Here is a 72,089-nt window from a genome sequence, read left to right on the forward strand (position 1 = left end):
TGCTTGCCTTGAAGAAAATATACGCCCCGTATCCGTAGTGCACCAGGTTCAACGTAGTTTCTCCCAAGATAAGACGGTTACAATTTTTTCGATTTTAGAACTATACCGAAAAACACATCGATCAAACACTCAAAAGCTTATCGAAATAAGAGACTCAAATATCAAAATTTGAAAGAAATATGAATGCCAAGTGAAAGAGGATGCCCAAGTGAGTGATTAGGGAGAAAGTGAGAATTGTTGTGTGCTCAAGTGAAAGAATTGCAGGCTTTATATGAGAGTCAATCCTTCCCAATTAATGCAGAAATTGAAACCGGCCATTATGGCCTTCAATTCCAATTTGAGAGTTACAGCACTAACATCCACTAACGGCTGAGGGAATGAAGAATTGCAATCAATCCAAAATTAAACTTAAAACAGTAACAATGAAAAACTGATTTTGATTAGAAAAACAATTTGAATTTTGAAATGAATGTCCAATCCAAATGTTGCTGCAGTAAATGAAAACTTCTTTCTCTCCCTCATTCTAATCTTTGAATTTCAAGTAAATTCTTTAATAAAATTACAGCAATCCTCCACAAATTCATAGATTTGAACTCAAGTTTCCATGATTTGCTTTCAACAATGGTACCTTCCGGTTTGAACCACTGTATAAGTTATCTGACTTCAGTTAGCACCAGGTTAAATTGAACTAAACCTTGAATTTAAGCCTGTGAGTGTGACAACGTCTGTCAATAACAACAAGCCACCAGCTTTGTGTTGATCTTTAAAGTTGACATTTAGGCCATATGTCCTGATCCTGTTCATGAATGCTTTTAGGAAAAACTCAATTCCTTAGTTGCGGCTAAACAACGACATTCACTTAGTTGGGCGTCTCCAGGGATGCACTACTAGCATCTTGTCTTATAAGACTTGATCCCATTCAGAGTTAAACTCCTACTATACTTGCAGTAGCAGCACCTATCAAAATTTTAGGGGACAAACTCCAGATACAAAGATCAATCTATTTGGTGCTCTGACATACTCTTACGACTTGTTGACACCATATTGAACCTTCTTTGTGGGATCTCCACTCAAAAGGTTGGGTTGCCGTCGTAGATAAATCACTCATGGGTTTTTAGTTTCATCCCCAATCTGAACTTATGAACTTGTGACAGATTCAATCCTTTCGTCAAACGATCAGCCACATTGTCCTTTGTTCTCACAAAGTCAATGCCTATTACTCTGTTTGACATTAATACCATTATAGACTTCAGTCTAACTTGAATGTGTTGTTTGGTCTTTTGATTGTATTTACGACTTCTCACCTTTGCTATTGTGGTTTGGCTATCACAATGTAAAGCAATCGGTGGAAGAGGCTTACTTATAATCAAATTGAAGGATTGGTGTTATCAAGCATCCATCCAGAAAAATATGAAAAAACTGAGAGGTCAAATCAAATGAACTCCTATATATTGTGATAATAATGATTTTTCAACTATTATAGGAGAATCAAGTGAGCCAAGAAAAATGAGGAAGCAAAATAGTGACTCATACCCCAGGAGTTCCAGGAGAACCTTTTCCCGACGAAGATCATGGTGGTCTAAGTCAAAAACCAGATCGTACAAATTTAGGTAGAAAACAAGACTAACAAAGGATTCATCATAACGATCTAGACGAACAGATGCAAGATCCACCAGAAGAATCCCTACAAGAAGAACTTTCAGACAGACCCATACCCAAGCCAATGAAAGTTTCAAAGATTACAACTGCTGGACTTGCGGAGCAAGAGGACATATATCTCCCGACTGCAAACAGAAACGTGGTGAATTGAGAAAATTTGAAGCCATAGATGATATTCTAGATGCAGACTACTATGGCGATTTGGTATCCATCTACCAATTCGAAGATCTTTCGTCAAATGAAAGTATCTATGAGGAGGAAATAAAGACTAATTCAGATGGATCTTCAACTAAGTCAAAATAATTACAACTAATGAGATAGGCTTCAAACCTTTGAAAGCCTGTCAGGATTCTTTTCAAGAATGACTGTGTCAAATAAAACTATGAAAAGAATCATGTGACAAGATTCCAACCTCAACTGATACGATGGATTTAGGATTGGTGGAATTGGAAAAGTCCTGAACCAAATAGGACTGAACCAAAGGAAGCATCACATAGTCTACAGAGTAAGTTTGCTATACTTATGGAACTTACTGGTGATGTGATGGAAATGCAACTAATTCCTAAAGAAGTGATTCTTGAAGAATTAAGTAAATTTAAAGAAGAAGTTGCTGTTACTATGAAATGGATCCACATAGGAACTATTGAAGTAGTAATAAAAAAAAATTTTAAAGAACAAATTGATTCACAAATACATTTATCTATAATGCATAGAAAAATCAATAACCTAAGAGATGGTTGTCTTCGAACAATGATAGGTACTCTATATGTAGGAAAATTGATATTTCACATTCATCCTAGGATTGCATACAACCTAGCAGACCAAAATTTTAGTAAAGTCTTAACCCTTCATCAAGATTTTAAAAGAAAAGATCTAACGAAAAAAGGAAATAGACCATATTCTATAACTTATAGAATTGCATATGCCCTTTCCAATACGCATCATTCAAATTTATTTCTTAGGAAAGAGTATATTGAGATTGCTAAAATATTCAAGGAATTTTCCAAGGTAATGACACCAGATCCAATAAGGATACCTAGAATAGATGGTGTCAATATCGTCATAAAAGATCATCTAGTTTTGGGTAGAACACTTAGCTCTAGAACTGAGTTTAGTAGCAGGATGTCCGTTTCAGAAGATAGGATTATGGGCTACAAAGGAAATGAGAAAAAGTTATTAAGAACTTTAACTCCTCAAGAGATTAGGGTAGACAATGTAAAACTTAGATGTCTTGAAAGATGGAAGAAAATACAAGTTATATTTGACATCACTAAGAAAGAAAATCTTTTTCCTTATGATGACTTATATCATTTGCAGCAACCTGTTGTTGGTAGATATGAAGGCATGTTAGAAATAACAGACCATGAAATTCTAGTTGCAAGTGTTGCAGGATGAGAAATAGGAGTATGAGTTTGGGGTTAAATTTTCTCGAAAATCATAAACCATGGGGAAGAAAAGGTAAAGGAATGGAATTCAATCTTGACGGTGTTACCATAAATATTGATGACAAGTCCCTTTTCTATATACAAATATGTAGGTATGTTGTATGATCAATATAAGACAGAATATTTTACTATTTATATTGATTTAGTATCAGGGATTTGAACGGCAAAGCCTGGAGTTTTCCCTAAAGAAGCAAGGGTAACCTTACCCGTTATTGTAAGAAGGAACTTTTCACAAAAAATCCTAATACTCAATAAGGAAATACGTAGTGTAGGGTAAAAACACCTCCTATTTACTTTAGTGATACAGGTGCTGATATCTTGCTAGGTAACAGTTTCATTCAAACATTTGCAAAATAAATGCAGGGTAATCAAAGAAATATGTTAATCTTCACTACTAACTATGAGAGTGAGATACAGATATTGGGAAGGAAATATAGGATAATGTCTATAAATTTTCGCAGCAAATGTGGTGATTATGATGCCAGATTAACTCATCCAAAAATACAGGATAAGAGGAAATTTGGTAAGGTTCTTTTGTCTTTCAGGCAACAGGGACTCATCGACAGCGATAGCTTCTAAGGAATCCGAGGAAGAAATTAGGAACCTTAAGGAAGCACTGCACGAAATGAAATCGCTAAAGATTAGTGTTGAAAGTAAGTTTTCTTGAAAATATCAATAGACTTATCCAGAGGAACTTTAGTGAAAACCCTATAACCTGGTGGGATAGGAACAAAATCGAGGCTGCTTTGAAAGTCAAAGAAGAATGCAAGTACGGGTACGTTCAATACAAACCTATCCAAATGAACATGGATGATAACAAAGATATGCAGATGATTATCAAAGAGCATATCAGTCTTGGACTCATCGAACCTGGAGTTTCTATATACAGTTGCCCTGGATTTCTAGTAAGAAACCATGGTAAGATAAAGAGAGGTAAGCCCAGTTGATAATTAACTATCAAGGTATTAATAAAATATTAGAGTTTGATGGTTATTACATTCCTAGAAGAGAACACTTAATTGACTGCATTAAAGGAGCAAAAGTATTTTCTAAATTCGATTGGAAATCTTATTTTTATCAAATTAGGATGGGGAGTGAATCAAAGAATTTACCGCATTCTCCACACCACAAGGACAGTATATCTAGAATGTGCTTCCAATGGGTTTAGCAAATGCATCCCAGATATTTCAAAGAAAAATAGATAATCTTTTTAAAAATTATTTTGAATTCATATTTATCTACATTGACAACATACTAATTGCATCTAAAAATATGAAAGATCATATTAAACATCTTGAAATATTTTCTGATGCATGCCATGAAAAAGGTTTAGTACTTTATAAGAAGAAAGCTACTATTGCTGTCAATAAAATTGAATTTCTAGGAGTTTTTATCGACGAAACAGGAATTAAATTACATAATCATACTGTGTAGAAAATTCGCAATTTTTCAAACGTACTCAAGGACAAAAAATATTTGTAGAGCTTATTGGAAGTTGTTAATTTTGCAAGTATTCATTAAAGATCTTATAAAATACAAAAAGAATTTCCGACCACTTCTTGTCTGTTTATCCAATTTCAACTATTTCCAACTATAATTGTCAAACGCCAATTGCTTCTTTAATAAAATTCATTTATAATCAGCTCAAAAACAGCACCTTACAAATAAACATTTTTATGTTAGGGAAGAATTAATAATAAAGAAGTAAAACAGTCATTTTCTAATTTGATTTTTCGTCTTATATCCCCGCTTTTAGGTCCGAGTCTTAACTCATCCTCAGTTAACAATCGTTAGAAGCGAAGCCTTCACATGAAATCCCTCCGGTAGCAATTGGTTCGATCATTTGCTGACCGATCAATTGGAAATCCCGAGCGGAGAAGCAGGTTTATTTTTTATCTTAGTGGATTTGAAGGCTCATTTTAGATCTCGTCGGCAGCGATGCCCGTGGCAGCTTCCGCTATTTACTTCCTCAACCTTCGCGGCGATGTCCTCATCAATCGCCTCTACCGTGACGACGTCGGGTCGGTCTTCATGTCTTCTCTTTGTCCATGTGTTTTTATGTGTGAAGTTAGTTTTGATGCAGTTAATTTTATTTCGTGGTTGAATGATTGGTAGTTGGGATACCGAGGTGAAGTTTGTGAACTGATTTGGTTGAACTTTTTGGTTTCCTTATGTTGCGCATGTTTCGGAGATGACAGAGTGCAGAGATAGGATATGTTTAGAAGCAAACAAGCAAGAAGTTTGTTTTTTTTCTATTACTAAAATTTTGGGGGAAAAAACAACTGAATTTTGGCAATATGTAATTTCTTGAAAGCAAAATCGCTTGGTAGAAAGTATATGGGGTTTTATGTGCCTTCCTTCAGCTGTCGAGGTTCTAAGAAAGAAAAATGTGATGGTTTTGGTTTTGTAAGATGAGCAAGCCATTTCGATGGAAAAGTGGGTTAAGTGATAGTTTTGTCGTCTGAGCCTTAGTGCGTAGAATATTTGCTTTGTGGGTCTTTGAGAAATAAATAAGTTTACATACCTCCTCTTGATCGAACTGAAATCACTTTTGGGTACTTCATACATTTGACCTTTTAATTGAACTCAAATTCTATCCTTTCTCGAGGTTGATTCTGACTAAATCCAGAGGAAAATTGTGAAAGATATATGTTGGATTTGCATATGTGCTGCCAGGAGCAGATCTTTGTTGTCTCATAAGTAATTCCATTATAAGACACAAGTAGTAATACAGTTTGGTGGTTCTTTCTGGAAACTATTTTCATTTGCCTTCTACCAATCATATTTTACATAATGCTTACAGAAATAACCAGCCATCTTCTGAAAACACCATAGAGACCTGCAAGTCTGCCACCAACCCTTGAACCGGATGCCGGGGAACATAAACCAAACAACTTTTTGTTATTTGACATTTTTGTTACCAGATAAAGTCTATGAAGTGACTTATTTCAGAAAAAAAATATAAATTACAGGCTCCTTGAAGTACATACGCCACAAATATGTGATGTTTTTACATATAGGTTTGAGTATGTCGATAGCAACTCAAACTGTAACATAAGTAGTCCTCAAGATCGATAGTGAGAGTGCAAGGCCATGTTACTATATTACACAGGACATGTCTTTAGGAATCTAGAACTTAGGGCCCTACTCATTGGTGGTGATCAAGGAAGGTGTGCATATAATATTGTTAAAGAAAAAAGGTCTCAACCTTATTTTCATATCCACCATCTCATTGGTGGTAACTGTTGGGTTGTTGATTTAGTTTCCACCTTAAGTTATGCCAACTATAGGATATGGCCACGATAGTTTGCAACCTCACTGAAACAAAAACAGCTTATTCCTAGTTTTCAAAAGACTGAATACCTGAGTTCTAAAGTTACATCTTAGTGTTAGGCATGGTGAAGGTGGAAACTTAAGCTGGACTCAAACATAAATATATTTGCCACTGAAGTAAATCCTTTTCATCACTTGCAACTCATCCAGAAAAAGAACAATTTACTGGCTTAGAGGGTATTTGGCTAAAGTTTATCTAAAATATCTTATAAGCTCCTATGTTTTAGAAGTTGTTTAAGAGTTTAAAGATGTCCAATCTTATTTTAAAAATAAGTTTTAGAAGTGTTTGGATAATTAAGATGTTATAGCTTATAAACGTTAGGATGTTTGGCATAAAAAGCTCCTTATATTGTAATAGTCACCAAAAGGCCATCAAACTATTAGAATTATGTAAGTAGATACTCTTTGACACATCAAATCTATTTAAAATTATTTTGAAATATTCTTATAAATATATACACATACTAATATAGCTCCAAAAAGAAAAACATTACCTTACAATTTTTTTACAAAAGTTAAAAAAGTAAAAAATGTCAAAAAGTTATTATCCAAACTTTGAATTAAAGTTTACATTTGTACATTGCACTCTAGTTGATTATTGTTATAAAGATACCTTCATTTGATATATAAATTTTATTTGTATTAATTGCAATGTTCATTTTAATAGTATGCGATAATGTCTTTGAATCTACAATTCTTCTGTTTCTCTTGTTTGACCGTCATAAATTATTATCAAATGGATGGAATATTTTATCTTATTCCATTGCATGAAAAAGTAATAAGAATTCTTTAAAATAATCAATAGTACACATTCCACATGTTTTGTGTAGAATAAAATCATCACAAGTATTTCACTAAGCAAAAAAGAAGTGGTTTATTTCCTTACCAATAAAATCAAGGACTGGTCTGCAATCAGAGTATTGCCATGTCAGGCTAAGAACCACCATTGGCAACTGGCTGATAATTGCTAGTTCTGGAATTCGAGTCCTTGCAGTTGAATATAGCTGGAAAATCCAACGGTTTTCAAGCATATGGTTGCTGGAGAGCAAAGCTCAACATGACAACATTTCAGGGAGAAGTACAAATTATGTGGTCGGCAATGGCTAAAGTCTTCAGCTCACATGTTTGCCTTATCATGTCTAATTTTCCCTGTCGGGAATTTCCGTAAAAGCTGCTTTCCATTCCATTGAAGACTTTAGGCATCGAAACTTGGCAGATATTGGCAGTGAGAAAGTGAAAGAGACTTGTTTTGACTGATAGGGTTAGAGAGTGTGGAGAGAATTCTTCTGCTGTGCAAAACAATATGTCAATTATGTGAAGGGTAAAAGTGAAATACTAATAAAATATTGAGGGAATTTATGTTGAAATCAAAAAGCTTAGAAGATCTTGCTAAAATGTTGGGTTGAGCTTATTTCCTTTTAAGAGTTTATAAGCTCTTAAACATCTTATTTGAGGATATTATAAGCTCTTTTAAAAAAACATTGCCAAACAGCTTTGTATAGCTTATAAACTCTCAGTCTAAAACATGTTATAAGATGCTTTTTACACCCTCTTAGTTGACCACCCAATGGAGAATCATGATTTTCACTCACAAGTTTACCACATTTCGCTTCATGATTAATGGTGGCCTTCAGGTTTTGGAGCCTTATCTACAATGTACAAACTCAAATCTTCACTTCATTTTACCATAAGGGCCTTCTTGATCTCTCCGCATGATATCCAGAAATTGTATCAAACTGAACATGAGTAGTCCCTATTATTCTATGTTCTCCTGAATGTAATAAAGTGTAGCCCCTTAACAAGATCAATTACAAGAAAATGGAACATACTCTCCTGTTTACGAGTATTACCCACTTTGTGATGATTATGCACCATCACCCACTTTGAACCATGTACGTGTAACTAATGTCCTTACAAACAGAAAGGCTTTTGTTTAGTTGCTCTTGTTTTCTCCATCCTTAAACCTCCAGCAAACTGTTCCCTTTCTTTTTCGTTCTAATTTCAGTAAGGATGTTTTCTTTTAGACATCCATGTGTCATAAGTCTTTTTGGTCCTTTATAAGTTGTACTCTCTTTAACTATCTCAGTATCTTCGTAAATCTGATTCTCTATGCCAGGATTACTTTCAGTATAGTCCTCCACTAGTTTAAACTGATCAACAAAGAAGGTTTTTCTTTCTGTTTTGCCACTTCATCCGTCTCAGGGATTGATTTGATATTCTTGTGCTTGAACTCCTGTACCGAGACCCTAAATCATAATCCAAGGTACTTGACTCCACTTTCCCACATCCAGCTTGTGAGACTTTAAGTGATCTGTGATTGGCAGCTGATTTGAAAGGGAAAGCTACTTGGAGCATTGTTCTGACTAGAGGAGAAGATAAAACGAAGTGCCTTCAAAGGTAGAAAATACGAGTCTCATATTGATTAATTCTATCAAATAAAATGATCAGAAATAGTTATAGAGCTGAACCCCTTATAGAAAAATGTTTGAGACTCAGATGTTGAAAATGCTTAAGAGTGTAAGCCTAACTCAAGAGGTTGGACCATTTAAAGATCTGTGACAAAAGTCGTGACACTCCAGCGACTAGATCAAGTGCATGAACCATGGAATGTCTTAATTGCCTATGTTTCATGATATTAAATTTTGATGTGGTTCTTCCTCCGCTTTGGTTATCGTTTTTAAGTTCATTTACACCTCAGTTAATTGAAATTGCTGTGTAAAAATCATTGTATCATCAAATTTTACAATCTTATTCATTTTTATGTTGAAACTAATCAGAGGCAACATGGTGGATGCTTTCCGGACACATATAATGCAAACAAAGGAACTTGGCACGTGTCCTGTGCGACAAATTGGGGGCTGCTCTTTCTTTTATATGAGGATTAGTAATGTGTACATTGTGATTGTGGTTAGCAGCAATGCCAATGTTGCTTGTGCATTCAAGTTTGTTGTGGAGGTAAGCTTAATGTTTAAGCTGATTCTGAATTTCACGATTTCCTTTATTAACTAGACTAGGTTTCGGGTCTTTATGGGAACTCCTCTTTTGTGAAACTTGTTTTTGGTTGGAGATTAAGTGAATACATGCTGAGTAGGTAACATAAGGAACATCTGGTAGTTTAACTAGCTTTATCTCTCATGTTTCTAGTTTCTATTTCTTCAAGATTTGGTTTAATTAATTTCTTCCTCCTCTCCCATTCTGGAATAAAATTTGTTAGATGTTGTTTTGCTCACATTTTATGCAAAGGCTATCTGTGCCTTCTCTTTCTTCATATACAAGTCAAATTCATTTTTAGATGTTTCCTTTGGGTCCTTTAATGCTTTTTATCTGATTTATTGCAGGCAGTTGCATTATTTAAATCTTACTTTGGAGGGGCTTTTGATGAAGATGCTATCCGAAATAACTTTGTTTTGATATATGAACTGTTGGATGGTATGCCAACTAGAGAATATTTAGTAGATATTTTCTTGTCAATAGAATTTCTTCTTTGTTTGACTTCTATATTCATAAAATATACTCTATTTAATATTTAATCAGTAAATGCTGTCAAAATTTCACTTCCACTGAAGAAGCTGGCGTACATGCCCCCATCAAGAGTATAAAAGATATGCCTGTCTGCACCTGCTCCTCTTTTGGAAAGAAACCAAAAATAGAATACCTATCTTTTAATGCTGTACATCTAGCCATAGAATATGTTGAGATGTTTAGTGTAAGGAGTATACTCAATTTTCGTGTTTCTGGGAAGCTCTTCAACCTAGCTTACCTTTGTTCTCCAAGCTAATAATCTACAAGATGAAGCCCTTGACTATGCATCTTAATGGGAGTTATATCAATCATCCCATGTGTATTATGTTATTTGGCAGAAAATTGTTTACAAAGATTCGTTCAAAGTGGGTGCACAACCTGATCGAATGTCCCATGTTTGCGTATAGATAAGTGCTACTGTATCTATGAGTAAGACTATTTGCTTCTAGTAGTTGCGGGACAAGTGTTTGCAAGCACTTGCGCCTTTGTTTTTGAACAACATAGAGGAAAAGAATAGTAAAGTATCTGCATGCAGCCAAATTGACTGAAAAGCTGGAAGAAAGTTTGATTTTCTGCATTTCTCATTGCAGAAATTATGGATTTTGGTTACCCTCAAAACCTGTCTCCTGAAATCTTAAAGCTCTACATAACTCAGGAAGGTGTGCGATCCCCATTTTCATCTAAGGTTAGATTTTGCTCAAACTTGCTTATAGCTGAGCGATAAATAGGAAAACTGTAGTAACTAAGAGGTATATGTCATAATTAACAACAATATGGGTGGATTATTAACCTGACCTCTTCCGTGTATGAATAACCAAACAGCCTGCAGACAAACCTGTTCCAAATGCAACTTTACAAGTTACTGGTGCTGTTGGCTGGCGCAGAGAGGGGCTTGTTTATAAGAAAAATGAGGTGTTCTCTCTAAGTAACTGCACTATTATCTGATGTTTTTCTTGTGATTGTGCTGCATCAGCTTACATTTCTTTTACAGGTGTTCCTTGATATTGTGGAAAGTGTTAATCTTCTGATGTCTTCAAAAGGTACACCAACTCATTCATGGTGAAACTCTGCGGTTGATTCATTTTTATTTGTTACTTCTTTACCATTTGAAGTCAGCAGCTTATTGTTTATGATCATATGAAGCATGCTGCTGTTTATCCATTTAGCATATGGCTTTTGTAGGTAGCGTTCTGCGCTGCGATGTCACAGGGAAGATTCTTATGAAGTGCTTCCTTTCTGGAATGCCTGATCTGAAGTTGGGCTTAAATGATAAAATTGGCCTTGAAAAAGAGTCACAACTTAAGTCCCGTCCTACTAAGAGGTATCTGTGCATTCTTTTGCTATCTATCAACACAAGCTGAAAAGCTGGCTGAATAGAATTGACTTCAAGAAATAATATTTTAGTAACAGCATGGAGGTGTAAATTTTTTACTTCCCATTTAAAGAAGAATCAACTAGTATAGTTTTTGTAGCTTTTCCTTGTTCCAATTATGCTCTTGGAGGACAGTTAAGTGCCATCATTCATGAATACTGCCAGTTTCTGACTCATAGGCAATAAACTGTAAGTTTCTTTGGTTTATCAAGGCAGTAATGAATATGAAATAAATACCACATTAAAGCAATTTCCCATTGAGTCCACTGTTATATGCACTATCAGTATTTAGATGGTTTTGCCTTACAGACATTGCACATTATCAAGTCTAGTTCTTTCATTCGAGTTTTTTCTTTTTAAATCTGTCTTGCTAAAATTTTGTAAATCATTCATGCAAGTGCAACACATGCAATAACAATTTAAGTGTTTTCTTGGAGTACCTTTTTGCATCTAGGTACTTTTTCCCCTCTCTGGTTTGACATATAATTTATATATTAAGGTTGCATGCGTGGCTGCCCTGGTAACCCTTTTATGACTATTTTTTCCTGTTGTCAATGTGAATCCAGGACTTGTGAACATGTTATATATCATGACATTTATATTTGTATCAATTGTTTAGCTTCATGACTTTGATCCATATTAGTGGGATGGCGACGGAACATATTCTTCTGTACTTATTGCTTTTTCACCAATCTGGACATTTGTTGCCTTGCTTGTTACTTAGTATTAACTTTAATACTTTTGCTTTCGCAGCAGTTAAATGAAGACTTTATACTTTTGTAATATACTTCAGTTTGTTGTGACTCTTCACTTTATATTCATAATGTTTAACTTTTTTCACTCTTGTCCTCATAACTAGTAGTTGAGCATATGCTGTCACATTAACATATTGAGTGGAAGTTTTGGAAAAAATATGTTCATTTAAGAGCCAGGGTCTTATTTTAGGACGTCCAGAAAAGCATATAGCAGCAATGGAGTCAGGAGGGAGTAGTAGTGTTTGGCTACAATATTATGTCTGCTTCCTTCTAGTTTAGCAATTTTCTAGCTGCAGTGTACATCTCTTATTCTGTAATTTTCATATTTGCTTTTTGCTTGATTGTTCTTCTTATTATGAATCATTTCATTATTGTTTCCCTATTCTTGTCGATAACATTGTTTAGTTTTGTTGCCTTGCAGTGGAAAAACCATTGAGCTTGATGATGTTACTTTCCATCAATGTGTAAACCTGACAAGGTTCAATTCAGAAAAGACTGTTAGTTTTGTTCCTCCAGATGGTGAATTTGAATTAATGAAGTAAGCAAATGTTCCTACAGAGCTAGTTTCCTTATTTTTCTTTTGACAACATTTCGTGGATGATAATTTACACGTGAACATCTTTCTAAATGGATTTATGAAGTACGGTTTACAGAAGAACATGTGCAATAGAAAATTGATTACATAAACTGGAGTACATCCGGTTTAAATCTACTTCTACAGTTCAAAATTATACCTAATTAGGAAACATTTATAATAAATTCGGAGATTTTTCAAGTTTCTTACATTCCTAAGGGTATTTTAGATGAGCCTTACCTTCCTTCCATGCAAGTGTTAACACATTTCTTAATACACTTATTGCTTGTGTCTACTCAAGGCTTTACTGACCACTGAATTTGTCATGGTTTCCTTAGTTATTTTCCACTATTTTTTCATAATGATAAATTCAAATTGGTGATGGTGGGAATCCCCTTTGATTTTCTTATCAATCTTGAAGGATTTCCATTTTCAATTTATTCTGTAATTTGTCCTAGCTTGGAGCAAAGAGGTTTCCCCCAATAGACTGGCCACCTTTTCTTATTATTAAAGTTGGTGCTTTTGGGGAAGCAGTACTGAGTAACACCACGAAGTGAGCATATGATATATATGAATTGTCATAGAAGAATACTGGACTAGCTTGCCGCCTCAAGTAATCTTGTGTAGCAAATTGGTCCATTTGGTAATTGGATGTTGATAATGACATAATTTCTCAACCACTGACCTCGTCTAGCTGGAAATATATTATCATATGTAATGGTGTGGCCTGTTGAACTCTTTTCTGGATCTTTGCTTACCAATGTTATCCTTATTGGCTATAAATTGCTGCTAAACTGTTTCTATTTCCCCATGAATCTATCACTTTTGGCTAAATCTCAATGTCATTAATTTTCTATTTTTGTGTCTGCATACCATAAGAATTATTTCAGTATCATTTTTGTGATAAGTTTCATTAATAAACCACCTGTGCCTAGCTGGCCCTTAAGCATAGACTCTTCCCAGTTTAATAACCTGAACATCAGTAAAAGGGATGGGGATGTGGTCCTGAACCACATAAATAGAAACCGAAAAACTAGTGAAAGAAGGTAATTCTATTTCGTACAGCTTCAATATTTCTGCAATTTGACTTGGGACCTCCAAGCACTATAGAACTTTTAGTCATAGGCTGCAGTTATGCGATTGAAACAGCTGAAACTTTTTATGCATCATCCTTAGAAGCTGTAATGGATCTGAGGTTGCTCCTAATTGATCTTATAATCTCTTGTTATGCCTCTTAAATTTATAGGTTCTGCTTCAAGTGTTAAATAGTAGTAACACTATGATGACATTGTAGCTTTCATGGTGGTCCAATTATTTTGTTCCATGTGTAGCCATCTATTAGAAGTGCCTGAGCTTCCATTTAAGTGCTTCTGTTATGATTACAAATGCCTTTGCCATAGGTATCGTATCACGGAGGGGGTCAATCTTCCTTTTCGGGTTTTACCTACTATCAAGGAATTGGGTCGGACACGTATGGAAGTGAATGTAAAGGTTAGTCATCTTATTTCATTTTGCTTATTTTTGTTGGTAACTAGTCACATCCTTGCGCGCTTGTTAATTTTAGGTGAAGAGTGTTTTTGGGGCAAAAATGTTTGCACTTGGAGTGGTTGTTAAGATTCCAGTACCAAAACAAACAGCAAAAACGAATTTTCAGGTGACATCCGGCCGAGCTAAGTACAATCCTTCTATTGACTCTTTGGTCTGGAAGTAAGTTGTTCTTTTCATGACATTGTCTTATCCTAGTACTTGGGTGGAGCACCTTTTCTTCTCTCACCCAATTTGTTTAGTTTGTACCTTGGTGCTATCAAACCAATATATTTTTTCATTTGATGAAAATGATTGTTTTAGTTTTTATAGTTAGTGTTGTCGAATCACATACATTTTTTATTTAAATAAGATTAATGATTGTTATGTTTTATTGATTGAGAATGTGATTTTTTATTTAAATAAAATTAATTGTTTTATGTTTTATTGATTAGAATTGTTACTGATGTGATGTGACATTATAAAAAAAATTATATTATTAGTTTATAAAATTAATGATTGAAATTCTTTTATATGTTTGTTAATATATAAAAAAAGTAATGATTGAGAGGATGAAGATAGCAATACGGATAAAAAAAATGTTTTCACTTTCATTACCATTTCAAAAATTGAAACTGACCAAAAGGGGCATTAGGTTCAGAGAGGAAGTTTATGATTAGGTGCAGAGAAGAGAAGATGACAAACAAATAGATCCTTTGAAAGCAGGTGATCCAAATGAATAGATAGAGAAATTGATGGTTCCTTTCCTAAGACACTTGGCAGAAGTCTTCTTACCATTAAGTAAGGTTTCCTTGGGGGTAGAGGCAAGATGATTTCTTAGTAATCAAGACAAGATGTACATTATGCTTGTTATGAAAAAAAAAGGAAGGAAAACATTATCTGGAACAGCTGTTACGTTTCAGGTAATTTTGTGAATGAAACTGGACAACTTCTTAACAGAATCAAATCACATAGTGCTTTACAACTATGGCGCAAGGACAGTTATCAACACAAGTTGTAGTCATGTTTCACACTTGGACTTATAACAATGTGCTCATGAACATTCATATTCATATTTGTCATCCCACAATATGTTAAAGAAGTTCCTTTCCACACGCAGAGAGTGCGCTCTATGTTGTATCACTTAAGAAATTATTTCTAAGTTCCTGATTTCATTAGCTGAAAGAGTGCTGCACCCGACCATATCAATTTCTTGCTGTGGCTTCTACCTATGTTGTTACGTTATTCTGTGTTTTTATCAAGTTAAATAAGATTTCAACTTACATCTAATGTTAGAAATATTACATTCTTACTCTCAAACAGTTATGTTCAAATTCAACATTCCCAAAAATATGTTCAAAACGTTAAGTAGAACAATAAAGTGTCTTAACATTCGCAAGAATAAGTTAAATAGAAAGTAAAACGAGTGAACACTCACATGTTGAGGACATTTATAAAGTAAATTACATAACATGGAGTAACATACTGAAAATGCTAGAAATAATTGGTTATGTTACATTGGAAATACTACTTGCTTCCTCTTACTTTAGGATTTAACTTGAGCTATTGGCGTGCTGTGTCCTTTGCAGGATAAGAAAATTTCCTGGACAAACTGAGTCAACATTGAGCGCAGAGGTAGAATTAATCTCCACAATGACTGAAAAGAAGTCTTGGACTCGGCCTCCAATTCAGATGGAATTTCAGGTGCCTCACTTCCATAATATGTTTGTAGATGTCTTCTTCAGTTGTCAATTCTTTTAAATTTGAGATCTTGGCAAGGACCAGCTGAGCTTCTTTTTACTGAATGTGGTATGAAAGTATAGAACTTGGACAAATCTGGAGGTGAAAATTTTGGGGTTAGGAGGTAGATTGTTATCTGTGAGCAGCTGGGAATGGGGACTGTCTGTGGACATTCTCTCATGGATTTTCCAAAAACCATCAGCAAATAGATCATTGATTAGTTTTATTGCCTTCAGAAAAACTATTGCTTTAGAACACAATAAGAATGCAGAAACTTATAGTACGATTTTAACTAAAAAAATGCCTGGCATCGTATTAAAGTAAAATAAGAAAAGAGAAAGAAAAACTATGAACAGAAAAAGACAGAATTTATCTGGACGTCAAGGCTATTTTAGTACTGATTCATTCAGGACTGTAATCCTGGCAAGGAGTAACTTCATTACATGACATTTGCTGGAACGGAAACAGTCAATCCATTAACAAGATTAATTTTGTGTGGGAAGTTTCTCTTACAAGGTTTAGCCTGTCATTACCAACAGATGGGAAATACAGGTGATCCATGTCATATACATAGCATTAGATCACACAGTGCCACATTATTTGGTTTTCACATTTTAGTAGTATCCTTTTTGCTCTGTAATGCAATGTTTTGTTTCCTCCTCCTCTGCCAGCTGACCGGCTTTCTTTGTCCCACTTTACTTTCATATCCTTATATTTATCCTCTACTTGTACCAAATTCCTTATGAGCTTGTATTAATTAAGGGTAAAATTTTCAGATTCGAAGTGGCATTAACCTAATAATTTAAGACACTACATGTTGCTTTTATGACCCTAATAAGCACTGAATAATGCATTAACAAATAATATTTATCCAAATTATATAAGTAGAGAGGAAAAAGGCTAAACTTCCTATGAACATAAACGGAAGCCCTGTTTTACATTGCAGGATTTTGGAGGATTCAGTATGATCTAAAAGCTTAATTTGGGTGGAGGATTTAACTAAAAGATTTCAAATGACTTTATATTGAAAGAATTTGATCCTGGTATTCCACAAAAGCTTAGTTCAAATGAGAGTTGAAAGTTTGAAATTCTTTATAATATGATATTTATCCAAAAAATTCGAAAGATCTATTATTAGGAATTTGAAATCCCTACCTTTATATCCATAATACAAACGCAATGTAAAACATTTTGTTATTGTAGTTGCTTTCCACTTGAATTTTCGCCGTCTCAGAAAAAAGTTTATTTGTGTGGCAGGTTCCTATGTTTACAGCATCTGGATTGCGTGTTCGTTTCCTCAAGGTACTCTAAGTTGTCCATATAGTAATCCTTATATTTGAGAAATGGATTTCTTTACCTGCAACCCGACTTTCTGCAGGTGTGGGAAAAGAGTGGGTACAACACAGTTGAATGGGTTCGTTATATTACAAAAGCTGGTTCTTATGAAATTAGGTGCTGAGATGGCTTACGGGTGTCATTAGAGGTCTGTGCAAAGAGAACAAATTGCCAACACAAGTAATCATGATCTAACCACATGACCTCATCTTGCTCTGGGTTGAGGCATCTTCTCTTTCTGCGTCTTGTATTCTTCAAGGAAAAGGTTATTTGTCGAATGACAAAATACAAATAGAAATTTCAGGTTAATGTTATTTGTGAAGGCCTCTGCGTGCCGCTCTTCAAAGTGTGAAATTAGTTTTTCAGATTCTGTTGTAAAGTGTCGGAATTCTTAAGTAGGTCTGAGAGAGAGCTAGCATTAGATGAGAGCCAGATTTCTGTTAATTTCTGACACAATTTATTCCTCTTATTAGTTTGATAGTGAGTGTGAAAATCAATGAATTTTGTTGGAAAGAAATGTTTTCGTGGATGATTATGAGCTGTGGGACAACCGCTCTAAACTGTAATATTCTGGGGATACAATATTTTGTTTCCATCAAGTTCTTTTTCTTTGCTGCAGCTGATGCAAGAATTGGTATTGTTGAGTTGGTAGATTATAGCTTGTGTATTGTTCCAGAGTCACATAAATCGAGGCCAGGAGAGAGACAGAGAGCGCAGGTGCGGCAAATAATAAACAGGGATAATAATAACACTCTTTTTTCTTGATATTTGGTATAATTATTTCTAGACTTATTGTAATTTGAAAAATTATATCTAACACTCTTAATATTTGCTTCCATATAATAAATAAGTTTTTCTATTAGTGAAAATTCACAAAAATTGTTGATATTAATTAAAAAATTTAATGAAATTGATACTTACATTCAATTGATTTATTAGTGATTTATTGTAGGTAAAATAATTTTTTTCGATTAAATTATTTTTATAATGGTAAAAATATGCTTAGTTACATGCATCAATGAGAGAAGACTTGTGAGAGTAATTTCGTCAGAAAGAGATTTATTTAATCTGCAATAAATTAATAATAAGTCAATCGATGGTAAATATAATTTTTTTCCTACTTTTTGTTGTTAATATCTACAAATTCGGTGAATTTTAATTAACGAAAAGACTGATTTGTTAAAAGAAAGTAAACTTTAGTGGTGCTAAATGTAATTTCTCAAACCAGATAGAAGGAAAGTGTGATTATCCCTAATAAATATTTCAGTAAAGGGGTACTTTAGAATGTCTCACAAAAATAATAATAAGATACTCTAAATATATTTAAAATATTCACTTTGAGTCTTTGATTTAGTTTAATGATGTTTTGAATTACTAGTTCTTAATTATGACATATTACATGCATTTTATATAATTCCGAAGTGCATCCCATCTTTGTAGTTGTGTTGATCATATAATTACATGGAAAAAATGTAAGCAATCTTATGTAATATTACAAATGAATAAATAACTTCTTACAGGAAAAGAAAATAGTAATCTATCTTTTTATATTTTTTAAAATGTAATAATTTATTTTTCTTTGTCTTTTAAAATGAAGCAATTTATCTTCCTGTCTCAGGAGGTAAATTGTTATTATTTTTAATCATAAAGAGGGATAATCTGCTAATTTACAATATTATAAGTGGATAAATTACATTAAACCATAATTACATGTTTTAGATATTAAAACATACGATCGAAAGGTGAAGTTTTGCATTGAAAAAATTAGGAAATGAACACAGACTTTGAACCGTGAAAATAAGTTTAAGACTTTGTACTCAATGTCTCGAAATTACTGATTTGGCTCTGCATTTAATTCCAACAATTGCAGTAGTTAGTGTAAATGTTTTGTCACAAAATCTCGTTATCTACACTAAGAAGTCGTGAGCTTGCACATCAATTTTTTTGGAGTTGTTGCTGGGGACTTGATTGTTGATATTGTATTTACACAATCTGATTAGATGAAGCCCACTGCATCCATCACCACTTAGAATCAAATGATAGAGATACCATGTTGGAAGCTCTAATTATACTTTTGAAGGAAGAGAAGAGGGCTATATTTTAGAAATTTTCTACTCTAAATTATGTCTCATTATTTATTTGAATATCATTAGATTACAAGTACTTTTATAAGTTTAAACATCAGCTAATAAGTATAAAATTTCGTATATAAAATAAATGACAAAAATAGAATTCTAAACATCATTCTCTATTTCTGGTAAAATAATCACAGCTTTCTGCAAATATTTTCAATGGGCTTTAAAATTAGACCATTTGAAACTAGATTCACAGGACTTTAACTTCATATAAGATTCACCCAGAATGACAATTGTTATATTCTAAACATCCATCTATAAGTCTGCTAAAAAACTATATTCTAAACATCCATCTATAAGTCTGCTAAAAAACTGTGAGTGCTGAAAATAAGAAGACAAGTTTAATTCTCTTTGGAATTCTCAACACTCCCCTTGTAAACTTGAAATTTTTGCAACTCCAATCATCTCTATCAAATTTTAGAATTTATCTTCCTTAAGGGCTTTTGTAAATATCTACACTTGATCGAGAGTTTTGATGTATTCCACTTCAATTTGTTTGTTAGCAATGCAATATCTAATAAAATGAAACATTGCATCATATGCTTGCTTCTATCATGAAACAACTTATTCTTAGCAAGAGGATTAGATGATTTATTGTCCACCATGATTTTAGTATTTTCATCTTGCACAAAATAAAGTTTACCTAGCAATAATTTTAGCCAAATTGTATGGCATGTTCCTGCAATTGTAGCTACATACTCCGACTCACATGTTGCTGGATTCACAATTGGTTGTTTCCTTGAGCACCATGTAATTGCATTTTCTATGAAGTAAAATACAAATTTAGTACTGTTTTTTTATTATCAATATTACCGGCATAATCACTATCACAATATCCTTTAAGCAAGCATTATTAGAAGACGTGTAGACAATGCTATAAGCAAGACTACCTTTTAGATATAAGAGAATTCTCTCCGCATCACTAATATGTTCTTCACTTGAATTCTCCATAAACCAACTTGCTAATCCTACTAAAAATATTATGTCGGGTCTAGTACATGTCAAATACCGTAGACTCCCAACAAGACTTTGAAATGTAATTGAGTTGACCTTTCTTGCCCCATCATCTTTGGAGAGTTTTATTCCATATGCTATTGGAGTATTTATGGGTTGAATTCCACCGTTTTGAATTTTTTTCTAATCTCCCTTGCATATGCCTCTTGAGGAAAGAAAATTCCATCACTTTGTTGTTTGACCATTATTCCCAAATAATATATAATGAGTCCCATATCACCATCTCAAATTCTTGCACCAGTACCTGAAAGGGAGTGGATCGGCCCTAGAACGCGATGGAAGTGTGTGAAAAACGATAAATTAAATCAAACAAAATAAAAATTGGATCAAAAGGGTGTACCCTTTCATCATTCTCGGGCACTCAATGCAACTAAAATGCGGAAACCATATAAAATAAACACGCGTTTATTAGTAGCAAAGGATAAAGAGAAGTGAACAAAAAATTAATCATGAAAAATACCTTTTCTTCATTTTTGTTCGGCTACTCGCATTTACTCAAACTCAGGATGCAGATTGGTCTAGGAAGTGTGGCGAAAGCGCAAAAAATAAAAAATTAATGAAATCTAAAGCATATAAACCCGATCAAGGACTATACCCTTGATCTTTCCTAGGCATTCGGTATAGAAAAACATAAAAAAGGCTAATAATATAAAGAGAAAACCGAGAGGGTGCAAGATAAACTAAATCATATCTTTCCCTCGCCGTTTTCTTCAATTAGCTTCGTGCATTGTTCTTCTTCAACCCGATCACTTTCCACTAGATTTCAACACTGAAATGCTCTAAAGGAGTCAACACCAATCACCGGGGATCTTTCTTTTCTCCTGCTAGCAAGACAAAGAAAGGGAAGGAGAAAATCAAACACACTTTATGAATTAACAATTTTGATTTTCTCTCTCATTCCTTCATTAATTAAAATGTACCAAGAAATAGAAGATAGATAGATAGATAGAGAGAGAGAGAGAGAGAGAGAGAGAGAGAGAGAGAGAATATGAGAGAGGTAGAGAGGCTGATTTGAGAGGAGTTTTCTTGTGATAGGATTATTTGTTAGTGTTTTGACCTAGCAAAAAAACCACTAAATAAGACCTAGCTTATCCAACATAATTAATTAAATTCAATTTAATAAATTATTTTTTACTATTCCATAATCAGAAATAGCTGGTAACCATAGGTGGCCATCTAACAACAATCCATGATACTAGAGACTAGGTGAATAATACGTGATCATTAGGCTCCGAGTTTTATGCAGGAGCGGTCCTACTATCAATCGTCTCTCGACTTTAGTCTAGGGCATGGAATTAGACGTCGGTTCTCATCTTTGACTAGGCACCTATGCTTCATACTTGAGACGCGTTTACTCTACTGATCGTCATAGGAAATCCCTTACCACGTAATCAATCTCTGTGGCCATAAGCTCAAAGTGTCCAAACCATCTCAGAGTGTACAGGAGATCACGCTGTAATAATTCTAACAGGGAACAGATTCTTTCTTGGAATCCAACATCCTCGCTAAATACATTGAATTATGACGACCATATCTCACTATACAGTCACAGCTCGCTAGATCCAAGATATAGTCTTTGTTTGCAAGCGATTGCTGTGATTCCTCAAGTTCGAGGAGTAATCTCTTACTATTAAAATTGAGAATAAGAGTCATACTAACCAAGCCCTTAAAGCTTTCATATGACGTTTCCCACGAGTCAGTTCAGTCAATTGACTATTTTTTCAACTAACCCATTTAAATTGCATTGACGACAAATGTTTTCTGCTGATGAAACACAGTTGCAATACTTATTGCAAGTCTCTATAGGACTTTGGATAGCCCGTCTCAAGGTCCTTAATTTGGAGCATTTCAGACCAACCTTCAGAAGTTGGTTCCATAGCTTCCAAACCTATGCGCAACTCAACTCCATGAGTTTAACCTTTCGGTCTATGGGCATTTTGCTATGAAATTGAACTATCGTTAAAGTAAGTGGACAGCATAATAAAAAAATGCTAGTATGATGAAGTCTTGTCATATTCATCATTTCAATATTATTTTGATAAGGATTGTCGAATAAAAAATAACTAATCCAATTAACTTTTTGTTCACCTATTCCAATAATTTTTCACTTGACCATTAAGTCGATTACCAATATTGCTTAGATATTTTTGAGTATGAGCAATCTATGAAACCGGATCGATCTCATGGATCTACTATATTTTTTGCTAGAACTACACGGTCTAACCATATGCCTCCTTCACCATCGCTACCTACAGATGCCTCTCTTGGAGAAGGGTCCTTGGAGGAAGATGTCTATCCAGGAGGCAGGTTTTATGAATAGAACTTAAGATTGTGCACATTGCATGGCCTGGTCATGGGGCGACGACCTTCTCCACCTTCCAATTCGTAAGCTGCATGTCGTAGCATCGCTCTGACCTTGTGCAACCCTTTGCAATTAAGATCCACGTTGCCCATTGGTTTTAGGGCGTCTAATCTCTAGAGGACCAAATCACCTACTTGAAAGTTACTGGCTTTTGCCCTTCTATTATGAGCGTTGATCATCATATTTTTGTATCGTTGTATGTAGAGGAAGGTTTTCTCCCTCAATTCTTCGATGAGGTCAAGGTTTTTCGTGAGGAATCCAATGTTATGTTCCTCTAAGAAATGCGAGATCCGATGGGAAGGCATTTCCAGCTCGACAAGATGATAACCTCCATTCTATACACCAAGGTGAAGGGGTTCTCATTGAAGAACTCCTTGGGATGGTTCGGTATGCCCATATGAGGGTAGAGTGTTTTTGGCACCATCATCCACCTACCAATTGTCTATCATCTGGTTTCATAACAGACCAAAAGTAATTGGCTCTCAAAGCTTTGCTGGCCAAATCCCAGGTCCCTGCATGACTCCATAACATCCGCTATGGATCTCCTTTAGTACATGCAACCCTTCTTCTTGGGACAAACATCTGAGTGGAGGATGTTTCAAGAGATTGAAAGGGTATTTGACTAAATTTGTTCAAGACGACTAATAAAGAAAGGAAAATCCTATACCTCAAGTGTTGAATCTTTTATTTAAAATAATAAATTAATACATTAATTATCTAAAATGGTTGAAGACTTATAACCTAATATTTTAATACAAAATTGTATGTCTTTATACTACATAAAAAAAAAACCAGATTCGAAATAGAAATTTTGGAACGAGAACGTTCCGTTACAAATTGAACGGTGTTTGTAACACATCTGGAATGGGTCTTCAATATTGACGCCATTTTGAGTTTATGCTAAATTCTTGTGTTTTTTGTAATAGCAAAAGTTTTACAAAAACTGTTCCAATTTTTTAAAAAGTGGATATTCATAAATTTGTTCCAAAACAAAGACTTTAACAAATTTAGACCATATATTGGAATGACTTGCTGTAAGTTGGAACAGCTATGGTGAATATTAAATATCCATTCAATTGTATATAAAAAAATTATTATAATTTTGGAACGGTTACAAACCGATACAAATTGTATAACCAATTAAAAGACTTTGTTGTGCAGGTGTAATGTGTTACAAAAACATTTCAAAAAGGTATTCTGTAGTCTAATGACTATATTTTAACCGTTACTTTTGGTCTCTCCAAATATTGTTCCAACCTCGTTGCAGAAAATCTTATATATATGCGTGGCACGTTGTTTTCTTTCCTTTTTTTCTCACTTTCTTAAATTGTTAACCATCACACTCTCTCCATCTCTGTCCAATTTGCGATCATATATAGTTGATCAACTAGAATTATGTCATTTTATCACGCCCCACCGATCTTTTTAGCTGATTGACCAGATAATAACTTGAACCCTCTTTTGTTAATTAAAATGCAGTATAATTTATTTTATATATATATTTATCTTAAGTATATATAAATATATATTATTAGTGGCAAGTAATATTTATTAATTGATTTATAGCTCGAAATATAATTATATATGTGTGTATGTGTGTGTATAGTAATTATCATGTTAAGACAATTGTGGAGATTGATGTATAAGAAGAACTTATCAAGGAGGGTGGGTCCTAGACCAGAGTTTGAGAATGGTGTTAATACTTTCATAAAATCGGGCAAGTCTCAGCATGGACATATTAATGACGAGAAGATTAGGTGCCCGTGTTAGAAGTGCAAAAATGAGAGGTTCAAAATACCAGACGAGGTAAATTTTGACATATGCGTGAGAGGATTTATGTTGTAATACTATAATTAGACTTCCCATAGCGATGAGAGGGTATAGGAGTATCATGATGCAGTGACAACAAACACCAACTACTCATGAGGGTTCTACTCACTATGGTGATGACCAACAAATGGACTGGGCGCAGAGGATGGTTTATGATGTAGCTGACAGTGTTTTTTTTTTTTTCCGACTTACCACGAGGGTGCGGCTGATGAGGGTACTAGATCCTGTCCGACTAAAATCGATTCTAGTTTGTGGAATAAAAAGGTGTCCTATAATTATTTGTCTGGATTGGCAAATCATTTTTTCGATGTGGTGTATAAAGGAAGTGGCTTGGCCTAGGAATAGCGACGGAAGCATGAAAAATAGAAAATTACCGAATTAAAGCATATTAGTACCTAATCAAAGGGTTGTACCCTTGATCTTTCTAGGCCATTCGGTATACACTAAACAAGAAAATCAGACCATAAATCAAAGTAACAAGTGAGACACAAAACTAGAATATAGTCAGTTAGAGAAAAGATGAAATTACAAATGATGTTTTTGAGAAATTGCATAAAAGATTAAACTCCCACTATTTCCTTGATGTGTATAGGATTATTCTATTAACTTAAAAACTTTGTAGGACGAAGGTTTTCCATGCAATGAGAACCAAGGTGGTTTAATAAAACACCAATCAAACAAAGTCCAACTTAGTTTAATTTCTTCCTTATCAGAGCCCGTCCAACCGTGGCCTGTCTAGAAAGAACTTAACTGAGTGAGAATCACATTCTTATTTTAGATATTAAAGAACTCCCACTAAATACACATCCTCTTGATCCAATCGATAGGTAATCACTTTGGTTCACGATACAAGTCTAATTCCTTAAACTTCTCAATTAAAGATTTACCTTCATCAGGGAGGAGTTTAGGACACTCCCTCTTGCAATGGCCCTTTTGTCGGTAGTAAATGAAAATATCATTTGGAACTCTTGATTGTTGAAACCCTCTTGCTCTTTCCTTTACCCTTGCCTAGTTATGTAATAGGGGCACTTGAAGTGTTGGTAGCAGTTGATGATTTCTCATCCTTCTTCCTCTTACGATGTCTGCCACCCTTGCCTTTCACTTTAGAGGCTGATGCCTCTCCCACTAGCATTGATGGTGCAAATTTTTTAATCGTTGCCTCCAACTATACCAACATATTAACCAATACTCATGCAAGCTGTTATCAAATCCATTCATATTGTAGTTGACAATAAATTGATCAAATGAGGGAGGTAGAGATTGTAGGATCACGTCAATGTACATATGTTCTCTTTCAAGATCAGGATGGAGGTGTTTGAGCTTTTCCACAAGGGTTAGCATCATCACTCCATGCTCACATACAGACGATTCCTCAATCATTTTGGCACCAAAAAATGCCTTCATCGCTTCTTATCTAATATGCGGTCCAGTACCGTATAAGTCTAGTAGAGACCCTTTTGAAAAAGTCTGAGGTAGAGACTTATCCAAAATATAAGTCTGATTTTCAAATCGAGGACTATCCTTAGATTTTCCAACTAATTAGTGTAATTATATCCACAAATTTGTGTACCTCAAGTATGGAGGTTAGTAGATTTTTAAGAATCTACAATCTAATAGAAAAATATTTTAGTAGATCATGGTAATATTGAGTTCAAGTTAAGACTAGGTCTCTAATTAATAACCTCTCCCACAATTTCTACAAAAGCTTTCACTCTAAAATGGGGTCTTGGAAAATCATTTTCTATTGGACTTGGAGTTCATAAATGAAATTCTCCACGCCTCACTTTTACACTTCACATCGAAAATAACCTATTTTTAATTATTTAATCTCAAGAATCAATTCTATTTCAACTATCAAAATAAATTGGTCATTGAAACAATTAATCTTTATAATTCCATCAAGGTTTATATGTGATCGTTTAAGTTTACTATTCAATTAAAAATATGCTTATATCACATATAATTTAATCAACAATGAGTTCATATTTAATTATTAATTTTTAAATTAACTCCTTAATTTAAAAGTATCTGTTGCATACGGATGACCGTTATCAATGATTCTAAGGCACTAAAAAAAATTTGAAATCTTGTGAACATATTGAGTTGTAAACTTTCTTATAAGTTTGAAAAATAATTTGACATTCATTTAATATTCAAAAAAAATTATAAATTTGTATATTGATTTGATAATAGTAAACAATTTTATGTTATTTTAATGTTGTGTCCCGAAGTTCAAAATTGATTTTATTCCAAATGCGAGTGTAATAGAACCCACATTCCTTATTAAAATAAAAATCATAAAACCCTAAACCCCCTTTTTCCCCTGATTGCCCTACTCTCGTGCACTGCTCCCCAGTTTTTCATTGTTCGCTACCGTTTGGAATTCCACTCAAATTCAGATTTCAAATTAACCTGCATTCTCTCTTTACTAGTTTAAGATTTGATTCCCTTTTAACACCTGCTGCAATGGATTCCCAAGATTCCTCCGCGCCACCTCCCCACCTCCCTCACCACCACCATCCTCAACCACCGCCACCTTCACATCCCGGCCTCCTTCTGGGCCAACACTCTCAGACCCCACAACATCTGCCCAACAACTCCTACCAACTCCCCAACAGCAACAGTTCTGTCAACCCTACCACCTCCGCCACCACAAACACCGCTATCATGCACCATCAAAACCCTCGCTTCCCCTTTAACTCCATGGCTGCTGCCGCTGCCGCCGCCGCCGGACCAAAACCGCTGGATCATATTCAGTCTGAAGGGTCGCCTTCTGGAGGTGGTGGCGCTGGGTTCAGCATTGAGCCAGCCAGGAAGAAAAGGGGTCGGCCCAGAAAGTACTCACCTGATAACAGCATTGGGCTGGGTTTGTCCCCTGCCCCGGTTTCTCAGATTTCCTCTGTCATGCCCCACAACGATTCTGGTGGTGGTGGGACGCCTTCATCCGATACCCCAGCCAAACGAAACCGTGGCAGGCCTCCTGGCTCAGTGAAAAGACAGATGGATGCTCTAGGTTCTGTTCTTATCATCTTGATCATTTTCTTCACATATCTGTATGTACATATATTATGATAATGTGATTATGAAGCTCCCCTTTTTGTGAGCAGGAGCACCTGGAGTAGGTTTCACGCCTCATGTGATTACGGTGAATGCAGGAGAGGTTAGTTGATAGTGCTATTTTGATGATGTTGCGTAAGAGGAAACAAGAAGAAAACCTGTGTTAATGCTTGACATCCATTGCTTGAATTAATACACAATATCCACCCCAAACACTTTCAGTTTGCTGATTTAGTTGATGATATCTGCATATGAGTGTGGAAGGGGTTAGCTTTGAAATTTATCGTTTTTGTTATTGCTCTGTGGTTCTCAGTACTGCATCCCTTTTTTGGTAATATATACTTCTGAAAATGATTTGTAAATAGTTGAATGCAACCTTGAAAAGGAACTGTGGAAATAATTCCTTTGTTCGTTGGTATGAGAGCCTGGTGCCTAGTACTGAATAAGATGCTTACTTCTGACCAACATCCTAGTCCTTCATTTTGTTGTGTGGAAGCTGTAAAATCAACATAGAAAATCAGGCATTGATAGATTTGAGGGGTACTTAGAATCCTTCAGATTGTGATTTGATGGGTACCCAAGTGTGGTCTCTGTTACATGTGGATAAGCAAGGAAAGCACATTATGCTGCTTTTGATTGGAGGAGGTTGAAGCTTGTTTAATAGAACTTTGATTTTTTGTGAAAGAACTGTTGGCTAATACTTCTTGAATGGGTAATATTCCTTTGAATTGCGTACAGTTAATGTCATACTTACTCGTATTTATGCCACTTAGCTTAATGGATGTAGAGTAAAACTCCCATTTTATCATTGATGCTGAAATAAGGCAAATAAAAGGTTACGGGTTATTAATAAAAGTAAATAGCCTTTTGGGTTCTGATGACGCAATTGATAGTTACATCCTTGTTTGAAGTTGGTTCTTGGAGTACTGCGGCAATAAGCCAAACAGTTTTGTATTATCACTTGTGTTCTCCATTCTCCTAGCATTAGAATATAAGTGGATGGTGAGTGTACTTAATCAATGCATTGCAGTTAAGACAAAATACGATCAAGAAACCAAAGGACGCAGTTATTAGATAAAAGATCGACACGGGCTCTGCCTGTTGTTGCGATGATTCATGATAACTTGATGGATGGCACAGCTCTCGTGCTGGCGACGCATCATTCAAATTTCTACCCTATCAACTTTCGATGGTAGGATAGTGGCCTACTATGGTGGTGAAGCGTGACGGAGAATTAGGGTTCCATTTCGGAGAGGGAGCTGGTCGTCTCATCCCTTCTGCCGGCAATGCCCTCCTGGTCTTAATTGGCCGGGTCGTGCCTCCGGCTCTGTTACTTTGAAGAAACTAGAGTGCTCAAAGCAAGCCTACGCATAGGATAACATTATAGGATTTCGGTCCTATTACGTTGGCCTTCGGGATCGCAGTAATGATTAACAGGAAGGGACAGTCACAGTTAGGGGCATTCGTATTTCATAGTCAGAGGTGAAATTCTTGGATTTATGAAAGACAAACAAATGCAAAAGCATTTACCAAGGATGTTTTCATTAATCAAGGACGAAACTTGGGGGGTTGAAGACGATCAGATACCGTACTAGTCTCAACCATAAACGACGCCGACCAGGGATCGGCCGATGTTGCTTTTAGGACTCCGCCGGCACCTTATGAGAAATCGAAGTCTTTGGGTTTCGGGGGTAGTATGGTCGCAAGGCTGAAACACAAAGGAATTTCCGGCACCACCAGGAGTGGAGCTTGCGGCTTAATTTGAGTCAACACAGCGAAACTTACCAGGACATAGTAAGGATTGAAAGACTGAGAGCTCTTTCTTGATTCTATGGGTGGTGGTGCATGGCCGTTCTTAGTTGGTGGAGATATTTGTCCGGTTAATTTTGTTAACGAACGAGACCGCGACTTTCTAACCAACTATGCGGAGGTATCTCTCCGCGGCCAGCTTCTTAGAGGGACTACGGCCTCTTAGGCCGCGGAAGTTTGAGGCAATCACAGGTCTGTGATGCCCTTAGATGTTCTAGGTTGCACGCGCTACACTGATGTATTCAATGAGTTTATAGCCTTGGCCGACAGGGTCGGGTAATCTTTGAAATTTCATCGTGATGGGGATAGATCATTGCAATTATTGGTCTTCAACGAGGAATTCCTAGTAAGCGTGAGTCATCAGCTCGCGTTGACTACATCCCTGCCCTTTGTACACACCGCCCATCGCTCCTACCGATTGAATGGTCCAGTGAAGTATTCTGATCGAGGTGACATGGGCGGTTCGCTGCCCGCAACGTCGCGAGAAGTCCACTGAACCTTATCATTTAGAGGAAGAAGAAGTTGTAACAAGATTTCCGTAGGTGAACCTACAGAAGGATCACTGTCGAAACTTGCAAAAGCAGACTGCGAACACGTTATCAACAAAATCGGGGCTCGGGCGTGAAGCCCCCCGTCCCGGCCCCTCTCCGGCCGGAGCGCGCACGGTGCGGGCTAACGAACCCTCGGGGCGGCACGCGCCAAGGAAAACTCAACGAAGCGTCTGCTGCACGGGCCCCCGTCCGCGGGGTGCACGGGTGGAGGGGATGTCTCTCGGCTGTCAAAACGACTCTCGGCAACGGATATCTTGGCTCTCGCATCGATGAAGAACGTAGCGAAATGCGATACTTGGTGTGAATTGCAAAATCCAGTGAACCATCGAGTCTTTGAAGGCAAGTTGCGCCCGAAGCCATTAGGCCAGGGCATGTTGCATTTATTCTTGAAGAAATAAAATAGTCTTTGTAAGAAAATTCTTTAGTCTTGGATTTGCAGAATTCTCTCATGTTACTATTCAGCCAAATGGGTAAAGGGACTGATCTAATTAGGTACCTATTGCAGTGTCAATATGAGTTGTGGCGTTTTACAAGTGAAGTATATATAAAGGACCAACATAGTCACTGCCAGTTAGGAATGAGATATGGCCTAGTTGAGCTACTAGTTTGCATTAGAGCTTTTGAAGCCTCTTATAACATTATGCTGCCAAAATGTTGGTTTGCCACAATCAGAATTCTGAGAATGATGCCTTGTTTTCATCTTACCTCTTTCGTTAGATTTTCTTTGTTTTCTAATATGTAGGTTCCACTTTCAGTTTCAAGAGAACCCCTCACAATGTTATATCTTGACCTAATACAACCCATGTCATAACCCACCCCATACCTAGACACTCTCAAAACAATATACCTAATGGCCATGTTTGCTTGGATGGGCGACCTAGAGTATCTTGGGTGTTAATCAAGTTTCAGTAAACAATGAAAAGTTCAGTTCCCGCACAACCTCTTTTTTTGTTGGACCTCTATTCAATGATTTGCTGATGGATATTGGTTTCTTTGCTGTTTTTCACAATCCATGGCATGAATTATCATAAGTCAGATGTCCCTGACATGCTTTCCTGATTCAATTTATTTACATGAACCACCTGGTATACTCTTCAATGAAAGCGAAGGATTTTGGCATGAGAGTTGCAAAGGGATTACTCACCTATTCTTTTCTGTTCTTATTCTTTTCCCATGCAATTTATTGTTATGCGGTGTTTATATCTGATAACTCTACTTTTTATGAAGTGTCTTTTCAAAATCAATGTCTCTCTAATGGAAATTGTGGCCCTTTTGCATTTGCCTAGTTTTCCTAGAGAATTATTAATTTTTTGTATGTAGTATAATTGGGGTGCGTTTCATTTAGTTATCATTTTATTAGACGAGTAAATTCTATGTTTAGCAACCAAAATCGGCTCCAAAATTTGAATTTTGTTGTATGTAAACACCAAATTACTAATGTAGGATCTCCTTTTCAGGATTTATTGCCAAACAATTATTTTTTGACAAATGAACTAGCCAAATTAATTGGAAATTTCTTTTTGCTTCTGAATACACGGACGATCTATTTTGAATTTTTAAATATTATTTTATCTAGAATCCTTATTCATTGAGGAATGCTTAAAATACCCTGCTATTGATTTTTCTTGGTTGTTCTTATTTGTGCAGGATATAGCTTCAAAAATTATGGCTTTCTCCCAACAAGGACCTCGAACTGTATGTATTCTATCAGCTAATGGTGCCATCTGCAATGTCACCCTTCGGCAACCAGCAATGTCCGGTGGGACAGTGACATATGAGGTGTGTGGTTAAATAACTTTTCTAGTATCAAGATGTCTGTGGTTACATTTAATTTTAATGTCATGAATATGCTTCTTGTGTTCAAGTGCCTATATCTGTTGAAGAAAGTCCACTTATGTGCTAGAAATGCAAGATAGCATTAGCTTTTAAATCTTGTATAAAAGGCTAGATGTATATGAAAAGGTAAGTAAGCATCTCTGTGCATGTTCTTCTTTATGTTCATTGGGTTATAAACTGGTTTAAAGATCCCAACTGACCTCTAAAGATAAGCTGTAGTAAAATCTCAGTCATTCCGCATGTAACCTTTCCCTGAAACGTGTCATTGTTTCTTAGTTAAAAACTAACAATTTGTGTTTCCTCCAAATTTCTTTGGCATTAACCTCTCTTTCTTTTAATAAAACTATTGGGGGAATGAAACCAGTACTTGGGACCAGCTTCATTGAATTACTTAGTTTACACAGTTGAATATATGATTGTGGTATTATTGATTTGATAGATGGAATGGAGATGGTTATTTCGAAGCGATAAGGGTGAATAGAATTTGAGAATAATGACTGAGTCATGTAATGGCTTGCTTTTACTTCAGCTCCACTTCCACCTATCATTTGTTGAATTCTTTTATCTTCTGTTTTTTCTTGAGAACTCGCTGGAACTTAAAATTCTTGGCCTATTTTAAAAATTTCATAATTGTCTCGGCAGGTTGTTTATGAGATGTTATGCCACATCAGATAGTTGAATAATCTTTGACTTCCATAGCTGTCAATCCCACCATATGTTTGATTTAGAGACTGTTTGACCGGTGAAAAACCAATTTTAGGTCCTGAAGTCACATAAAAAAAATGAACTATTCTAAGCTGTCTTGCAGTTTGCCTCATTTAACCAGTAGATGCTGAATTATTTCAATTTCAATGCAGTCGTAGAACATGATATACATTGTGGTAAACATATATAATGAAGAATGGCGATGAATATGGGATTTCTTTTTGTCTTGGCATTTGCATGCCTAGAGTGTGCTAAGCAAGCAACTGGCTAGGTATTTGGTTTGCACCTGCTATCTGTTGGTGACAAAAACACATGGACCACAAAATAGGGAGATTAGTATTTCAGATATTAGAAGATTGAGAGATTACATTAAGGTTAAGAGAAAATTTAACCTTGCTATACTTTTTCGGTCAGCTGGTTGATTTGTAGCATTTATAAGGAAACGAGATGGAACACATGGTTTTGTACTCGGGGATTTAGGGGCTGGAGATTGACGAATGATTGAGTGCCTTAGCAGCTCGTGGTGGAGTACTCTCTGACAGATTTACCCTATCATTGTGTCCTATTCTTGAGGGAGTGATCAGGATTAACACGTCAGGTGATATGGACTCTTTTTTCCGTTTTGGTGTGGGCCTTTTGTACTCCAATCATATGGGGAGAATTACTCAATGCATACAATCTAGTGGTTCCTGAAAAGCCAGGTCTGAAAACAATTCAAGCTCTGTCCTAAGGCTTAGAGTCCATTGAAGTTTTGTTATGTCAGAGATCCTGCATGATAGCCTTAGTTTAGAGAATTATAGCAGATAAATTCCTGTGTTTTATGGTTGAGGGTTCCTAATCTCTGAAGAAGTATCTGAAATTGGTCTGGCATTACTGGTTGCCTGTTCCATTAGATGAGGAATCACAAAAGCGTATTACAACAGCTGTCACATTTTTAGTTTCAGATACTAGTTCGTTGGAGAGCATAGAAACTAAAGCAAGCTACTAATACGAGTCCTAAAGTAGAGTCCAGTGGACTATTCCTCATCTTTGGGAGATTTTTGTGTTAAGAATTTTCAGAACTCAGTAAAGATAAATCATGTGAATCTTTAGTGCCTATTTTTGCTGGAAGAAGAAACACAAAATATATGCAAAAAAAGAGGTCAAACAGGTATTCTTTGAGAAGTTTGATCTACATGTTTAGCTCCAATAAGAGGAGTTTTAGCCCATTTGGTTTTGTTTCCATTTTTAGTTCCAGTTTCCAGCGTATCCAATGGGATGAAAATGATTTACTGGTTTTTGTACGAGAAATCAAAATATGTTTGTAATTGATGTTCCCATACATTTGTTTTGGATTAGGGTTTTGAAAGAGTGAATTTATATGTATTGTATAGTTATGATTTTTAAAATTTATATTTTAAAATATTTGCCCAAAAGTCCACATGACAAGAGGTTATGTCTTGTGATGTATGTTTTACTTGTTCTGGCACTCCACTTCTTCGAAATTTAAATACACACTGATGTGAACCGTTCATGATTAATTAAATCATTTTCTCCACATTGTAGGCGGACACTTCAGTCCACCAAATTGTTGTTCTAAAGATGCCATCCTTTTTTTCTTTTTTTTTTGTTTCTGTTCAATATCTCAAAACACACAACACACGGCGGGAGAGAGCTGTTTCTGTGCTTTGGTTGAGTTTGCTCTGGTTCGTTATAATGAAATTTGCGTGGGATAAGGTGAGGAGAAAGGGAAGACGAGAGTCCCACCTGAGTGTTGGGTCTGAAATTTGGGCTTTGCTTTCTTTGCTCTGTGTTGTGCGGTGTCTTGGAGATGCGGAATGGAGCTGGATGCGACCATTTTCAGCCAAGAATTGAAAGAATAAAGAAGAAGGTAACGTTAGATATGAGGTGGCCAGGTCTTAATTTGATAAGAATTTTGGCATGCCTACTGAATAAGGGAGAAGAAGCACAATGATGAGGTGTTTCCATAAGCTATTTCCACTTTGCCGGTTGGGCACATCTCCACTGGGATTGGGCCTTCCCAGTGGAAATGGCCCAACCAAATGAGTTTTGCAAACAGTTGGAAAGTGGAAATGTTTACTCAATTTTTCTGTTTTAGCAGTGAAGATATTTGATATATTATATATATTTTTGGGTGAAGGAAGATGGAAGATGATGGTAGCATCAATAGTCTTAATTTTAAATTTTGTATTCTGTTTTTGTTTAGAAAGTATCCTAGTTGGCTAGAATAATTGTAGTTGGTAAAAGATTCTAATCTAACTTTCTTATTCAGAGTTGATGCGCTTATGCTATTAGTCTTTTCAAGTCCAAACATGTTTACTCTTCTTTTATCAATAGAGTTAATAATTTCTGCAAATAAATGTCATGTTCTGTAAATTCACGCACTATATTCAGGGTAACAACTTCTTTTGCTGCTGCCCCTGCTGCTCCAATTATTAATTCTTTTATTTTTTCGATATTGCAGATCTTCCTTCTAAATGTAAAATGTGATAGTTCATGTTTCTAGTGCCTTCCTATAGCATAGTGTTATTGAGGACTGCCTGCAAGTTTCACGATGTTGAGAAAATTACTAGAACACCTCTGAACTGAACATAGACAAGTTATATGATTTCAGTTAATGGCTGATTAGTCCCAAAGAAATGTTTTTGTGTAGTAAATGTACCATACTCCTCCATTTATGTGAACTTGAAACTCAGTATATCTATTTCATTCTGCTTCAGCCTTCATCTTTGGCAGCTGTGACCACAATCTCTTTGTTGTTATAAGCAATTATTGGAAGACATGCTTAAAACGTATTATCAAGTGAGAGAATCCTAGACCTTGAACATATTATCTTTGCTGAACCCGATGGAAGTTACTCCCAAAGGTTTTTCATCCTTTATAGAAAGATTCCCCCGTTTAAGATATACGTTTCTTTCATTTGTTACACTGCAGTGACATGCTAATACAGTAGCATAGGGCACCTACTAGGCTGTCATCTTGTCCACATAGTAAGTTTATGATAAATGACTTGGATGGCTTTGAGATAATTTCTGTGCATATCGAAGACATCATTCCAGTACAATATGGCTCTCTGAAATTGCAGCACACTGATGAGAATGTGGAGGAGTTTGTCCTTTATAGTAGTTATTAAGGACATTAAAACGATGGAGATTAACTATTGTCTGTTTCTCTAGTAAATTGTAACTGAAACATTTTACTGTCAAATTGTTTTTATGTGATATTGAAATCTGATTCATGAATGGGAAGGCGGGATTTCTTATAAAGTCCAAAAATGGTGACATTAATTGATTGGCCTTTAAGACGCAAACAGGATTCCAACCCATAAATTAGCCATAAGACAATTGAGGTTAAATTGTATATTGGAGTCAAAAGAATTGCTCAAACAATTGGCCTATCTTTTATACTATGAAATTTGAAGTGAAACTGACAAATAATACCCTTGGTGTTAGCTGGGATCTTTTCATTAATATGTCCCAGATTGTCTTTTAAGCTTTTGTGTAATGGTGCCTGCAATCATTTGCAGGGGCGATTTGAGATTATCTCATTGTCGGGTTCCTTCCTGCTGTCAGAGAGTAATGGTAACCGCAGTCGAACTGGTGGTCTGAGTGTGTCATTGGCTGGATCAGATGGTAGGGTATTGGGTGGTGGAGTTGCTGGAATGCTTAAAGCAGCATCACCAGTTCAGGTACTGTTCTACCATTATTTTGTGCCTCATTCTCTCTCCTCCCTCTCTGTAGTGTTATAATATGTTTTGTCTGTCTTAGGGAACCATTGTAAGTCATTTCTTTACCAGGTGGTTGTAGGCAGCTTCATTGCGGATGGAAAAAAATCAAAATCAGGGACATCTTCTACACCACCTTCAAATATGTTAAATTTTGGTGCCCCCATGACAGGCGCCAGCCCTTCTCCAGGTGCTTCAAGTGAGTCGGGTGAGGACAACGATGATAGTCCTCTTAATCGTGGATCAGGACCTTATGGTAATGCTGGTCAACCAGGTCAGAATATGCCAATGTATTCGACTATGGGTTGGGCAAACTCCATCAAAATGCTTCCTAATTAGCCTCACAAAAAATCTCCCACATTAATGTCTGGCTCGGTTAGGGGGGTTGATTACAAATGCCAGCAGCAGATTTAGGACCTATGTGTTTCAATCCTAGATAGAGATCTTCTTCATTTGTTCTTTTCCTTTTCTGTAGCTTTCTTAGTTTTGAATAGATCCCCTTGTTCTCTTGCAGATTCAAATATGGTAAGTAATTGCTAGCAAGGCACGTCTTATGTGTCGCTTAACATTCTTAGCAAAATCCGATGATATTATTTGAAATGTCGTCTCTAATTTTCAGATCTGACAGCATATGTAAGCTTCATTTAGATATAATATGTAGGAACCTATAATTAGATGAAGTCCAAGAAAGCATTTCATGCTGATTATGATCCCAATAGCCAGTTATTTCTTGAATATCTGTTCTTTTTTTTTTCTTTTTTTTCCCTTTCTGAAATGGAGTGGTAGCATGGTGTACATTGAGCTTAATGTATAATAAGTTGATGCCATTCCCAGGTGATGCCAGATTGATGCTTTGGGCAGGGTTCAGTAGGAGTGTACCCAATGCGAATTGGGTTAATTTAAGTAATTTTTTGGCCTAATTTGATGTTTGCAGTTTTCGGAAAGCTTGTGCTTAACCCCAATCGAACAATCATCAAAATCGCATTTTGCAATCTAATGGGTTGGGGTTGGTTTTGCGGTTTTTAGTATTGGGTCAGTTACTTATACAATCATATTAATATTTGAGGACAACTTGCCTTTTTATAATTATTCATTATAATAAATGCATTTTTTTATAAAAATATGATATATCAATTACAATATGTAAAAATGTATATGATTATATATTTATTACAGAAAAATACAAAATAAATATAAAAAATTTACCAATTTTTATAATAAAATTGTGAAAAAAGTCCTTTGTTCAAATTAAATAATAAAGTTGATCATAACAATATATAAATATTAAACAAACATTATTTGAAATAAATAAGATGATTATGAAGATAAATTATAACAAAATAATAATATCATCTATTTCAAGTCTTGTATTTATTAAAGACATAAAAAATATAAAAAATTATCAATAATCAAGAATTAATTAACTAATTGATCTCATTTATATATTTATACATATTAGTAAGAAGCACGTGATTCTTATTATTTCAATGAAATGTTACATTATAATAATCTTATTATCTATAAATAAAAGAAAGTTAAATTTAATTTAAAAATATTATCTTTTACAAAGTAAAATAACTATTCTCCATTTTATTTATTATTTACATTATAAAAGTTATATTTTTATACATGCAACACATGCAGTTGTTTAGTTAAGTAAATGTCAATTCATATAAGTAAATTTGGGTCAAAATAATTATGTATACACAATAAGTGCACAAAAAGACACACACGCACATGTATATGGATGTATTTGTATAGGATATACAATGACTTATAAGACAGATAAATAAAATATATAGTGATTGATTTTTTTTACATGGAGAAGTAATGCATAAGAAAATTAAAAGTATGTGCATCATATACTTCACAATATAAAAATACATTAAAATAAAATAAATATATTTATTTAATTTACTTTGACTTGGTACTTTTGAATTATAGTTTAATATTTGTTGTCTAATATTTTTTCATTAGGCCTCCTACATAATCAATAAATATTACCTTACCAATGGGACAGTGTCCCACCGATCATTACATCCGTTTCTTAAAAAAGTTTGCTTTTTCATGCCTCTAAATAGCCTATATATTTTTCCTAAGTTATTATTAAAATTTTTATTTAAATAGTTTTTAGTTTGGACTAAAATCTTTATTATTCTTTATTTTATTAGAATTCTATTTCAATTCAATATGTACATAATTAACAACTAGTATTATAAAAATTAATTGCAAAATCATTTATTTGGACATATAAATTTATAATTCTATTTTTATATGAAAGGATATATTGACATCACAAAAAATTATAAAATATGGCAAATCATTTGCACATTTATAATAGAGAAAATAGATATATTATACAATACCAATTGCAAGTATCGCAATTGTTATTATTATCTTGAATATTAACTTATGCATTATCAAAATTTTGTATAAGTTTTAGCATATTGTTGTTGTTGTTGTTTTTGTTGTTGCTGTCGAATGCGGTCTATGTAAATATAAAATAAAATATCATTGCTAAAATGCGATCTTTTTATTTTACTAATCTAAGACCAACCGAACCCACCCTTAACACGCCAATTGCGGTGCAGTTTAGGTTGGGCCGGCCATGCGATTTTGATGAAGACCCTAGGGTTCAGGTTAAAGTGTTGTATCTTGGGTTATTTTAGGGATGAGTTAGTATAACTCACCCCACTCAATTTTATTTGGATCCAAAAGCTGTCTTAACCCTCTTTTATTATAGCTGGATCCAAATCCCATCCCGCCCCGCCTCAAGGCAGTCCTGGATCTGCCCAGATGTGCTGTCTTATAGCTATGGCTTGACAGAACACTCACAATGAAGGGAATTGGAATTGTTGTTCTCTGTTTTGATACTGTCAAATAGAGAACGCTGACTAGTTGCAGAAGCCTATGAGTGCTTGTGCCGCACCAAATCAGTTCAAGTGCTAACTCTCTCTGAAAGAGCAAAATTATCATTTTCCCACTTCATCTTTGACTAGTTTGCGTAGCAAACTCAACTTAAATTGATAAAATTACACTTTTAGTCCTGTATGTTTAGAGGTTTTGTACATTCAATCCTCTATCTTTATACTAACACATTTAGTCCTGTACCTTTCTGAATTCAACACTTTTGGTCTTGTAGTCAAGTTAATGACTATTCTGCCCTTCTGATGCCCAAGCTTCATCGTTCCACCCTATGCTCAAGATTAGACCCAATATGCTTTTAAAATAAATTAAGCCTTCATAAATTCGTACCTTTTTTTTACCGTCTTGTTTTCGAGTATCTAAGTCCTCGATTTTACGGACTTCTCCAACCGTACTGCTGCAACCGATGGCTCGCAAGTACTTGGCTCCTTTAACAACAAACTGCACAAACCCTATTTCATTTCCTATCTTATGGCGTATAAGGTACTCTAATGTAGAGACTTAATAGAATTTTGAACAAACAAATTGAATAGAAGCCTTTACTTTGTTGAAGAAAATTTGAAATATTACATAGATACTTCTTCCTCTATAGAGGACAACTGTTTAGCCTCTCATATAGACGACTATACTTGTTGGGGTAACCCCCATTAAATTAAAATTTTAAAACTATAAAGGTTTGAAAACTTAGAATATTATGTTTTAAAGAATTGGAGAAAATTGTCTATGTTCCCCATCTGCTTTATTGCCTCCTTATTTATAGTCGTCTGAGGACTTCAAACACGAACTTCAAACTTTTTTTGATGACATCAATGTGTACATCATCTTTGCGCCCTTTTTAGCTGTTCGCGATAATGGCTTGTAGTCCATGTTCTTGCTAGCTGATTTTTCTTCTTTCCGACTGTTGGCCTTTGTTGTCGTTTGCCGACAATCTTACTTTTGAACTTTTACATTCTGTTGGTTTTACTTCACCTTGTAAAGATCTTTTCTTTTACCATTATCCTGTTTTGGTTTGGATTTCTTTTGGGTGACTCGAATTTTAGTCCCAAACAAGAGCTTTTATTGTTTCTCATAGCAAGGGCATATATGGTTATGCCATTGCCCAAATAAGCTTTTCAAATAAGCTTTCAATGAACTCAGTACTTTTCCTTATCATGGAATTTAACTTAAATGATCCATTTAACGTTTTTGAGAAAATTTTAAATGGATACTTTTCTTTGTCCATCTTGATGAAACAAACCCATAGTCCTCACTTATGGCTGATACTAGTAGAGTTTCTTCTGAGGCAGTTTTGATTTTGTTGAAAGTTACCACGTTTGGCCTCTGCAGCTTGATAAAATGAAATGCAGGATGAGACCCTTTCCTGCAGTTTCTGGAACAGCTAAAATGAACTTTACCTCCAGAATATCGCCTTATTTAAAGTGGTGGTTGTTTTGCCATGAATCATAGATTTTCCCACTAATCCGAAAGCTTTGAAATTTTCAAAAAAATTGGTGACATAGTATGAACTGAAGCTAGAGCTCCAAAATCATATAATTCCCGGACATTTTTTGGTTTAGACACTTCTAGCATCTAGACTCCGTTATATTTTTCAAATGTTTCAATTACGGTCTTGCCTAGATTCACTCCTAAGCGAGAAATTAATTTTTTCGCATTTTCTGATAAACCTACCATGCAGAATGCCATGCAGAAGAAGTAGATATCAACTTGTTAGTATTAACCTCAGAGGTGTAGGTCATTAGCCTAATGTTATTTCTCCCTCTTTAACCCAAAAGGTGTTGGGTTCACTTGAATCATTAGGAGTTTGCTCTTTTAGTAACTCAATGGTTGTCGTTTCACCAGAGTCTGGCAATCGCTTTGTGCAAGCGGTACTTGAATCCGCCGCTACCATGTACTCTAAGGGCATGTTTAGAATCGTGCTCTTTCAACTCGCAAGTCATCACCGAGGGCGATACCTTTTGAATTGGTTTCATGAGATTGTTCCATAGCAAGATAGAAGTCATCATAGTACTCCTGATTGCGATCTGGACATTGTCAAGATCGGCTCGTTGGACTTGGCTAGTTATTTGGGCTTTCCCGTTAGCTGTCAAAACATTTTATCAAGATCCTCAAGGTTCTCCGTAAGATGCTTGAGCCTTAAAATTCTGGAGTTCGTTTCAGATGCTCCATCTCTTCTCAGGAAATTTTCAAGAACATTCGCATGAGATTCTATAACGACAATATTAAAACAATAATATTGGCACTTTGCTTGTCATCTGATAATATGTGTTTTCTCAATTTTAGATTCTAATTTGTTTTTCAAGAAAAGCCTTAAGATTAGTATTATTAGCTTTTAATATGAATTTTCTAGCAAGTAAAAATAAAAGTCATTTCTTAAAACCTTCTAGACTGCAAAGAATTTTTTTCTCATTGATGTGCTAAACTTAGACTTGTTGTTTTGAGAACATCCCTCCGGCATTGTGGCTCATCTATAGTCATTGGCGCCTTTGTAGACTACCAATTCATACTCATCCTGTGGTATGGTGAGCTTGGGCAGGTTATTGCAAACATATTTTAGCTCACGAACTTTTTGCGTATAAACTTCCTCCTATTTCCACTATGCACTTTTCGTCTCCTCCAAGAGTGGTCGGAAATCCTTTCTGTATGTTGCAAGATCTTTGATAAATATTTCTGTAATATTAACAACTCCCAAGAAGCTCTGTAAATGTTTCTTGTCAGCCCATCAAGAAAATTGTGAATTTTCTCCATAATATGTTCCTGTAACTCAATTCCTGTCTCGTAAATAACAATTTCTAAAAATTCAACCTTATGCAATAATAGTTTTCTTCTTAGAAACACTAATCCTTCTCTATGGCATGCACCAAATATTCAATCAGTATGTCATCAGTGTAAATAAATCGCATGCCCCGTCAATCAGATGGAGGTGTTCGAGAATGTCTAAAAGAAGAAGGATGACGACCAGTGGAGCGGCCGGAGGGTAGAGGAGGTCGCGGTAAGTAATTGGCATAATTTATTTTTTTAATTATAAATTATTTTTTTAATCTAATTATTTAACATATTCGCAGGAGATGTTCTTGAGGATGATGGAGAAAAGCTAGAGACAGAACAACAGTAATGAAGAACCTCCATTGTCATCTCAATACTCCGTGGCCTCGAACAAGCAGCAGGTCTGGATGTCAGCAGCTGGCGGCCGAAAGAGGGACCGATTATTCGGTCTCAGTTCTAAGGCCCACCACTCGATTGCTGCACCATGACAGCCCAACCGTTCCACTGCTCCATTGCCCTCACCACCACAGCCGCAGCGCCTCAACCTTAGTGATCAGGTATTGGCCCTCGAGCGGTACATCAGAACCATCGGTCCCAACTGGCCCGATCATCTAGTGCTCGAGCTTCGAGCTGATCCCCCGGCCATAGGGGATAATAATTTAGATTAGAATTTTTTTGTATTTTGTAAAAATATAATTTTAAAATAATATCTTATTTATAATTAAATTATTATTTTTTCTTATATTATGTGTTTTTTATATAAATTTATTTAATTAATTTACAAAAATAAATATTAGAGTATATTAAATAAAATAAATATTAAAATACATTAAACAAATAATAATTTTTGTAACAGATTTTGTAATGCACCAAGAACAGATAAAGTTGTAAGGCCGTTACAAAGATCGTGCCAAAAATAGTTATCAATTTCGAACTTGGCCGTTTCAAAAATCGTTAACAAAGCAGTGTAAAAAGTAATAACAAATGCAGTGGCAAAATAGATAAAATATAATTTAAAATCATTACAAGAGTATTACAAAATCGATTCAAATATCGAGCACAATCATACCTAAATGTGTTACAAAGGTCATTACAATAATAATTAGATCAAATTCTACTAAGCCATTAGAAAAATAATTCTAAATTCATTTTTTTTCATGTGACTAGATTTATTTTTCTTTCATATGACTAGATTTGTGACGGTTGTCGGTACAAAAATCATTACAAATTGTAATGACTTTTTGTTAAGCCGTTACAAATAATTTATAACGCCCGATTTAGCTGTGGTAGGGTTGTTCGTTACAAAAGCCATTTCAAATTAATAAAATGACCGTTACAAAAGTCGATCCAATAAAATAATTTTTTTTATAGTGCAAGTTCCATACAGGTATGGTCCTACTGTGAACCATCTTCCAGTCTTAGTCTAATGTATGAAATTTGGTGTCGGTTCTCATCCTTGACTAGACAACTATACTTGATACTCAAGATGAGTTTATTCTATTGATCTGATCTAGGGAGCCTATTCCTAATCAATCAATCGCTTTGACCAAAGACTTTGAGAATTTAAACTATCACAGGGCGCATATGAGATTTAACTGTCATATACTAACAGGGGATAAATCCTTTCTTGGAATCCACCATCCTTGCTAGATACTCCAACTTCACTAGACAAGATTTATAATGACCATATCTCACGATAAATCACCGCTTGCCAAATCTAAGATATAACTTTCGTATGCACACGACTACTATGATTCCTCAAATCAAAGGACTAATCCCGTACTATTAGTATCGGGAATTCAAGTTATACCGACTAAGCCCTCAAGGTTTTCGTATGACAATTCCTGTTAGTTAGTTAAGGCAGTTGACTACCTTGCCTACTAACTCACTAAAATTGCATAGACGGCCTACGTCTCTCGTCGATGAAACATGACACTATAGTACTTAGTTCAAGTCTTTATTAGACCCTCGTTGCCTTTTCTCAAGGTCTTCAACTTGAAACATTCTAAACTGACCCTCAAAAGTTGGTTTTGTAGCTGTCAACCTATTGACAGCCCAACTCCATGGGTTAACCTTTCAATCTGTGGGCATTTGTTGTGACATTGAAATGTCATTCAATGTAAGTAGTAAGCACAACATATACATGAGCCAATGATGAATACTTACTCTGTTCATCTTATCGATATTACTTTAATGAAGATTGATGAATAGGAAAACAACCAATCTAATTGGTTTTTTTGGTTATTTATGCTAACAGAGTATTCGTTCTCTATCACCGTGTGTATATTGAATGAGTTTCAAAGATCCCCTTTATATAGGTGTGGAAGAGGTTGTGTTGTGATATACCTGAACTCATTGTGTATTATCTCTTAATATTTTAATTAAAAAGATAAATACATCATATATTTAGAATGATATGATTGATCAACTTGACAATGTCTCTTTAATATTTGTATTTTTTAAAGAGATAAATATCACAAATATTTATCTTAACTTGATTGGATGTACATGCAATTGCTCCATGTGGTGCCATTTGATTGACTAAAATCTTTGACCGTGAAACATGAGTTGATTGGCCAAAATACTTTATTTTGACACTTGTTGGCCGTTGATTTAATGACAATATATATATATATATATATTAAAATATCAATTAAATTGACTATTTGCACTTGAAATTAATTTAATAAATTCCAAAATATAAAATAAAAATAGATATAATTGATAATTAATATGTTATTTTTCACTTGTCGTTATTTAGTTGGATTGCAAAATTAATTTATTTAGTCTGTCCCCTTATGTGCACACCATACGACTCATGTGCGCATCCTACTTTTGTTAGCTCATTTTAACATGAGCTGTCTAAGTACATTTTGAGATGATACCATTTGATACGCGAGATCATTGGTAGATGCAACATTCAAGTTGAACCAGTTCTTTAAGTTGAGAACATAGTTCCATTATCCAAGCCTTTGAGCCAAGAAAAAAAAAAAAAATTTAAAAGACGTCTTGAGAATATGGGTCGTTGCCATAGCCAAGTTAGAAACTATTAAAGTAGTATCTAGCGTGCCAGTTAGATTATAAAATATTAGTCATGATGCACGATGTAATATCCTATTTTCGTTTCACGTAAATAAAATTGATATTCCAACTGTATTTATGTTGTAAACTTTAAAATAGAAAAAATCCATAGGCCGTACGCATCATAATGCATGGTCACGAATGTAATGGTGACTATGAAATATATACTTATAGTCTTAGCGTTAAACGCTCCAAGTTAAGAATCATTGATATGGTGGTAGCAATGATCCCGTAGAGTCTCACTCATGTGGCGAGTGCTTGAAAGGAGAATTTCTCATTTCACGGACACTAGAGTTTAAATTGAACTATTCTATAATTAAATTCTTTATCAATATATTATGATAACTAGGCATTATATTTCCTAATTCGACCGTTTAATTAAGTTAACTTCTCAATCTTAATAGTATATATAGAAGTATAAATAGTACATATATATATATATAGCATAGAAAAAGAATACTAATTGTAGAACATATTAAAAGAGGACAAGTCAGAGCATAGATTTAAAACCGGAAAACCAGCGATGCGCATTTGCCTTTTGGACTCCTCAGTTCTCTTGTCACTCTCAGTCTCTCCCCTCTCTCCACTCCCCACCCCCCCCATCACCGTCGCTGTCATCTCACTCTTCCCCATCACCACATTTTCAAACTTTGGTCAATTTTTTACCCTAAAATACAGGGAATAAGAAAATCTAATCAATCTTCTACGAGAAAGAGAGACCAGACTCTGACTTTCAGAATTAATCTTCTCTTCCCACGAGGAAAATCGAAGCAAGTATCAGAGTTAGCTATTGAGTGCGCAGACTCAACACGGTTAATTTCTATTGGTTACTATCCTTCTTTCCGTTCCTTATGTACTATGTGTGTGTGTGTGTGTATATCTATATATATTCACATAGCTATGTGTATGTGCATAATTTATGGATGTGTGCGGTAATTTAGTTTATATATGTTCTAATGATGTATAATTTAACGAGAATTGAGCCCGGATGTATCTTGGAGAGGTAAATATTCATCTTGTGCCCTTTAGTATGTGAATCTGTAGGTATTAGTGCTTTGTCGTTGTCTTCAATCTGCATTCTTGTATAGGTAGGTGCCTGTTGTGAATTCTGTGTGTTGCTCTACTATTCATATATCAGCTTTTCAGTTTTGCTTCTAAAGTTATAATAGAAAATGAAACTCAAGTTATGGTCTTTCAGTCAAATTCATCCGAGTATCTAATTGTGCATGTTGCCCCGTAAGTCTAGGAAGGAATGCAGACACTGCGGGCCTTTGTCTAATTTGAGTCTGTGATTGGTCCCTCTTGAGGTGGAGCTGATACCTGAAAATGCATTTTATTGCAGGAAATGTTTCATCTGTATCAATGGACAATTGTGTGAGGCTAGTGATAACTTTTAAGTATATGCAGATGATTCGAAGAACCACCCTAATTTGCTGAGTTAAGCATAAACCCCATTGGTTCTGAGAAGCTGACGGAAGTTTTGGTACTTATTGCAGTTGTGATTTATTAGTGTGTAAATAAATATTGAAGCACATCTTTTCATCTGTTGGTCATGCGTCCACCAAAAATTCACTATCATATCTGCTGGTGTATTTTATCTGGATATCTCTTGGTATATGTGTACTCTCTTTCACTGTTAAGTGAAGCAGCTGAAGCCCATCCAAGTATCAGATCTCACATTTCAAGCCAGCCAGATTATTTTGTTACTTGTGAAGACTTGAAGGGTGTCGGATCATTTGATACTACCTGTTTACTCAATTCAAACTTGTATAGAAGTACTGATATTTATGTACTTGGCGCTGGAAACCTGGAGATACTTCCTCATGTGCAAATTGTTTGTCCAATAGAAGGCTGTACAATAAGTTTCAATTTATCTGGCAATATTAAAGTTGGTCAAAATGCAGCTGTAGTGGCTGGCACTGTTGTTTTTTCTGCTGTCAGTCTGACTATGGGGCCTAATTCTTCTCTGAATACATCATCATTAGGTGGATCTCCACCTCCTCAGACTAGTGGAACACCTGTTGGCTATGATGGGGCCGGTGGAGGGCATGGTGGACGTGGCGCATCCTGTTTGAAAACTAATCAATCTAACTTCTGGGGTGGTGATGTTTATGCATGGTCTACTTTGTCTTACCCCTGGGCTTATGGTAGCAAGGGTGGTGGAACATCTGATAACCACATATACGGGGGCAATGGTGGTGGACGTGTTTTGCTTGATGTAAATGATGTTCTGTATATAAATGGATCTGTCACTGCAGAAGGTGGGGATGGAGGATCACTTGGGGGTGGGGGATCTGGTGGAAGCATTATTGTACGAGCTCAGAAGTTGTGAGTAAAGCTCCTCCTTGAACTCTGTGATATTACCCTGCAACTTATCAGAGCTTAATACTAATAATGACAAAAATGAAGACCTGAAAGATATGTTGAAAGGAATTTGGAACAACTTCACTAAGTTTAACTTTGTTTAGTAGTGAAACCTTTTCTTTTTGTAGTTTCATTCAACATGGATCAAATATTTACACACAAAGGTAAATTTCTTCGTAATTAAATTATGTGGCGTATGTATTACATTATAGTTTTACTCTGTATTTTTCTTGATGCTTTATGTGAACTCTTACAATTTGAAGTTTCTCAAGTATGAAACATAAAAAACACACATGAAACTTATTTATCCAATCAATTTGATTTCTTGGTGAAATTTTGCTTAAATTTGTCTTAAGTTGTGACTTTTTCCCAAGTTTGTGTTCAACTTTTCTATTGTGATTTTTTTTTTAAGTAGCCTTCTACTTGAGTAATAGTTACCTTGAAGAGATGGCTTAGGGAAAGCCTTACTAGTGGCCTACCTTACTTGTATGTTCCAATGCATCTAGAATGGCCTTTTTTCAGAAAAATTTTCACCACTTTAATCTGAGGTTGCGTGTTAGGAAGCATTAGTTTTGTATTTATTACTTCCTAGTAATCCTTCTGTTTCCCTCTGAGAAGATAACAAGTTATTCGACTGGTCTACTCTATTCTATATGTTTGTAAAAGGGGTTTGCTCAGCAGGTGGCAATTTCATCCCCATCCAACTTGTTCTCTACCCAATTTAGGTGACCTTATGACCCATATACTGAGGGTGAAGTTTGGTCATTAAATAAATACTCCATAAAGCAGACTGAAGTTGGAGGCAGGCAAATCCTATATGTGGCAGCCTTGATGTCTAATGGTTGGTGATAGAAGGGAATAGGAAGCAAAAGCCGTGCTTGAATTCTGATAAACCATTGTTTGCCCCAGCTTTTGTAGAATTGATTTTGTCGTTATGGTAAACTTTATTTGGTGATCATTGATTTTGTAGGAAGTGATTATGTATTTGGATTTAGATGAACCATTGATTTTGTTCTTGTGGATTATAATCAAAATTCAAAAAGTAACCTCATATATTTATGAACAACATCATCAAGTAATACACTGTGTAGTAGCATTAAAGCACACATTTAAATGGAAAAAAATCATAGATGTTAAAAAGTGCATGAAGAAATTAGTTTCCGTCAAATACAATAAGAACTAATTTGTTATTCATGAAATAGAGTTCTGTGATGATTAGGCATAGCTTTAATTGTAAAACTACTCACCTAAAATTATAAAACACAAGAAAATGGGAAAACATCATGAGTAAATATGATGAGAAACACAAATAAGTATGTTGTGTACTTTCTTTGCATTAATCCTTGTAAACAATTAACTGGAAATTAAAACTTAAAGTTTTGCAGTTACCTCAAATTCCTTCCCGGTTGAGGCTGAGAGTTGCAGCTGTTAGAAGAAAGAGTGGTTTGAACCTTCACTTCCTTTCAGGTGTAGGTTGAGAATTGTCAAAGTAAGAAGAAAGAGGAGTTTGAAGAGGGATTCTTCAAACAATGGTTCAGGAGTAATTGGAAATTAAATTAATGGGTAATAGGTGAGTTGTGGAATAGTTGTATGTGGGCTTAAAAGCTTCAAATCTTACCTTTGGTAAAACGTGGGCGTCCACCATAAATAACGCCAAAAATGATTATCAGAAAAGGGGCCAAATAGTAATGCACATAGTGTTTGCAGCCCAAATGGAGGTTTGTGCTGCTCAATCTTGGGGCCAAACGGGGCCATAATGTATTTTATTCATCCTCGAGTTGAAGTGTGCCTTTTGACATTGAGGAAGAAATTGGATGTAGAGTGATTAAGGTTTTCATGTGATCAGGAAAATGTAATGTTATAATATTTCTATATATATTTATTTATTTATATGAATCCATTAAATGTAACTGGGTTCAGCATGGTCACACTGCTATATTTGAATAGCTGACATTTGCCGTTTTGTTTGCCAAGCAGAGCTTAGGCTAGTTCAGTTGAATCAAATTATCTGGATGACCTATTTGCATTGTTTTTACTTCTTCGCCTCATTCAATTGCAGGATTGTATAATTAGCATCCGTGTTTGAAAATCCCAATAGTATTTGCAATGCTTATTTTTATTTTGATTAGCAGCCTTGTGAAGAAGGCCAAGAGGTCCTTCACAAAGGCAATTATTAACTGACCAATCAAAATGATCAACTGTGTGGGTCATCAGAAAGTCATGAACTGGTTACTCACTAATTTCCGGTTTCATAGGACTGTTAAAATCTGATGTAACCCCGTCAGACATTTTGTGGAAAATACTCATGATACTTATTGTAACAGGGGCATTACAGATATAATCACTTAGAAGGAGAAATAATATGATGCACATTGTCTACCTGCTCAGACATATGACATAAGCTAACTCTAATATGCTTTAAAACAGTACATAGATGACCATGATATCCTGATAGTACTGTTTCCTGAAATTTGAGCATGAAATCATTTTGAAGTATTAAAATGTTTTTGATTGGTGCGCGAAAGATCTGATCAAATGTCCACACACCGTGATCATGTTCATGGTGCTGCTGTATCTAAATACTGACCTGGGGTCATGTTGTAATGTTTTCAATCTAACTTTGTAGGATCTCCCTCTAAGCTGTTCTATTTCCTTCATGCCAAAGAAAGACAATGTTTTGCCTTGAGTGCGAAGAAACCATGAGAAAGATTGATGGTAGCCATTTGTAGTTCTATATCTTGTTCTTGCCACTTAACCCAACCATGTATAGTAGTGGGGAGGAAGGGGATGAATAACCTACCTACTTTCTTTCAGATTGGTGCATCCCTAAGTCTGATCATAATCTTTATGGGGTTCCCCAGGTGATTATGGCTTTTTCACCTGAAACTTTCACTTTTCCATCTCTCGACATATGCATGAAATGCATCCACTATTTACCAAATTTTCAATGCGCTGGTAACTAAATAGAATGAATTTACACTTCTGATTTTCTTGCTTTCTGTTAGACTAATAATACCTTGTACGCCCCTCCAAGATTCTTTCTTTTCTAGGCCACCCTTTGTTTGGAATTTTGAACATTTTAAATTAAGCAGGGTATCAGTGCGAATAATGTGGTTTGACTGAACAGGAAGGGCTTTGGTGTCATAAGTGCAGCTGGTGGGAGGGGATGGGGTGGAGGTGGAGGTGGAAGGATATCACTAAACTGTTACAGCAAGCAAGAAGATGTAAAAGTCACAGTTCACGGTTTGTACTGATCCACCATACTTCATATTTCTAGTTCTAGACCCTAAGGCAAAGTCAACTATGAAATGCTTTATTCTTATGTAAGAGTCGTATTGCCTTACGTAATACATTTTAATGGTACTGGCTTTAACATTAAAAGGACATCATCTAGAAAATCCTGTCAGTCAGCTGCATGTTTCTGTTGGTAATACTGCAATGTTACTGTGTATTCTTGCTGCTTCAAGTCTTTTTTCTTTGACTTGGCTGGCACAGCCACATCTGTCTTGGATCTGGGACTCATTTATTTGCTTTTACTTATCCATACAATGAGGATTAGACCACAATGAACTTTTGTACTTTGTATTCCCTTTATAGTAGGTTCAATTGAAGCTATTTATAGGGAGGGATTCAAAGAATTTAAGAGTACAGTGAGAATGATGAACCTAAATACAGATTCATAATAAAAGATCATTCTGCACTAACTTTTATGGGAGACATCGTCAGAGGCAAACTGGGGCCAAGCTTTTAGGTTCGTACCAACCGTAACTTAAAATGAAATATCTGAAATATCTAAGGTTGCATTTGGATTGAAGGTTCATAACAAATCCTTTGGATATGTTTGGATAATTCTAAATGTAAACGATTTCAAATCCTTCCATTTTAATTTTGAACTAACTTTTGATTTCTCCAAATCCCTCCTTCAAATCCAAACCCCTCAATCCAAATACACGCTAAAACCATAAAAGTAGATATTCTGGTCAAGTTTAGCATCACCATGACATAAAAAGAACTCTGCTAAACCCTAGGTTGAGATTACAAATAAATACTCCTCTAGTTGACTATATTGAACTGTAAGCACTGCTTTGATATCACTGGATCTTCCCATAGTACTGTTTGTGAAGCATGGTGCTGATTTGTAGGAATAATTTATATATTCATACCATTAGTATTTTTTTCAAATCCAGAAGGTTTAAGATTAGGTTTTTAATATTTTGCCAAAAATTTATGGAAAAAACAATCATACTATGCATTTTAGCACAAGGAAAAAATCACAAATTTACTTATTTGGCCAATTGTTTTATATTATAGAAAGCAAATTGAGTTATGTCATTAAATAATAACAATAAATTACACAATCGTAAAGTAATTAACAATTCACTAAAGTTTCAAACGAAAAAGGGACAAATAAGAGGTGGAACAAAAGAAAGGACAAAGAAAGAAGAGAATAGAGAAAGAGAAGGCAGTAGCATGTTTGTGTTTGTGTTTGTGTTTTACTAAAGAGAGGGACAAATAGAGAAAGGGAAGGCAGTACCTGGAGAGGTGGAAGAAAAACTTTACTGCTGGAGAGACAAACTAGAGCAGATTAGGGTTCTTTTTCTTCAGTTTTTTTGTTTGTGTTTTATTAGAAAGTTGGGGCCGGTCATTCAAGCCTGTGCTTTAGCCAGGCGCTCACCATGGCTGCACCATTTACAACCATGGGGTCTTCCTGTCTTATGTGACTTGTACATTACCATCTTTGAGAATGCACATTCTGATATTCTAAGTTTCTGGTCTTGGTGATGGTTGAGACAGATTTTTGCGTGTTGTTGTTCTCTTATCACTCCCATTGAATTAGTTCACTAATGATTCCAACTGTCTCAATCTTATCGTTTAAGTCATGTGACTCGTGTCAATTTTCATGGTTCTGAAACTTATCTTCTCGTCAAGGAGCCGTTATATTAGTTTCTACTTTCTTTTGAAAGATACTTGTTCAGTTATAGGCATTAAAGGAGGTGCTTTCTGGTATAAAATGATTTAACTATCTATATGTTTATGTGCACCAAGAAGTGAGCAAAAGAAATAATTGTGCGGAGGCCTTCCTTATTCGGAAAAGGAGATTGTTTAACTTGAAAACTAAAATAATGAAGTTATTCAATGGTTGATGAAGAAAGTGATTTCTAAGGGTAGGAAATGACTGGAGAGTGATTATCTAAAGTCTAGGAAGACGGCAGTGCTTATTGAATTCTCTTTTTCTTTTTCCATTGATCCTGGTGAACCACTGACGTACTTGTATTGTACTATGTTTTCTTGTAATGGCATTGACCACTTCAACTTAGGTTCTCAATTTTGCTTATTCAATAGTTTATGACATTTAAAACTTGTGGTCCTCTGTTTATGCATCCTTAACTAATAATGACATACTTTGCTGAAAACCTTGGTGTTGTGCGTAGTATTCTCGTACCATGTTTATGGCCTGTGGTTCTTTCATTAAGCGGGTTGCCATCTATTGGTTGAATGTCTTCATCTCTATAACATTGTGTTATTCTGTTCTTGATTGGTAATTAACTAATATGAGATATTCTGTAATATGTCCTGCTCTGGTTGTGGCACAATAATGAATGGTTGTAAGCAATAGCTCTTGCTTGTTAAGATGGGGTTGAGTATGTGGGCCTGTGTGTATCTTTGTTTATGGGAGCATTTTTTATGTTAATTGGATTATAGGTCTCTATAGATGTTATTAGAGAGTGGTGCTATGTACATAGGAAAAACCTGAATCCAAAGTAGCATAAAAAGATGGAACCAAGATGAAATGTCTGAGAGGAGGAGTTTGTTACACGTGCGAGTTTGAATGGTTCTTAAGCATTTGACTGATAGCTCTTATTGTTATCCATGATACAGATTAAAAGGAGCGTGGTGTCAACATTTTCACTTGGATATTTGTGAATATTCATGAAATCAGTGTGTACTTTTTTAGGATTTTCTTGTTTGGTTAAGAATTACAGAGTGGAAGTGAAACTTGCCTTTGGCACAAACTTCCGAGTTTAAGAGAAAACTACTCCATTTTTCCAAAAGTTTATTACTCTTATCACCAAAAGGATGTCTGGAAACAAGGTTCTACCTCCAAAATTTTCCCAAAAGGTGTACCCTTTGATTTAAATTAGTAATTTGAAAGCATGAATTGTTGACCATTAATATTAAGGGTCATTAGGTAAAGATAAAAGAACTTTTCTCCATTTCGATTTTCATCTAAAACACCATGTCAAGTCAAATGGGAGCTCTAATTTTTGGACGGCGGGAGTACTTCCTTGCAAGTAACACACCTGCACTAAGATTGATGAATCAAGTTTCTATTCTCATTATGGTATTTCATCTACTTCCCTAGCTATTTAAGACGAAATCCACAAGGTATTACATATATGCATTTATGTGATAAACATATTTATGCACTCATGTTCACACAAATGCGCTTGTAAATACATGTTTATGGCTATTAGAAAAATAGTTTGAAACACTTGAAGGGAGTATAATGAAAATGAAATGCCATCCAGAAGAAGAAATTCTGTATGCATACTAGTGCTTATAACTTGTGTCGTTATATTCTGAAGACATGCCTGTTTCCCACAACTTACTCACTCTTATATTGTGTTGTCTGTGGTGATCTGCTCTTTTGAATGAACTAATTTGACGTACTTCTCTAACATGGTCAGTTAACTGAACATGAACTGATTGGGAGTGTGCGTCATGTATAAGATGCTGTGGATGTTCTTAGAATATGTTTTTATACAGTTAAAACATAGCACATCAAAGCCTTAATGGTACAACAGGCAACATAGTGTTGCCTATAACCTCCTTATATTTATGGCGAGTCAAATAATATGTACATTCCCTTCTGGTGTAGAGTGTGAATAATCTTACCGTATAAGTTCAGTGTGCTTCCTGGTTGTTTCCGAAGAATAATTGTAGTGGTTAGATGACACCTAACTTATGTAAGTTCACGCCTGAATTCCAGTTGAATTATTACTCCCCGTTCTCGTTCCCTTCTGTTTTTTTGTTTTTTCATTTAGACCACAGTCATATCGTAATGAACAATCATCAAATAAACATTTAATAAAACAAAAGAGACAATATCATTGATCATCCATAATAAATGAAGACAGAGTTCGTAACTAGCTAAAAGAACTCCTAGCGCTATATTGTGCTATCATCTCAAAATTAGTTTATAAGGAAGCATTTTGCTAATCCTTTGCCTTGCACTTTGTTTGTAGATTTTCATTTCATCGACTTCTCCTAGATGTATAGAGTTTCTGGGTGAATTGTTATTAGGTGCTTTTAATGCTTCAGATGTCAAGATACTTCAAAATGTTTTGAAAGGAGCTAATAAGCTTTCAAAAATAAGATGTTAAGATCATATACTATCTTTTAATGAAGAGTTTCCACCTTATTTTAAAATTTTATTAATCTTCTTTATGGATAATATTAATTAGAAAATTTCACTTATTAATATCCTATAAGTTTTATGATCTTGTTTCATTCAAATACTTTAACAGCTTAGAGTAAGATCCCACCTTATAAGCTCCATCTTATAAGATGTAGGACCTCATAAAATCTTTAAATTAGCTTTGATAAACTTCTTACAGATTTTTAAAAGAGAATCCATAAAACCCATTAACATAATTAGATATACATATATCTTAGTTTGTTCACGTAGTAACATGTAATAATAAATGCTTAATTCTTTGATGAAAGTAAACATGTAATGATTATGCACACACATGAATAGAGTACTCCATGCTTCTGTTGCTTTTGCTTGTATTAACTCCACGCAAGGTTAACCCATTATTTGGCCATAGTATCCAAATCTTGGACATGCATCTTTGACATTTACCACCTACTAGATAGGACGTATGGTGCACTTCATCCACATGATGTGGGGATTAGGACTGTGATAAAGAGAACCTTTGTAATCGGGAAACTCTATGCCCCTGGACTGAATTCAGCTCCATCCATCGTGGGACAGTGTCTGTGGGCACAATGCATGTGATCGCATATATGCATATAGAATTACATCACAGACAAGCGTTAAAATATGTTTATCATCAGTAGATATGAATTAATATGGGAATCTTGAGACATGCTACTCATTTAAACTTGAACAAGGGATCAATATTACTTGCCAGTCAAGTAATATATCTCAATGTCAACTTATGGAAACTTAAGAAAATATCATATAAACTTCTTGAAAAGCTATGATGCTAAGGCGAATCTTAAAAGTAAGTTATTTCTTGTTTTCTTTTACTCACTCTTTCTAGCGTATTCTGATTTTATGTGATACTCATTATATTAACTGGGTATTTAAGGACAAAGCTTACTTGAAATAGAAGATTTAATTTCATATATTACATTGTGTCTAGAAATGGTAAAATGAGAGCCTTTTCTTTAAGCTAAATGAAAATATCAACTAGACCCACTGATATCATGAATATCATACATACTCTAGAACTAATTCAGGAAGCATATTGAAACAAACAAAATACCCCAAATTACATAATGGCAATGAGTTGGGTAAAATCAAGGAAAAGTTTAGAGAAACTTTTGGGATTTCCTGCACTCCCTCTGAATCCATCAAGTGGGTGTTTTCTGTTCTTCATCTTTTGGGCCAAAGCTTCATGATGATGTTAGTTAGATTATTATTTGATTTTTATAAGGGGTAGTTACTAAACAACAGTTTAGTTTTTCTATTATGAGTGTTGGTAGACAACATTGTGGAATGCTTATTGGTTACTTTTTCTAATTATATAGCAACAGGTGTTCTTTCATTTTCATCTCCAAGCTTTGGGAGTGATCCTTAATCAAAACAAGTCTTGTGAAAATTTACTCTAAGGTTCAGCTTTGATATAGGATCCTGCTATCACATACTTCTTACCTGCTATGTAACCAATTTCCTGCCAGAAATATACATATACAGGGATCGCGGTGGATGTTCTAATGTTAAAAAGCTTGTGTAATCCGGGTCCCTTTGTCATAATCTACCAATAATGGTGTGTGGATTTGGCTGAATCATCCTGAATGAAATTGCTTGTAATGAAATTGCTCTGAGAATTTGCAAGGATTGTGGTTGTAGAGATTCTAACAATGGTGTGTGGATTTGGCTGAATCATCCTGAAGGGCTAATTAGGAGTTTCACAATCATTAGTAATAATGGGCTGGATGGGTCAAGTTGGTAAAGGAAGCTGACCTAGAAATGAAACATGTGGTTATAAACATTTGAAGGCCAAGCCTTATCTTCTTCTATGGTTTTTCTCCCTCTAAAGGAAGGATGCATACAGTGAGACTTCTGTGACTCTGAGGATTGTAACAATAATAACCCTTATGAAGAAGCATGCCAATTGTAAGCACTTAAAAGGCTTTGGGATTGAGCTTGTTCGATGTTATCCAGATATTTACATAGCCATGCAACCAAATACGTTAAGGGGTGACCAGAAATGGGAGAAATGTTCAAGAAATATCAACGAGTTCAGCAGTCAAACTTTCATACTCAAGAATTCTATCTGGGTGTGTAATCAATAGGTTAGTAGCTATTTAGGTAGCTTTTGATTTTTACAGGGACAGGATTTTGAAGGAGAAGTGTGTCAATCACATTGAGAAGATGGTATTGTTTTGCTTTGGCTCCCCAGTTTGTTGGAGAGAATTAGTGTAAGAGACTTCATGAATTATCCCTTTGGTTTCGAAAAGGAAGTTGATGTGTGATTAAATCAATCCCAACATTTTATGAGTTTTGATTACTTAGCAGAATCCATTGTGAGAAACATTTTGAAGAAAGTCTGAGGAATGACCAAAACATCAAATATTTCCTTTTATATGACTTGTGTACAATCATCAATGAAGGTAATAAACATTCTGCTCCATTCAAATTAATGATTTTTAGAGGACCTCATATATTGGAAATTTGGAATCAGTCGAATTGAGAGGACTTAAAGATTTGATTGACAAATTGGCGCACATGTTGCTTGCTTAGTGCACAATATAACAATGGAAACTACTAACAGAAACATCTGGAGAAAAAGGAGTAAACACTTGAGGGGAATTAAAAAGAAAGTATAACCCTCTGCTTAGATTGAAGCCAAATTTCAAAATCCTTGGACAGACTACAGAGAAGTATTGACATAATAGTTGGCATGATCAAATTAGTGCTGTCTTGCCATAGAGGATGCCTCAATACATTTCAATCTATAGCAATTTAATCCTCCTTGCAGTCTAAAACTACTTTTTAAAAGAGCTGAACTTTCTTTTTCAGCACTCACTTATGCTTCACGCCTGAACTCAGCCAGTTCCATCTATTGGAAGGATGAATCCAGTTTAGAGATGTTCATCTCTCTTCCTTTATTCTGCGCTCAAACCCTTTAAAGGCTGGGGAATTTTTTCTTCAATTAGTTGCACATTATAACATCCAAAATTATGAAAGGTTATAATGATTGTAGAGTTCAGCACCTCACCTCCACATATCAAAAGCATCACTGTGGTGTGCAATATCATTTGTATGAACTTCTACTGTGAGCACACAAAATGGATGTAGAGATGATCTTGTAATGTATTTAGCTTAGAGTTTACTTGTATACATGCATAGAAATAAGATATGTAGTTAATTCAGAAATATGTAGGACACTATTTAAATGGCCTGAATTTGATCAATGGATGTTACCTTCACCAGACACCGAGGTGGTTGAGCCATCAGGAATTCTAGTTTTATGGCACATTGAACCCGTCTTAGCCTTTTGACTGATTTAGAGCATCTTCTTCAACGATATGGAATCAGTTGACAAGTCCAAAATTCTGTAGCCAATTATGGATTGAACACCACAGAATGGATAGAAGAACTGAAGAAGTCTAAACTACTGATAACCTCCATATATTCTGCAGGACGATGTCATTAATTGACTCTTGATTAGCAAGATGAGCTTGCTCCAATTGACCACGGGAGCCTCTCATAGGATTGAGATGTGTGACTTTTTCTGAAGCTTAGAAACACATTTCTTTTATATTCTGGTGCTTCTTGTAATAGGTGTGGCACAAATCGGGTTTACCTATTTTCGCCTGGACTGCTGTTTTTGGTTAGCCATTCATCTCTATTTCAAACCAAAATTTTTATGCCCCTCATTTGACCAAGTAGGGATATGGCTGAACCTTTGTTATAGCCAACAGGTTGTTCCAGCATGGCATAATATCAGTTTTGTTCCTTAAGAATGAGAGGACTATCTATTTGATAGTATTCAGATTTAAGCCCTACAAGGAAATCAATAAGGGTCTCCTTTGTAATGTCGCCATTGGTTTAGCAGCCTCAGGCACATCTTTTTCACAAACCCTGAAAATTCTTCAGTTTCATGCTTACACCTTCAGTTTACCTTAATCGGTTCAAGGTAAGTTTCCATGCCTTTTCTGGGTAGCTCTAAATATCACCATGTCGTGTTTCTTGAATTAGCTTCCTCCATAGAATCTCCCCAATAATGTTGGCATGGGAAGGGACCCTCAATTTTAGCATTACAGGCAGCACAGAATGCTAGAGCTAGTACCTAATAATGCGTTCTTTTGATACACCAGTGCAGAGTTTAGATGATTATTCCTCCTTTCATTTTAGGTAAATATCTTCACAACGTGAGGCTACTGAAGGTAGTATGGCTGACTGATACAATCGATTCACGTTTAGAGATCACTTATTGAGCCATTTTAGGAGAGCCAAATGGTGAGGTGGAGGTAGGCATAAGATGATTGGATCTAACCATTAGTTTTCATAGGAGAAGCGAAATAATTCATTGTTGACATGAAGGGTACTGGCAATGAATCCCAAAGGTGAGAAAGTTGGGGAGTACCTTGATGAATGCAAAAACAGACAATCCAATAACTCTGGGCAATAGAGGATGAAAAGCCACATCTTTGATCAATAAATATGAAAAGCCAGGTCTTTGAGCAAGAAATACGACCCTGTGACTCTACTTAGTGACATCGAGAAGTTCCTACAATGAAGAGCAGGGAAAAAAATTGAAATTCTCAACGATAGTCTTCAGTTTCTTGTTAGATTCTATATTTCTAACTGTGTCTATAGAGTATAGAACAAAAATATACGTGCATTTGAGATAAATAAATAAAGACAATAATTACTGAAATAGTAAGCATAATATTAGGGAGGATCAATCCAATATCCATTTGGTTTTAAAAGTTGGGAAAGCAAAAAAGTTTCGTGTATCAAATAAGGGAAAATCAAGGATAACAGGTGTGTCATGGGACAAAGACCAGGAAAGGAAGACCTAAAGACTGTCTTTGGTATCATGTTAGAAGTATAACAAAGAACAAGAACTAGAGGAGAGAGTTTCATATATTTAATTATGTGTACAGGACAAGAGTTTAACATGCATTTGAAATAAATAATCAAAGCCAATACAGACGCCTTGGAGCCTTGTTTTGTGGTTCTTCCTTTGTAGGAAGAGCATGAAAGTTTACCACCTATATTTTCTGAAATAATACTAATGAATCTAGCATAAATTACGAAAGCATAAAGTTAGGGAGAGAATCGACAATCTTTTTAGTTTTAATAAATTGGAAACCGTAAAATCTAGCCACAACCAAATTTGGGAAAATCAAGGATACTTTAAGAGAGTTCTTTTGGAATTCCAGCAATACCTTTAAACCTTTTCTCGGTTAACATAAGACTTTAGGTTCTTACCTCTTCAAGATAAGCATGAGAATTAACCTTATCACGGTTTCAACATAAGCATGAATATCGAAGTAGCACAATTTCCTTACTATTATACAAAAGTATGTATTCAAAATCCAAGGTATAATTGCACTTTGGTCCCTTATTTTGGCATAAATTTCTATGACCCCGTCTGACATTAAGTGATTAATAATTATTTCACAAGCTTATTGAGATTATGATACATTAGGTGATTACTAGGTGCACAAATATATTTTACAAATAATAGATTTTCAGTTTAAGTAGAGACTTATCCTGTAGTATACTTGAAAATGGCTTGTTTAATATACGGGAAAATGAGAAGATAGATAATGAGTGGTAGAGTTACGCTTGTGATTAGATACAACTTTCTCTTAGGGCATGATCATATACACCTTTCTCTTAGGCCTGCTAATAAATTTAAGCACATTAATGACTTAAGTACTTCATATGCTAGTTACCTTGGATTACTAACAAGCTTAGTGTTGAAATGGTTTTGTTAAGCATTTGCTAAGTCATTAAATTCTGGCTAACCACTGTCTCTGTGCTAAACATTAGGGTTTAAATTAAATTTAATACCCTAAGAATATGTATTTTGATCTCTTTGCAGTTATGAGAAATAATAATGAGATACTAGTAGAATAACCAAGTATTTTGTTAGTACAATAGTTGTATCAGACATGCTATAATTGTCAGTTCAATTATTACTACCAATTATATTGACATTCTGACTGAAGGTGATTCTGACTTTATTCAATTTAAGGGAAAATTTGATAAAATGATGGAACAAAAATGTGGAGGGGTTACTCTCACTTTCAGTGGTTGTTTCATTGTTTGTAAGGGCAAGAGAAATGTAACCTAAAAATCATATCATCTCCTGCTGTATATTCTAATTTTTTTCTTCTATGAAGATATAACATTTCTGTTGTTGTCTCTTTTATTATAGTGGAAGACTGATGACTAACAGTTTACAGTTTTGAGTCTAAATCTAGTCCCCATGGCATGAGCACGCGGAGCATAATATGTAAAAATAGAATCTTTTGTTCTCTTGTTTTTCTCCTGAGATACGCTGGTAACACATGGTGCTAAATTATGGCATATCAGTAGTACCTTGCGGTCATATTTAAATGGATTTAAGAGGAGTTTACTCAAACTCTATTGCTCTTCAGATGCTTAATTATGATCTTCTATATGTATTGTGTACATAAAATGTCACTTCAATCCACTAGTATTCTTTAAAAGGTTGATGTTTTCTTCTGTTAGTGGTCGAATTCTTGCCACGTTCAAATCACTAAAGTTTCAGGCTATCACATTTGTTATTGTTATGTCAACTTCATCTCATCCATCTTATAGTTTAATGCCCATGTGATGGAGCTCATCTAAATAAAAATAAAGTTTGGAAGTAGAATGCATCTAATCTCATATTTGACTTAAAGTTTGACCAGATAATCTTTACTTTCCAATCAGTATTTCTCCTTAGCTTTGGGCCAGGATTAGATGCCTTGATGATTTGTGTTCTCTGTGGCAGGTGGATTGAGTATTGGCTGTTCCTGGAATGCTGGAGCGGCAGGTACTTACTTCGATGCATCTGTACTGAGTTTAAGAGTTGGCAATGACAATGTGACAACAGAAACAGAAACTCCATTACTGGATTTTTCTACTAGCCCACTATGGACAAATGTTTATGTGGAGAACAATGCAAAAGTTTTGGTGCCTCTCCTTTGGACAAGAGTTCAGGTACACAAGCTCTTTTGTCTGATACACACACATACACCAGATAAAGACTTTCTGTATGTGTATTACACTGAAAAGGCATGCCCCATGGCAAATGCTGCATAAGCACATGAACCTATATATGACTAAATATGCACACACACACACACATATATATACTGGGAGATTCTGTGTGTTTATATTCCTCATTTATGATATTGTGTTGAGATACACTCCTATAATAACATAGACAGAAATAATGTTTGGAAACCCACACTTCTCGTTGATGAGTAAATGACTGGGCAACACTCACAGGTCATTGGTTGAACTGTGCAGTTAACTATTATCGCGTCATAACATAGTCATGCCATTTCAACATTGATGGAATGCTGAACTTTTATGGTAGGCATATTGTAACCAAAAAATTTTACTTTTGCATTCCTAAAGATGATTTTGTTTCAATACGTAAACAAGTTAGGCTATGGCTTTTGTAATAGCTAAATTTGGGCTCAATCAGAAACTATACTATATATAAAGTGAGAGCACCCTTTTGGTGTCTCACTTAATTTTGGTATGTCAATTGTTAGTTTTTTAATATTTAATTATTTTTCTTTTTTCTTTTCTCAACTTTCCATTTTTCTCAATCTTCTTAACTTCCCATTTTCTCTTTTCTCAACTTCCACATCTCTTTTTCTTCTCTCATTTTTTTATTATTTTCTCAGTTTTTTATACTTTTTAATATTTGATTAATCCAATTAATATACTTTTAAAATAATAATAATTTTTTTAAAATTTTAAATTGATTGTGCACATACATGTGCTTGTGCCACATATACTCGTTTAAATAACTTAAGTGGTCTGTCAAATCTAATTTAACAGAAAAGTAAATCCAACTCCACTGGCTTCCTTCCGCTATAGGCTGATACAGAAAAGAAGTTGATTGAAGCTTGAATAGGTTCAAGGTCCAAGCCGAATCCACTCTCTTGTCTACATCACCAAAGTTCTTCTTCACATTCTTTTTTCCTGTCATTCTCGCCCAGACAGAAATGAGACCCATCTTCATCTGTTCCGGTTCATTAAAGTATCTTCCAAATTCCTCTGCTCATTTCACCTTTCTCTTTTCAGCAGGGTATATGGAATTAAGGCTCTTTCCATGGGTTATGGAGTTGATATAGACATAATTACATTATTCATGGGAACATAATTCTTACTGATCTACTGTTTTATAGAGGTACGACTGCCAAAGGGACTTATAGGTAGATGTGAAAATTCTTGGTTCTCATCATCAGGCCTGGTCAAAGATCTTTTGAACTGTTTATTACAAATATAAAATACTAACCAAATTTACAAAATATTGGAGGACAGTAAGTATTTAGTAATTTTGGTAAAACATCCCCTAATGGTGCTTCTCTTAAAAAAACCGTCACTTTTAGAATTTTATGATAAAAGCATTATTTTTAAATTTTATGTGCTTTCATTACCATATATATTTTTCAAATAAGTAGAGTAGCTCCTCCATTTTGATCTTTTTTAATTTGGAGGTGCCATGCAGTGAAGCCTTCATTTCGATATTCTTTTAGTTTTATTCTTTCAATATTCACTTTCTCTTTAATAGTGAATGGTATAAGATTGTCCACTTTATAACTTTTATAATTGAAGGAGTGCGTAATCTAGTAGTGAGCTAGACACCAATTTCATCTTAACAAATAAGGTGGAATATGGAATAATGCTTTCAATGTCATAATATATGACTGACCTTTATTTTAAATTTCATAGAAGGTATGAAGATTGAATAGATTTATTCAATAAAGAAAATGCACTTTTTTAATTAACGACTTCATGTGTGCTCAATTGAATTTAGTCGATGGTCCTTAGGGCATACATTATAATGGTACTTACCAATCAATCATGTGCCACCTAATCAACAATCACATCTTCACTATTTGGGCCATTTGTCCCATACACGGAAGTAAACATGGCCTTTGAGTGTAAATTAAGTTAATTTGTGTTTATCGAATTTAGTAAAATTATAAATTTTTTAGTATGGCTCCATAATATTTAAATAATAACAATAAAGATTATATAGTAATACTACATACTGAGTTGAGAAAATAATTGATATTGCAGCAATATGATTGATTTATCTTCGTCGGACATGTTGTTGGGACATTCCAAGTTGATACCTGCAACAATCAAGAATCAGTGCAATTTTTATGATAAAATAGGAGAAAGGAAAGCATCACATGAAGTGATGTCTTTACCATAAATTGGTATATTTTCCATCAGTCATCTATACATTATTTTGTATGTTCACTTTTATATTTATAAAAAACAGTTAAACACCCCAGGGAAAAACCCAGACTATGAAAGGAAACGAGCAAAAGCAGTACTGAATCAGTGCGGAAATATGAATTGCTGAGATAGATTCTACTGCTTGATCAAGGGAAGTAGATGCTCATATATGGTTTACACTTTTTTCTGGTCTAAGGGGTGGCGAACCCTTCTTCAAGTTAGTCTTGTGAGTAAGGGCAAGGAACCTCCTATCCAAACTGCTGTCTTTGCAGTTGACCTGCTGTTGCTTTGACTAAAGTACCACCCACAAGGATAATTAACCTCCACAAAATAATATATGGGAATGTTCTCGATTTGCCTCTGGGCAATTGTTAGCAACTTCATCAATATGATGTGGTTAGCAATTTCCCCTGTTAATAATTCTGCAATCTTCAATCAGAATGTTGAGGTAGTAGAGTAGCTTCTCAGCATGGTTCACATTCTTCAGATTTAAATTTCCTTGATCCATGGAAATCTGGCTATAGTGCCAGTCAGGTGTTCCTAGTTTTACTTTAGTAACAAATGGAATCATTTGTCTGTTGGCAATATGTGATGTTATTTGCTCTCTGACATTATTCATATTTAAAATGTAAAGTACGAAGTAATGTTGGTAATAAATGTTTCCCGCCTTCACATGTTCATCAATAGTGCTATTCCAGAACCAGAAAAATCCAAGCATGCATTATAAAAGAATCAACATATATATCCCGACTCCTGAGTACAATCTTTCTGCAAGTGAATTCTTTACCATGCTACATACGAAGCCTTTAGTTTCTGTTTGTATCATGGCTTAGTAAGTGTTCTTCGAAAATCAGTATTTTCTTAATTTGTCATCATAAATCATTCTAGTGTTGTGTGCTTCTAGACATCCAACTTTCTTTCTTGTAGGTGCGAGGTCAGATAAGTTTGTATTATAGGAGCAGCATTATTTTTGGATTGTCTGACTTTCCAGTCTCAGAATTTGAACTCGTCGCAGAGGAACTTCTGATGAGTGATTCTGTTATAAAGGTAGAAGAATTGCTTATGGCATTTGTTTTTTTGTTATCATAGTTTAAATGATTGTATAATGTTGGGAATATGAGTTATATACTTGATGACTTTTATATGTGAACAGATCCTCATAAACAAAATTCTGCATGTGCATCCATATCAAAATGACAAATGTTTGCATTTGTATGTTGCCGCCCTCCATGGGACACTCGTTGTTGCGTCTTGCATTTGGGCGACTGCGCCTTACGTGCGAAGTTCTATATATATGGGCTAGCCCCAACAAACAAATTAATTACTTTTATTATGGTAAAATGATATGATCATCCTTTGAGGTCCATAATATTTTACTCGTAGTCTCTCTGATCTGTCCATCTAGTCACAATGGCAGCAATTTGTTAGGGGATTATTTACTTTTGTGTGCAGCATAAATGGTTGGTAGGGCCCAAATGTATTATTTGTGGGATAGAATGAATTAATAAAACTATGAGATGGTTACTTCAATTGTGTAAATGATGGATAAAAAAATTGCAGAAGGTAGCGTATTGTTTAGTTGGCTAATTTTTGTGATAAATGAACAGAATTACTATTATGCCCTTGATTAATTAATTGAAAAATATTCACACAAAAGCGTCAAGACCGATTAAGCCATTTCCATCACTGGGAGGGTTTCACCCAACTGATGCAGCATATGGACACGAGGTTAATTCTCTTCAGAAAAATCCAATTTGAAGGCCTGACCAAAACTTGTGATCGAGACCGAGTCTTTGTTCGAGGGCCATTTTCATATGATGCTTTATCTATGTTCATATCTTCTAAATTTTCCTGCTTCACTTTCAATTTGGAGCATGAGTTTTTCTGCTTCTTGATTTGAAGGCCCAAGATCCATTGGGGTATCGGTATTACACCAGTGGCATGTCCAGTCGGATGAGTGGCACCTATTATCACATCCACGATAGAGAAATCTGATGAGGATATCATGAAAAAGGGACCTTGTAGTCGGGTTGTGGGGACTCGTCTGTGGTGAATTGTTCGGAACCTAGAGTTTTAATCACAATCCAGAGGTTTTGAGGACATTTAAGGCAATTGTGTTTTTGGTTTATCGAACTGATGGATCGAAGTTGGAGAAGTGAATCTTCTGACTGTGATTTCAGAGGTATTTTTGACCAGGGTGTTCATGGAATTTCATATTGCTCAGCAGGGACATTGGACATTTAAAAAAAAAAAAAGGCGAGATTGGGCTGGATTGAGTAATCCGACCCCCCAGGCCGGATGAGTAATCATGCAATTTCTTGAATCCGCCACATGCCGATTGCCGAGCTGTTAGCCATGAAAAGAAATGCCTGATAATGGTGGATTGGTGGCTTAATCCATGCTTATCAGACAATGTAAACAATCCCTAAGGTGATTATATGACCTTTAGCACCCTATGTTAAACTAAATGGTCATAACTACATCCTCTAGTGCCAGGCAGTTTAAACTAAAACAAACTGATATACATCCTATCTGTGCTCCAGAATCCTAGGGTGTTGGGCTTGCACCATGGAAACAGGCTTTTTGACCAGGGTGTTCATGGAATTTCATATTGCTCAGCAGGGACATTGGAAATTTAAAAAAAAAAAAGGCGAGATTGGGCTGGATTGAGTAATCCGACCCCCCAGGCCGGATGAGTAATCATGCAATTTCTTGAATCCGCCACATGCCGATTGCCGAGCTGTTAGCCATGAAAAGAAATGCCTGATAATGGTGGATTGGTGGCTTAATCCATGCTTATCAGACAATGTAAACAATCCCTAAGGTGATTATATGACCTTTAGCACCCTATGTTAAACTAAATGGTCATAACTACATCCTCTAGTGCCAGGCAGTTTAAACTAAAACAAACTGATATACATCCTATCTGTGCTCCAGAATCCTAGGGTGTTGGGCTTGCACCATGGAAACAGGCTAATTACATAGTTGTAACTTTGCTCTTACTCTGAAGGTCCACATGTATCATGATAACAGGCTTGGTACACGGTTATGACTCGGTTCTTGCATGTGAAAAATACAAAAGTCAAAATGGTTTTTCCATCTTGGTCAAGGACCACTCTTTTCTGTTGGCAGTCCAACAAAGTGGCATGGTGGTATCACTCTCTCCACTATGACGACACACTTCACTTGCTCCTTCCCCATATCAACTAGAGCCCATGTCCAAATGACGTAGAGGTAAAACAGCGGTGCCGAAGTAGCTTGAGTAGGCTTTTTTTGCCACATAAAGCAAGGTAGTATTTTGTGCCAACATTTTTCCATTTTAAAAGCTTGCTTGTTATGTGGGATTTGAAGCATCGAATAGAGCGAAATAGTGTTTCATTCTTTCCAGTAACATCCTTCTGCATTAGTGGCGACTAGAGGGCTAGGATCCCATTCATCATATTTTATCTGCATAGCCAAAGTCCATAGCCTGGCAATGTCCTCGCCATAAATGCGAGGATGTATACTTGATATATGATTTTGTGGTTGGCATGGAGTTGTTGCCAATGAGATGAGGCCAATGTGATTTTTTTGAGTGTTACCAATAAGCTGCTGGATACTTGTAATCTCACAAGAAAAATGTTCTTATGTGTTTGAATTGTATGAGCTGCTGAAATTGCTTGTATTGTGCTAATACTTAAATCTGTAACCTATGTAGTTTGTTCAATTTCATCTGCCTAATTTCTTTTACTTATTTCCTGGTTAAACAATTGCTATGAGTTGTGCAAATGCTTGGTCGGATGCTTAGTCAAATTTTTATGACATCAATTACCTATTATGGGTGCCCTTGTAATTTCTCTACACTTATTGTGTGCAACCACTGTTTGAAATGTCTTATACTTTCTTCAACTGAAGTTAACCTGGTAGCTTCTAGTGTTATGTGAACTTAGATACTAGTTAACTAGCTGTGGAGCAACATGATTTTTGTTGTATTTGTTCACATCAATAGTTCTCAGAATGTCTGAGAGCCCAAAGTTTCAAAAATTCTTGAAGTAAACCGGTGCTGCTTGGCTGTTGAAGGGGAAATAGATGCTGCTATTGCATCTAATTTCTGTATGACTTACCATTGAAACTTTATTGATAATGTCCAGACTATGTGTAGTCACAAATGGTTTTGTGTTTTGTGCTGGTGAAGGTTTATGGTGCCCTTAGAGTATCTGTCAAAATGTTACTCATGTTGAACTCCCAAATCCAAGTTGATGGTGGAGGAAATACTGATGTGGCTACGTCCGTCCTTGAAGTCAGAAATCTTGTTGTTCTTAAGGTAAGAGCCAAATGACTTTTCAATGCAGCTAAACTGTTGTCTGTTCTATGAGATTGTTAAGTATGTGGCTCAAGTTCCCTCACCATAACCTCCTTCCGGTGGCAGGACAATTCTGTTATAAGTTCAAATGCAAATTTGGCTCTATATGGGCAAGGACTTTTAAAGCTAACTGGTCGGGGTGATGCAATCAAAGGACAGAGACTCTCACTGTCACTATTTTATAATATTACTGTAAGATTTTGATTATAGAAGCAAGTTCTCTTCTTTCTTCCTGTTCTTTTTATTGTTTAGATGTCGTGTTGCCACTCTACAAACTGTTTTTACATTTCTTTTCTCTTACATAATTGATATCACTTTATCTATCGGTCAGAAATCGGAACTGTAATTAGATTTAAGCATTTGAATAAGCACTGGAAATGCGTATTGGATTCAGGTATAGCATCTTTCAAACCTGCTACAGACGGATACTGCTGATGATGCAGAAGTCTGTGCTCCTTCCTCAGGAATTGATATATCCCTTTTTATATTCAATACTACAAAAATGTTGATCTAAGACGGTTGTTGTTGGAACAATTTAATATATTCATTTCTTGCGCTACTTTCTCGGGTTTTGTAGATTCTCTGTCTACATTTTATGATAAACCAAGATCATCTTTCTTACCTCAAAAAACTTGTCATGGGTTAGGTTGGCCCAGGCTCTTTACTTCAAGCTCCGTTGGATGACGATGAAAGCAGAAGCTTGTAAGAAATTCAATGAAATTAAAAGCTTAGTATGTATTGTTTCTTACCATTCTTTTGTGTTGGCAAATCACATGGTCTTCTGTTCTAGGGTGACTAGATCTCTTTGCGGGAGTCCAACATGCCCAATGGATCTGATAACTCCCCCTGATGATTGTCATGTGAATTACACACTGTCTTTCTCTATGCAAGTAAGTGAAGATATCTGTACCGAGTACTGTGTGCACTTTACCTTCTTGTCTGCAAGAACCATTCGGACTTCAAATAACCACCCACATAACTTCACATTGGCATTTAATTTCATATGGGTCTGTGCATAGCACTTTGGATAGATTAACAATCCTGTGGATGTTTTTGCATAATGAGCTTTCATGTGGAACCTCTCTTGTGGCTGCATATGACTCTATCCTAATCATTAACAGTTGAACTTATCCAGGTTCAATGTCTTTTTCTTCACCTTCTGCTTCAATGATGTATCGTGCTATGGCTAATTACTGTGAAAAGACCTTTTGTACAGATGTTTAAGCATCCAGATTTCTCTCTTTTCCATACTTTTATTTCTAATGCAAACATTATGTAATTGAATTCTTGTGGATGTATTATATATAGAAAGCTTACAGCTAATGCTACTCTTGTGTCTTGGACAGGTCTGTCGTGTTGAGGATATTCTGGTGAATGGAGTTATTAAGGGAAGTATTGTTCACATCCACAGGGCAAGGACTGTCATTGTAGACACTGATGGCATGATAACTGCATCAGAATTAGGTATCACAATTTCTAATATGAACAATCGATTATGGGGTTGTTGAGGTCTAACGTAGAAATGATAGATATTGGCTATTATCTCTCACTAAAATTATTATTTAGGTTATTTGTTTCGAAACGAAAAGGGTGCTATTATGTCTGATCGAGATAATTTAACACGAGGGAATTTAATATGCCCAAAAATTGACTGACTTATTTAGCTTAAAGTCTTAAAATAGCAAAACTAGTTTGGAGTAACCCTAACCTACACTAGAACTTGGACTGTCTCCACGACACTAAGCCCAAAAATAGGTCTAACTAGTATCAGAATTCCATGAATAATTTGAATATAATCTGTAAATGTTCTTGTATCTTGCACAATCTTGTCATGCTCAATACTCTCGCTTTAATGCTAAAATTTACTTTGTATGTTGGGAAGCATTAGAAATTTTCCTAAACCAGTGGGCTAATCTCTGCTTTTTAAATTTAATGCCTTTCTCTTGCATTTTAATGCTTGAGATTTATGAGGCCTCTAGCATCTCTCTTTCTACAATCTGTTGGTTCTATACGATTGACTTTCTAAGTTTCTAACAAAATGTCATGATTTTCAGGTTGCAGGACTGGTGTTGGCAGGGGAAATTACTCAAATGGAGCTGGTGCTGGTGCTGGGCATGGAGGTAGAGGGGGATCTGGGTTTTTCAATGGGATTCTGAGTGAAGGTGGTCTTGAATATGGCAGTGCTGATCTTCCTTGTGAGTTGGGTAGCGGAACTCAAGGTCCTAATGAGTCTGCTGGCTATGTCGCTGGTGGTGGAATGATAGGTTAGCATTTTTACCAGCTCTCGCAGTTTAATTTTCAGAAAATGAGTGGTTGAGCCTGATGCTTTTATTGTTTCGTTCAATGACCTGAGAAATATCTTTAGGCTTTTGGTGTTTTCGATTGCAATTTAAACTATGTTTTGTTAAACTTTTGTATAACTTAAAGTTACAATGTTGTTGTTCCTTTTCACATTACGTAAACTCATTAGTTTCTTAACTTAGAAGTTGGTCGAAAGTACAAAAAATTTCTGAACTGATGAGCTTTTGATATTTACAAGAAAAAGTTTAAGTTTTATGTTAGGTGTGTTTGTGGAACTGATGTATACTAACCTGTAATCCTGTTACATGCTCTTTATATGGATAGTGATGGGATCCAGACAATGGCCGCTTCTAAGGCTGGATAATTATGGGTTTATCAGCGCTGATGGCCAAAGTTGTCATAGGTCAATCCGTAATAGCAATGGTACTCTCATAGGTGGACTTGGTGGAGGTTCTGGAGGGACTATCCTTCTTTTTCTTCAAGCACTTGCACTTGCAGAGACCTCCACTTTATCTGTTGTAGGAGGCTGTGGCGGTTCAATGGGTGGTGGTGGTGGGGGCGGTGGAAGAATTCATTTTCATTGGTCTAAGCTAGCTACTGGAGATGAATATGTTCCACTTGCTTTTGTTGATGGTGCCATCAACTTCAGGTATAATAATATTTACTACATTAAGAGCTTGTTTACGTGACAGCGTTTATTTTTGGAGAATGCTCATGTGCAGTTTCAGATTATTTAACTTTGCACATATTGTTGGGATCTCAGTCATTGTTTGCTTTCACTTTCATTGGTATCCTGTTTCCTCGGTCTTTTTCTGTTTCATTTTCATCAGTATCCTGTTTCCTCCCACCCTCTCTATATCGTTGCACTTTATTAACATAGTTCTGTCTAGTGTGTTGCTAATCATTCATGTCTGCTTCAAATATTGTTAATACTCATTCTTAGTTTCTGTTCTTCTGTTTAATTGATGAGTTGTTTCACATGACTATTACCTTAGCTTAAATTGTTTTCTTGTAACATGCACTCTTTCTATTTTATATAGTTTTATGATGTTTCAAGATATATTAGCTTTTGAAATACCCAAGAAAAACCTAACAGCTGGCAAGATATAGCAGCAAATAGATATGAAAATCTGTTTCTATTTCTTCTAGATGTAATTATTGAATCAAATTGAAGGAAGGAACCTCATGTATGTTGGTTCCTTCTCTTCCCGGCAACATGATGAATACTCTATCCATAGTCTTTGATGTTTTTTGGTTCTCTATATCCTTTAAGGATGTGATGGAGACTCTATTTACCTTTAATTATTTGTTTCTTAACTT

General features: G+C 35.3%; 3 protein-coding genes and 1 long non-coding RNA gene across 7 annotated transcripts in view; 3 read left to right on the plus strand and 1 right to left on the minus strand.

The window, feature by feature from the left end:
• Window positions 4,836-17,879, plus strand: LOC105165161 (AP-2 complex subunit mu). The gene is made up of 13 exons (XM_011084066.2): window positions 4,836-5,125; window positions 9,215-9,392; window positions 9,776-9,866; window positions 10,550-10,644; window positions 10,782-10,871; window positions 10,951-10,999; window positions 11,142-11,280; window positions 12,508-12,624; window positions 14,061-14,151; window positions 14,225-14,367; window positions 15,774-15,888; window positions 17,182-17,226; window positions 17,303-17,879. The coding sequence occupies exons 1-13, from the start codon at window positions 5,043-5,045 to the stop codon at window positions 17,381-17,383; spliced, it is 1,317 nt and encodes a 438-aa protein (XP_011082368.1). The 5' UTR covers window positions 4,836-5,042; the 3' UTR covers window positions 17,384-17,879.
• LOC110012195 lies at window positions 25,030-29,405 on the minus strand. The gene is made up of 3 exons (XR_002287362.1): window positions 29,026-29,405; window positions 28,408-28,410; window positions 25,030-25,043 (listed from the first exon to the last, which is right to left on the minus strand). It is a non-coding gene; the product is annotated as an uncharacterized LOC110012195 (long non-coding RNA).
• Window positions 26,897-36,984, plus strand: LOC105165162 (AT-hook motif nuclear-localized protein 10). The gene is made up of 5 exons (XM_011084068.2): window positions 26,897-27,613; window positions 27,708-27,760; window positions 31,665-31,796; window positions 36,085-36,246; window positions 36,355-36,984. Exons 1-5 carry the CDS (start codon window positions 27,067-27,069, stop codon window positions 36,619-36,621), a joined length of 1,161 nt encoding a protein of 386 aa, XP_011082370.1. The 5' UTR covers window positions 26,897-27,066; the 3' UTR covers window positions 36,622-36,984.
• LOC105165163 overlaps window positions 45,577-72,089 on the plus strand; it is a 35,238-nt gene continuing 8,725 nt past the window's right edge. Inside the window, exons 1-12 of one of the 4 annotated variants that reach the window (XM_011084070.2) lie at window positions 45,577-45,877; window positions 46,394-47,379; window positions 50,543-50,658; window positions 61,650-61,858; window positions 65,054-65,173; window positions 68,301-68,429; window positions 68,535-68,660; window positions 69,115-69,170; window positions 69,259-69,358; window positions 69,815-69,932; window positions 70,523-70,732; window positions 71,094-71,418. In XM_011084070.2, the coding sequence (XP_011082372.1) occupies window positions 46,604-47,379; window positions 50,543-50,658; window positions 61,650-61,858; window positions 65,054-65,173; window positions 68,301-68,429; window positions 68,535-68,660; window positions 69,115-69,170; window positions 69,259-69,358; window positions 69,815-69,932; window positions 70,523-70,732; window positions 71,094-71,418 (2,285 nt within the window). In that variant the 5' untranslated portion in view covers window positions 45,577-45,877; window positions 46,394-46,603. Of the gene's footprint in view, window positions 45,878-45,921; window positions 46,055-46,393; window positions 47,380-50,542; window positions 50,659-61,649; window positions 61,859-65,053; window positions 65,174-68,300; window positions 68,430-68,534; window positions 68,661-69,114; window positions 69,171-69,258; window positions 69,359-69,814; window positions 69,933-70,522; window positions 70,733-71,093; window positions 71,419-72,089 lie in introns of those variants that run through there. The other 3 variants (XM_011084069.2, XM_011084071.2, XM_020694562.1) reach the window with 3 other exon arrangements.

This window comes from Sesamum indicum, linkage group LG6, assembly GCF_000512975.1.
Source record: "Sesamum indicum cultivar Zhongzhi No. 13 linkage group LG6, S_indicum_v1.0, whole genome shotgun sequence".
Lineage (NCBI taxonomy): Eukaryota > Viridiplantae > Streptophyta > Magnoliopsida > Lamiales > Pedaliaceae > Sesamum > Sesamum indicum.

Excerpts from the sequence above, each read along its gene's own strand:
- LOC105165161 (XM_011084066.2), top strand. The coding sequence starts at position 5,043 with ATGCCCGTGGCAGCTTCCGCTATTTACTTCCTCAACCTTCGCGGCGAT. Across the intron at positions 11,281-12,507 it reads AAGTCCCGTCCTACTAAGAG|TGGAAAAACCATTGAGCTTG; the intron begins GTATCTGTGCAT and ends GTTGCCTTGCAG. Across the intron at positions 14,368-15,773 it reads ATTGACTCTTTGGTCTGGAA|GATAAGAAAATTTCCTGGAC; the intron begins GTAAGTTGTTCT and ends TGTCCTTTGCAG.
- LOC105165162 (XM_011084068.2), top strand. The coding sequence starts at position 27,067 with ATGGATTCCCAAGATTCCTCCGCGCCACCTCCCCACCTCCCTCACCAC. Across the intron at positions 27,761-31,664 it reads TTACGGTGAATGCAGGAGAG|GATATAGCTTCAAAAATTAT; the intron begins GTTAGTTGATAG and ends TTATTTGTGCAG. Across the intron at positions 36,247-36,354 it reads AAGCAGCATCACCAGTTCAG|GTGGTTGTAGGCAGCTTCAT; the intron begins GTACTGTTCTAC and ends TTTCTTTACCAG.